The 57,698-nt window shown below is 42.5% G+C and overlaps 2 protein-coding genes across 3 annotated transcripts; one reads left to right on the top strand and one right to left on the bottom strand.

The window, feature by feature from the left end:
• The first annotated feature begins 2,420 nt into the window (after positions 1 to 2,420).
• On the top strand, positions 2,421 to 18,192 carry OPALIN (oligodendrocytic myelin paranodal and inner loop protein). The gene is given in 6 exon segments (NM_001133551.1): positions 2,421 to 2,512; positions 6,112 to 6,147; positions 9,973 to 10,005; positions 11,557 to 11,676; positions 13,094 to 13,150; positions 15,309 to 18,192. Coding segments are annotated over 6 exon segments (426 nt in total). The 5' UTR covers positions 2,421 to 2,509; the 3' UTR covers positions 15,486 to 18,192.
• A 4,643-nt stretch (positions 18,193 to 22,835) lies between these two features.
• Positions 22,836 to 56,938, bottom strand: DNTT (DNA nucleotidylexotransferase). Of its 2 annotated transcripts, none has more exons than XM_002821027.6 (11): positions 56,672 to 56,938; positions 42,873 to 43,047; positions 42,053 to 42,181; positions 40,651 to 40,821; positions 38,728 to 38,799; positions 37,043 to 37,166; positions 33,827 to 33,959; positions 32,592 to 32,697; positions 28,778 to 29,023; positions 25,421 to 25,504; positions 22,836 to 23,256 (listed from the first exon to the last, which is right to left on the bottom strand). In XM_002821027.6, the coding sequence occupies exons 1-11, from the start codon at positions 56,872 to 56,874 to the stop codon at positions 23,170 to 23,172; spliced, it is 1,530 nt and encodes a 509-aa protein (XP_002821073.1). In that variant the 5' UTR covers positions 56,875 to 56,938; the 3' UTR covers positions 22,836 to 23,169. The 2 variants fall into 2 exon arrangements, with proteins under 2 accessions (XP_002821073.1, XP_009243933.1); XM_009245658.4 differs by having other exon boundaries at positions 25,421 to 25,501.
• Positions 56,939 to 57,698: the final 760 nt, after the last annotated feature.

The following is a 57,698-nucleotide window of genomic DNA, read 5'->3' as shown; positions in this document are numbered from 1 at the left end:
GCCTTGCCAGGGAGTGCTGGGGCCATAAACTGGAGTTCTGTGGTCCAGGTTGATTCTACGCCAGTCAAGGAAAATTAAAAGCATCATTTGTACGAGCTGTGCTGATTCAAGTAGTCTAATTGCTGTAAATTGTATCATCCCCGCTTTGTAGATTAAAAGACTCAGACTGGAAGAAGTTATTTCACTTGCCTAAGACCATGCAGCTTCCAGTAGGGCAGCTGCGGCTCTAAACAGAGGTCTCTCTAGACCATGTTGTCACCAGTAGGTTCAGTTTAGGCTGTCATTGTGGAGTCTTGGAAACTGGAAGCCCACAAGGCAGAGGCTGCATTGGTCTTGTTTAGGATAGCATCCGTGTCTGCCATGTTGCAGGTGGCTGATTACCACAGTCTAAGAACTGATTAGAACAGCAGCTGTCACCCCTGACTGCTCGTTAGCGTCCCCTGGGGATGCCCCTGCCTCACTCTGATCAATTAAGTCAGAGTCTCTGGGGGCGGGTTCTAGGCATCAAGAGTTTTTATAATCAGCCCCTTACCACCACCTAGGTAATTCAGGTATGTAACCAGGATGGAAAAACCACCTGATTAAAGGCAATCTGGTCTCCACTGTGCCACTAAACTGCTCTCATCAAGGCCACCAGCAACCCCCATACTGGGAATCAGAAGGCTCTTCTGACCTCTTTGGAGGTTACCTCTCAGCAGCAGTTGATACAATTAACCAACATCCACTCCCCTTCTTGAATCAAATTTCTTTCCTGTGACCCCCAAACTTCTCTGATTTTCCTGCCTCACTCAACTCTCCTTGCTAGTGACACCCCTTCTTCCAGGCTGCTAAATGTCTGTGAACCCCTGGCAGCTGTCCTGGCCCTCTGCCCTGTCTACCTGCTCATGCACACTGGTGGCTTTAAAACCATCCACAGGCCGGCCACTCCCAAATGGACGTCTTCAGCCCCAGATCCCCTTTATCCAATCGCCTACTTGGCACCTACACTTGGACAGCCCCTAGGCTACTCAGGTGTAAGGGTAATCTGTTTCTCCAGTATTACCTGCGTAAGCCAATAGCGTCTCCATTTTTGTTAGTCAAGCCCCAAACCCAGGAGTTGGCTTTATTCTTCTCTTTCCCTCACCTCTGCCTTCCCCTGCCCCATATTTTTTTCATCATCAAATCCCAGTGGCTCCACCTCCACAGTAGAGAACACACTCGTTCACTGCTCTCTTCCTACAGCAGCCACCTTCATCGCTCACCTGGACTCCACTAGCCAGCCACCTGCTTCCACTCTCTTCCCATGTGATCTTCGCTCCACAGAGAAGCCCTAGCAATCCTCGTCACCAGCAATTACATCATGCATCTCTCCCACTGAAAAACCCTTGGGAAAGGCTCTAAGGATGAAAATCTTACCATGCCCTCCCATGCCACATCAAAAGGGCTCAAACTCACTCTGTCCTTAGCCCCTTCCGGGGTCACTCCCTGGTTTATGTTGCTCCAGCCAACCGGCCTCCTGCCGGTTCTGGGAGTGCACCGAGCTTGCAGGGCTTAGCATTTGCTGTGGCTTCTGCCTGGGGCTCTCCTCCCTCAAGCCTTCACAAATCTGCCCTCTTCTCATCTTTCATGCACAGCTTCAGTGCCATCTCCCAGAGTCATCTAAAGCAACGGCCTCCTCTGTCACTTGAGTCGCTCTCTCCTTACACTCCTATCTGCTCCTCTCACAGTGGTTTTCATTTCAGTGGCCAAATTATTGGTTTAATTCTGTTGTTTTATTAGCAACTCATTCACCATTTTAAAGAGGCAAATCCCTAACAGGGAAATTGTAAGTTACAAAGCAGCCCAAGTCCATGGCTTCCTCCAGGTCTAGTGAGCTTCCCACCCAAAATACAAAAACAGAGAGGGGGTGAGGCCAAACTCACACCAGGCAGCTCATTGGCCAGTGAGTGCAGCACCTTGCGGCAGCTGGAGCCCCCAGCAGTGTGACTCCTGCAACAGAATGGGCCCCCACCCCTCCTCCAGACATCCTGAACGTCCATGCTGCTGTCCATGTAACACAATGACTCCATCATTATCAGTAACATGGTTAATGTGGACTCCTGTCAGCTGGGGATGGAGTGGCCAGCCTCAGCCTTGTGTAACCCATTGTTTCCAAAGGGCTGCAGGCTGCAGAAGCCCCCAAGCTCTTAGGCCAGCTGTGGCTTCTTTGCTGAGATGGAGGTATAGCCAAGAAAGCAGCCTGAAAAGTAAGAAGGACAGAAAATCAAGGCAAAGAGGGTGGGTGAACCAGGCCATACACGGTGGCCATGGAGCAGCAGCCCATCTTTCCTGAGGGATGGACTGAGGGCTTGGCTACTCCCCTGACCATAAATGGCTTGGCCAGGGTTCTCTTGGAGCCACCTCTCAGCCTGCCTCCACAGCTTTGTCAGCTAACTGTTCCTACAAATGAAAGACACAAGCCAATAAAGCCAGTGAGAAAGGAGCTTACCAAAGGCAGTGTACGAAGAAGGTTCTTGGGAGACTGTCAAAAATGGTGAGTGAGAGCTGGCATCTCTTCTCAATCGAACTTTCACTTCTTACTATAAAAAAACCTCCAAATTCAATTAAATGTACAATGAAGTAAAGGGACTTTATTTTAAATTATTTTCCTATATGCAAAATATCAATAATTTTTTAAACTTCTCACCTAATATTTGCTGATCTTGTCTTTTATTTTGGTATTAAGGTTTGTTTTTAAACTCCCACATACAAAAGTACAGAGTAGATGTTTCATCTATGTTCCATTTCTAGTTGAAGCAATGGATCTAATCAACGATTTTATCTGTCTTACTTGTTTAATCTGGCCTTTTGTTCTATCATCAGCAACATGAATGGTCATCAATGATCAGAAATTTTCCACCTTTCTTGTTTACTTGTGATAGATATTTGGTTGTGACTCAATCAAATGAAGTTTGCTAAGTTAGAAGAGAAAACAGAAGAGGGTTCTGTGATTTACTAAAGAATTATGGAAACAGCCTAGGTGTCCATCAGTGGATGAATGGATAAAGGGACTGTGGTTTATATGTATATATACAACTGAATATTAGCTTTAGAATAGGAGGAGACCCTGCCATTTGCCACGTTTGTCCTATTTGGACCTGGAGGACATTATGCTAAGTGAAATAAGCCAGACACAAAAAGAAGAATATTGTGTAATCTCACTTCCTTGTGAAATTTTTTTTTTTTTTTTTTTTTTTTTTTACAAAAAGTATTATTAAAAGGAGTAGAGCTCAGTCTTTGGAGTTAGGAAGATCTGTGATCTAACCTGATCTCTACCACTTAAAAGCTGGTGAGCAAATCCTATCTTGGTCTCAGTTTCCACAGGTATAATATAGGAATAATAGTGCTCCCTTCATGGGGAGGTTGTGAGTATGGGGTCTTATACCCAGCACACCTTCAAAAGCAGTAAGTTTTTATCCTGTCTCTTCCTCCTTCCTCTCACGAACTGCAAACTTATAATGAAGGACGTTCAGCCACTGAGATCCCAAAATGCCTTCAGAATCATTGTGTAGATACTGCATAGTGCTCAGACCAGCAGTAAGCAATAATTGCATTGTATCAAATTCTAGTACTTTGATTATCGCTAACTCATGCTTGCAATTCCATTCCACAAGAACTTTCCTATCCTTAGCTCTGTGCTGGCCAGGCCATAAAGAATATGCTACCACGTGATCCCTAAAACACAAAGGGTGTTTTACAGTTTGGGAGAAAGGAGCTGCCACAGATGACATTACGGTATTCCCTTGTGAAGTGGGCAAGGCAAGTTAATAGTATCCCATTTTGAGAATGGGAAAACTGAGCCTTGGAGAATAGATTTGTTGTGAGAAAATGGAGACCAGAGGGTTTGAGTGACTTATCCAAGACTACACAGCTCCTAAGTGGCTAAGTCTGGACTCGAATTTAGATCAGGTATCTCCAAGCTCAGGGTTGCATCACCCCACTCAGCTGTGTCTCTGAAGGGCACTGCATCAGATTCTTCTCTACCCTAATTTGTGTGATGTTTTTCTCTCCATGAGAGCACTGTACTGTGTTTTTACAAAATATGAGTGTCTTTCTAAAATTGGCCAAAATCTCCGTCATCCAAATGTTGATAAACAACACATGCAATGGCCCACTTGTTGCTGCACCCCCTCTTCTACTGTCCTCCCAAAGGAAGCTTTGTCTTAGGGCTGCTGACGTCAGTCCTCAGTGCCCACTGATGAGATAAGGCTCTGGGCAGCTGCATTCAGTGCAGCGACCATCCAGTGTCCTTGCAGCACCTGTTGGTCTGGTGCTAGCGTGAAGAGCAGTGGTTAGGTCCCTTGAGCAAGAGGACCCTGACCTAAGAGGCCCAGATGTCCCTGTGTTCCACCGTCATCCCAGAAGCAGAGGTGCACAGTGCTGTCAGCCTGGGTGCTCTGATTCATCCACAGAGACTACTGGAGTTGCTGGGAAGCCTTGCAGAGTGGCGGAAAAAGGCTGTCACCAGGACACTCAGGTTCTGGTGACAGCTAAGTAGTTGTTTGGACTTGGGAAACCTGTTCAAATTTTTGAGGCTTGGTTTATTCTCTATAAAATGTGGGTGTCCTATTGCCAAGAGGTGGAGAAGTGACAGAGGCACCACTGAAGCGTGCTAGTCGAGCAGGGCCACCTTGATTGAAGGATATAATATTTGGGGCAAAAGCTAGGGGGACTTACACATTCTAGGTGCTTAAAACACTTCTGGTTCACAAAAGATTTTCTTGTTCCTTAACCCATCTGAATTCCAATCCATCAGTAAGTCAGCTGAAATAGGTGTTTTGTCAGTTTTCATATGTTGGGATGAGATCCTCTGTTACCATCTTTCGGGTTGGGGTTGAGTCACATAGACCGGGGCCCATTGGCTGGTTTTGAGATATAGGCTCCAACTGTTCTCATTTGCCCATGAGGTGATTTCTGAGTCCCTGGGTTTCAGTTTCCTCTGCTGGAAAATGAGGGTTTTAAGAGAGATGATCTTTCAGGTAATTCAGGTGTGAAACATGATTCTTTTGGATTCTTTAATGTTTCACAACATTCCTATTGTTGGATAACATTTCATTTTAAAACTTAGTAAATGCATTGTTTCTAGAACGACAGAATCTGGTCTTGGAATGCTGGAAAGACGGGAAGCTGTGGTGTAGACCAAGCCCAGAGAAATATCTGGGGGTCAGGGAGACTGAGGCTGAAGGAGGGCCCAGCCAGGAGGCATTAATCCAGGGTGGCTGGACCCAAGGGGGCTGAGAGTCCAGAAAGTGGGAACAAGACCACTTCTACCCAGGGAAAGAGGGGAAAATAGTTTCACTGGCCGAGTCAGAACAGGTCCACCCATCATTCCAATCTAGGTAGGGAAAGGACTTGGTAAGGAGCAGCCTGGAAGGGCTGGAGTAACAGGGGCTGGGGACAGGGAGGAGAAAAGGAGCCACCTGAGGCCCTGGGCAGGCTACTTGCCCTACTGAGCCCACGATCTTTAAATTTGGACTCCATATTTGCGGGAGAGTTGAGACCAGCTATTAAGTGAGGGGAGGAAAGAGAAGGGTTTGCTGTTCCCCTGTCCTCCTGGCCACTTCAGCTCCAGCAGCCTAGAACCTCTGCCTCAGTTGCAGCAAAAACAGAAGCCTTCCCTTTCCCAGGTAAGGATCAGGTGTTCTTGTTAGACCATGCCCTTTGGGGGTCTTACCTTCTACTCCAAGGAGAAAACACAAAATACTTCTAAATTCAACAGTTTTCTGTCTCAAAGGAGTTCTAGGGGGAATAAACATAATTTTAGCCTTTTGCTAACTTTCTAGTCATGTGTTTGCTGCCCTTGTGAATGGGACCCCTCAGGTAATAGCCTTGCAGGCTGCCTCTTCATCTGATCCTGGTCGAGGACCTGGTTGGGGGCAGTGGCAAGACTGACTTGATGCTGAGGGAGGAACTCATGACAGGCTCCTTGCCTCCTCTTCCTTCTTTTGGGGCCAAGACTGTGCATGATGATGGGGGCTGGCTGAGTCTATAGGATCAATGACCTCTCGGAATCCACCAGGGTCAGTGAGTTTGAGGAAGTCAGGAGCTTGCTGACCATCCCTGGGAGCTTTAATGTTTACTTCTATCTTGCAGAGTTTTTCACTGAACTTCACCCTGCCGGCGAACACAGTAAGTACAGCAGCCCCCATTCACCAGGCAACGCAGAGAAGACCAGTGCAGAATTTACAGTAGGTCTCCAGAACTCACATAAACCTCACACACGGTGATAAGTTACACAGACTTTCTTTTTTTTTTTTTTGAGACAAGGTCTTGCTCTGTTACCCAGGCTGGAGTGCAGTGGCATGATCTTGACTCACTGCAACTTCCACCTCCTGGGTTCAAGCGATTCTCCTGCCTCAGCCTCCTGAGTAGCTGGGATTACAGGTGCGCACCACCACATCCGGCTAATTTTTGCACTTTTTAGTAGAGACGGGGTTTTGCCATGTTGGCCAGGCTGGTCTCGAACTCCTGACCTCAGGTGATCCGCCCACCTCAGCCTCCCAAAGTGCTGGGATTATAGGTGTGAGCCACCGTGCCCGGCCATTTACATAAACTTTCAAAACACACTCAGGAATAGTTGAGAGATGCTGAGAGAATTTATTTCTATTATAAAACTTATAAATACACATTTTGAAAAGGAAAATAGGAAAACAACAACAACAATAAAACACCTAAACTCTCTCAGCAGAAAACTGGTGTAACCCTTCCTGTCCTGTTTGGCATTACATAAATTTTGACTTTTGTTGCCTTTGTACTATTGTTTTCTTACTCTACATATAATTTTATATCTAAATGTTTTCCACTAGTCTTTATAACCAGAACTGTTATATGGTTAATCACATAATCATGTGATCATATTATGATCGCATAATATTTTTTCAAGTTAATTATTTCTTTAGTTGATTAACTATCATTAGGAATAACTTTGTGATACATGGCATTTTAGAGAATCCTTATCTGCATTTAAGATAATTTCCTTGTATGTATTCTAAAACGGGAATGATTGGGTCGACAAGAATGAACATTTTATGGCTCTTGATTATGGCATTTAGTTGCAAGTCAAAATTGAGGTTTTCAATTGTCGATGGTAGAGTTTCAATCCACAGTTGATCCTCCATCTTCTGTTTGCACATTGCATATAGATAACACTAAGAGCCAAGATTGTTATCTGATCAGTAGTGCTGCTATGGTTGAGCAAGGCATTTTTCTGGCCCAGTTTTTTAGTGAGCTTGGCTGTGCCACATTTTTCTGATAAGTTGTCTGGTTATTCAAAGAAAATAAACTGAATCTTACTCGTAAGAGGACTCCTAAGCCAGTGCTCATTTTACTGAAACATGGGGGCATAGTTCTAGAGAGTAGCATAAAGTTAGAACATTGTGACTTATTGCTGGACCTGTGGTGCCCACCACTGTCTGCCCAGACCTCTGTGAACTGAATACATTGGCACCTGCTCCAGCCTCTGGTGGGCACTTCTGAACCTCCCCAACTTGCTCTGCTTCCCTGCTTCAGCTTCTGGCTGTTGGCTTCAGGCAAATTCCCTAATTCTTCCTCTTTTTCCTGTGAAAACCTTTTCCTTCAATCACTGATGGAAATTTCCCCTGGCTGTTGGAACCCAGCAGGTCCACAGACACTCCAGGTTCTGTGTTATCTTGGCCCATCACATCAAGAGCAGCAAGAAGCCATTTCTTGGGGAGTGGGGGTGAATGCGGTGGAAGAGGGCCCTTATGCGGCCAGTCATCACCCTTTGGAGTACTCTCTTGGTTAACAGCTAATTTCTCTGAGAACTGTCTCTTCACCCCTTTGATCCCGTGTAGAGCAACCAACCATCTTGCTTTGCCTGGTGTTGTCAGTTTTTAGCACTGAAAGTCCTGGGCAGCTCTCTGGACAATGGGGATGGTAGGTCATCCTGCCTGGAAGTCATGTTTCTACTGCACAACCCTTCCACTTCAGTGCAGCTGGGTAGCCTGGGAATGCCAGTGCCCTGGGAATGCCAGTGCCCTGGGAAGTGGGACAGAGGTGGGCACCTGGATCCCTCTCTGTGGGGAGTTTGTAACAGGGCTCCCTGCTGGCCAGTCCCTGCTGAGGACTGAAATGTCAAGTTCAGTCAATTTGTCAGTTCAGTCTATACTGAACTGTCAAGTATGAAAAATGGGACTAAGACAATGCATTAGGCCATGGAGGCCATGTAGCACAGTGGTTAAGAGCATGGATCCCAGAGCCAGACTGCCTGGGGGCTGTCACCTAGGGCTGTGTGATCTCACACAAGTTACTTCACTTCTCTGTGCCTTGCTCCTTTCATCTGTAAAATGAGATCATCATAGTCCTGTTACTATTCACTGGCAGTTGTATAGAATAAATAAGTCAATATGGGAAAAATTCTTGAACAGCCTGGCATATCCTAAGTGCTCCATGGCATTAGCTGGTACAATTAGCAGGAGTTTATCAGGGCAGAAAAATCCATCTGGAGAGAAAGAGAGAAGCAAACATCAGAGAACAGTACAGGCAGAAGGCCATGCTACTCTGGAGCGAAGGAGAAAGGAGGGTGCCTTCGGTTCACACAAGTTCCCCGTTCCGAGCTCCAGTCCCTGGAGAGACCAGCTTCCCACCTGTCCTTGGGCTCCATGGGACACTCCCATACTCTTAGAGTTAACACCTTCCCTTTTTTTTTTTTTTTTTTTTTTTTTTTGGTGAAAGCCACCCTGAGTGTCTTTCTGTACTCTGAAGACAGGAAGCCTTACCTGAAACAATGGCTGATTCTTCCTACTACCCTTAGAAACAGAGCACCTTAGGGAAATGCAGGATTAAAGTAATGTGGGTGTGGTGGTGGGGGAGATTGTGATTAGGTCAAAGGACAACCATTTAAGTACCAAGTTTCAGTGCCTGGTCATCAAAACCTTCTTTTGATGGGAGCTTTCTGAGAAAGAGGTCTGGGCTTGGAAGTCAAACATCCAAGTTCAGATTAGAGTTATGATTATCTATGAAACCTTGGACAAGTCCCATAACTTCTCTGAGATCTATTACATTTCTTTTGTAAAATGCAGTTAATAACTGTCAAAAGTCCAAGCCCCAGGACTCCAATATACTTGATGAGATTGCTGAGAGTATTAAATAAATAACAGATCTGGACAGAGCTTTGCAAAGTGTAAAGGGATGACAAGAGTTCATACTTCTGCTCCTCATTCGATCCTCCTAATAACCCTAGAGGCAGCTACTACTATCCCTGTAGATATTGTGTAGATGGAGACATGCAGCCCTTTAGCTTGTGAATTGAGAAATGGCTGTTCTATGGCAGGCAGTGTGAGCCCAGGACCTGTGCTCTTAATCCCACAGCATACCACTTAGTGTAATTTACATAGTTTCCCATGCAGAATTTTGTTCCTTTAGATTTCTTAATCAAGGTAAACTCTTGCCTGAAATATCTTATAAATGAGTGAAATCCAATAACCTTGCTTAAGAGGTGGACCAGAAACATGTAATGCATTCATTTCATGTAGAATTATCCCCAGGAGCATGGATATTTGACAACTTCTGCCGTCTGTGTCATCACATACTTGAAAACAAGCAGGGCTTCCTTAAAGAGCCTTGCTTCCACCATTATTTATATGTGTTTCCCTTCTAGCAATGGGGACAAGTAGGCCCAAAGTGTGCCAGGTGTGCTGACTAGGGACAGGAGGAAGCCCTTTTGTGTTGTAAAATGTGTCACTGCACATCCACAGGGTGAATGATGAAGACATTGCCTGAATTTCCTAATTCTTTTCTCCTTGTAGCTAAATTTTATTCCAATTCTTACCTGGGAAGCAATCAAGTTAGGTTCTGTTTGGTAGTTGTTAACAGAAAGTTTAGCAGAGGGATAAACTTTAGGCTTTATAGCCTAACCTTTGGCAGATTGTCTTGTATAATGTATATTCTATAGACTTTTTGTTCTTTTACAATATATGTTCTTTTTCCATACAGACGTCCTCTCCTGTTACAGGTGGGAAAGAAACGGTAACTATATCACTTAAATTTATAAAATGGGGATAATAATAATGCTCCATCCATCTTGTGCATTTGTTTCGAGCTTTAAAGTTTGATAGGTGAACTGTCACTAAGCACAGAATCTGGCTTAACAATTATTCTTGACCAGCTCCGCTCAAAAGTGAGGGAGAACATGCAAAATCACAGATGGATTTCACAAAGTGTTGAGCAAATGAAGCCAGACACAAAGAGTGCATATCTTATATTTGCATCTATATTATGCTGAAAAACAGACAAAACTACTCTATGGCTATAGATTTCAGAATAGTGGTCACGCACAAGGAGGCTGGAAGGGATTTGAGGGGGATACTGAGATGCTGCTAATGTTCTGTTTCTTGATCTGGGTGTTGGTCTTATGGGTGTATTCCTCATGTGAAAAGTCATCAACTTATATATTTGTGATTCATATACTTTTATTATTCTTCAATAAAATCAATTCCCACCTAAAGTGAAGGTGAATCCATTATTCAATAACAGTTGCACTTTTATAGGGTTTCTGCAGATTATCTTCAATATTTCCAGATAGTCTGCAAATCTGAAAACTTATGTAACTAAAAGCATAACTATTTCCACTCCGATCAAAGCAAAATGGGAATTTGAAAATTAATAGGTTAATGCATTTAGTGCAAATAAATTTTTTTTGAAAGGCTAAATGTCACTTCTATTTATTTATTTATTTTTATTATACTTTAAGTTCTAGGGTACATGTGCACAACGTGCAGGTTTGTTACATATGTATACATGTGCCACGTTGGTGTGCTGCACCCATTAACTCGTCATTTACATTAAGTGCAAATAAATTTTTTAAAATTCGTATTAATATAGTGTGGTAGGGCCAGGCACGGTGGCTCAAGCCTGTAATCCCAGCACTTTGGGAGGCCAAGGCAGGCAGATCATGAGGTCAGGAGTTAGAGACCAGCCTGGCCAACATAGTGAAACCCCATCTCTACTAAAAATACAAAAATTAGCTGGGTGTGGTGGCACGTGCCTGTAGTCCCAGCTACTTGGGAGGCTGAGGCAGAAGAATCGTTTGAATCCAGGAGGCGGAGGTTGCAGTGAGCTGAGACTGTGCCATTGCACTCAAGCCTGGGCAACAGAGCCAGACTCCATCTCAAACAAACAAAAAAAGTGTGGCATATAATAAAAGCTTTTATTTTTAGCCAAACAGATGAAAATGACATCGAATTGTTGCTCTGAATTGTATCTCAGCTTTTCCTACATTGAAGAGACATTTGTATTTCTGTTCTAAAGAATACCTGTTCATATCCTTTGCCCATTTTTCTACTTGATCATTACTCTTTCCAATAGATTTAAACTGCGTAAATTAAGTCCTATGAAAGTAAATCATTTGTCATGTGTGTTACAAACATTTTTGCACAGTATTTCATTACCCTTTTGATTTTGTATATGACGTTTATGATCCATGCAGATTCTTTGTTTTATTTTTATTCTATTGAATTTTTCCTTTATTCTTGAAGACTCTGGGCTTCCCCTGACCCTGTGTTTTTCATTCTGTGCCAGGACTGCGGGCCCTCTCTTGGATTAGCGGCAGGCATACCATCGCTGGTGGCCACAGCCCTGCTGGTGGCTTTACTATTTACTTTGATTCACCGAAGAAGAAGCAGCATTGAGGCCATGGAGGTGATTACCAGCTTCTTTGAGTCCAGATGTATAGGCAGCCATCAGTATTTCAGTGAACTGGCTTTTGGACTAAGGGTATCAGAATTCAGGGCCCATGTCTATTTCCTGAGGACAGGATGCTGGAAGTTTCTGGGCCATAATTTCCACTGCAGACACGACATTAGGCACCAGACAGAGCTGATTTGTCATAAAACCTTCAGGTCAGTTGAGGAATTCCTGGCAAAGATGGTATTTGGGGTAACAAAAAGTAGCAGTGGAGAGGGACGTCTGTTGCCATGGCAAACACATGTCTGTACAGTGGTGTGCTTTCTAAAGTTGAGAAACAAAAGCACACAAGCTTCACAAAGAACGGATGCAGATAACGTTAAGAAAGATAGGAGATGAAGAGGGGCTGAGGTGTCCGTGATAGGGATGTATCCAGAAGTATGTGGCTCTATCTATCTTTGCCTTTTTCACACATCTGAAAATGTATAATTCGCAAGGGAATCTATATCCTCCCCATCCAATCCACCCCTCCAATGCCAGACTGTTCTGGGGACTATGCTTAGAATTCAAAGGCCACCTAGACCCATATCCAACAAGGTTCCATGGTTGTGACACAACTGTGTCATGTGGACTCTGGGTTCTAATTCTATTCTCTATTTATTGACATTCGAGGTTGTTATCATATGGGTAAACATTAATTAAGAGACTGAAAATTGAGGTTCTAAACCTGACTCTGCCACTTTATGATTTGTATGATCCTAGACAAGTGACTTAACATTTAATATGTCTTGGTTAGTTCAACTCCAAAATAGGAGTCATAGAAACTACCCTCCCTATTTTAAGATGTAGGGAAAGTTATAAGGATGAAATGAGATAATGGATGATGAACATCTTTACATGTAAAGATGTGTTGACAAGCTGTAAATTTTAAACACATCAAGAAGTATTGTGGTTAGTGGCAGTATTGTTTAACTAATAGTTTCTCAACCTCTAGTGCAATTTAAAATTATTTAGGAAGCTCAAAATTTCCAATCACCAAAGCCAATTAAATCAGAATTTCTGGATGACAAAGCTGTGGCACTGATCTTGGAAAAACAAAAACAACTTTTTAATTATAATTTCAAACATATACTAAAGTAGAGAGGATAGTATAATGAACCCAATTATTAACTCAGGGCCAATATTTTTTCATCTCTACTCTCACCCTGGATTATTTTTGATAACTCACAATGATATTTCTTGGCTTAGGTATGGGTTTGGTTTGGTTTGGTTTGAGGGGGGATGTTATTAGATGCCTCTGTGCTTGTTTTGTTTGTTCTAATGTACACTCAGATTTAAAAACCACTGATTTTAATCATAGTTACGGTCAAATGCTATAACCCTTCACTTCTTTTTCTTTCTTTCTTTTATTATTATATTTTTTCCAATTTAGGAAAGTGACAGACCATGTGAAATTTCAGAAATTGATGACAGTCCCAAGATATCTGAGGTAAGAACTCTTGGTTATACTCTCTATATACCATTCACACAGTAAACAAGCTAAGTGTTTGAAAGCCTTTCACCAAAAGAAGCACAGTATGAGCACATGTGGAAAAGAGATGACCAAGAGGAAGCTCAAGCACAAAGGAGGTTCTCAGTGCATTTTTATTGGCTGAACAGAAATTCAAGCTCCTTTTAATATTAGACAATCAATTTAATATAATTTAGTTTACTGACAAACTAAAATGGAAAACTCATGTGACCAACTCAATAGGGGAAGAAAGTTCAAAAAAATTTAACAGTGATATGAACTCTCAGCAAACTAAAAACAGAATGGGAACTTCCTTGACTTGAAAGATGTCTTTTTCAAAAAATTACAGCTAACATCATACCTAACAGTAAAATGTTGAAAGCATTCTCTTTATATCAGAAATAAAACAAGGATCTTCACTAACACCACTTCTATTCAATATTATACTTTAGATCCTAGTCAATGAAGTAGGATTTTTAAAAATTAGAAAGTATAGGTCCGGTGCAGTGGCTCACGCCTGTAATCCCAGCATTTTGGGAGGCTGAGGCGGGTGAATCATCTGAGGTCAGGAGTTTGAGACCAGCCTGGCCAACATGGTGAAACCCCGTGTCTACTAAAAATACAAAATATTAGCTGGGTGTGGTGGCGGTCGTCTGTAATCCCAGCTACTTGGGAGGCTGAGGGAAGAGAATCGCTTGAACCCAGGAGGTGGAGGTTGCAGTGAGCTGAGATCGCACCATTGCACTCCAGCCTAGGTGACAAGAGCAAGACTCCATCTCAAAAAAAAAATTAGAAAGTGTAACACTGAAAAGGAAGAAACAAAATTGTCATTATTTGCAGATGGTATGATTGTCGACATAGAAAAGCTAAATCTGGCTGGGTGCAGTGGCTCACGCCTGTAATCTCAGCACTTTGGGAGGCCAAGGCAGGTGGATCACCTGAGGTCAGGAGTTCTAGACCAGCCTGGCCAACATGGTGAAACCCTATCTCTACTAAAAACACAAAAATTAGCCAGGTGTGGTGGCAGGTGCCTGTAATCCCAGCTACTTGTTGGGGGCTGAGGCAGGAGAATTGCTTGAACCTGGGAGGCGGAGGTTGCAGTGAGCCGAGATCACGCCATCACACTCCAGCCTGGGGGACAAGAGCGAGACTTCATCTAAAAAAAAAAAAAAAGAAAGAAAGAAAGAAAGAAAAGAAAAGCTAAATCTACAGAAAAATTACTTGAATTAACAAGAAATTTTAACAAGTTCACTGGATACAAAAATCAATATACAAAAGTAATTTACACTTTCAACATCAACAACAATTAGAAAAAGTGATTTTAAAAATTACCATTTGTGATGGTAATTGGTATTTAAATATGTAGAATGCTGTGGAATAAATCTAACAAAAATATGTAATACCTTTATGGAAAATAATAAAACTTTGGTTAAAAAACCCATTAAATAATACCTAAATAATGGGGGTTACATACCATGCTCCTGGGCAGAAAGTGTTAATAACATAACGATGTCAAACAATGTTGATCTGTATAACAGATGTAATTTCAATATAAATCCCAATCAATTTTTTTCATAGAACTTAATGAGGTTCTTCTAAAATCTATATGAAATAAAGTAGAAAAAGAGTTAAAAAGACACAACTAACAGCTAGGTAGAACAAACAGAAAACAGAGCAAGATGGTAGATTTAAACCCAACCATATCAATGATCACATTAAATGTAAATGGTCTAGATACCCGAATTAACAGGAAGAGATTTCACATTGGCTATAAAAACAAGGTCCAATCATATGATGCCTACAAAACCCACTTTAAATATAAATACACAAATAGATTAACAGTTAAAAGACAAAAAATGAGAAACTTTGTTAACAACAAAAGATAGTTGAGTGGCCTGAAAGCTCTCCCAAAGCAGTAAGATCAGGCAATTGTGGGTCTCTCCTCATTTGTTTTCTGTCTCTCCAGGACCATTGTCCCTCCTTGCCTGTTGTCTAGTGTCTTGAAAACTATTGCTTCAAATGTTGTGTCTGATTTTGGTTGTTTCAGGTGGGAGGGTCAATGTGGTTGCTGTTAGTCCATCTTGTATGGAAGAATTCTCTGCTGTAGTTTTTAAAAAAACCTATTTGTTTCCTTAAGAATCCTAGGAGATCACCCACACATGAGAAGAATACGATGGGAGCACAAGAGGCCCACATATATGTGAAGACTGCAGCAGGAAGCGAGGAACCTGTGCATGACCGTTACCGTCCTACTATAGAAATGGAAAGAAGGAGGGGATTGTGGTGGCTCGTGCCCAGACTGAGCCTGGAATGATGCAGCTCAGTCAAGGAGCAGACCTGGCACTGGAACAGGGTTGAAAAACCAGGGTTTTGTACTTGGAGAGGAGAGATGCCAAGCTGCTTCTTAATCAATCCAAATTTCATTTACAGCTCTGGAACACTTTGGGGCTGATTTGTCTCTTTAGGGGGACATCCCCAACACGGTTAATTCCAACTCTCAGATCTTGTGCTTTAGTTAGTACATTGACTCACCAGATGGGGTCCTTAGATCCTGTTCCTGCTCCCAGTGGGAATTTGCTTTTCTTTGTCATTTTGGGAAAGGGGCTTCGTTTCTGAATGTCTTGCCTTCTCATCTTTTTTTTTCATATCCTTTTTCTCAAAAAAGCCATCAGATCTGACTTTCATGGAAGTGTTGCTGAGGTCAGCCTGGTGCAAGTTGGGATACAAATGAAACTTATGCAGGATGTGTGAGAGGAAGCAGTTAATTGTTTCTGAATATCGCAGGGTAGAAATCATGTGGAGCCACACATTCCCTGACCACAGGGAAGCATATGGCTCAATCATGTCACACAGCAGTGGAAAGAATACAGACTCTTAAGTCACACCTACCACTGAGCAGCTGTACAACTTTGGAGAAGTTGTTTAACATTTCCAAGCCTCAGTTTTTGCTTTTTTAAAGGAGGGGAAATATTTGCCTCATGTCATAATTGAAAAGATTAAATACGAAATAAAGGGAAGTGTCTGCTACTTAGTTGCCAGTCAAAATGTTAGTTCTCTCTCTCTACCCCCTTCCTCCTACCTCTTCCCATATTGCTTGCCTGATAAAATAGCTAATCACCAGCATTTGTTCCCCGTAGTCACAGGGTCACACAAGGGAACATTTAGGGCAAACTTTCTCCATGGTCTGTGATCCAAATTGTTATCTAAAGATGATTCTAGGTGTTGCTGGTAGTATGTGAATCTTCCAATCTAGGTGTGATCGTGTCCTCATATGAATCAGGAAAAGGCAGGTTCTTACAAGTTCCAAATTCCAAATACAGAGACTGGTGGTGTTACATTTAACCTTAAAGATGTTAATGTTGATGGAAATTCATGTTTCATATTAAAACAACACTTTGTCTTTACAATGAAACATTTTGCTTAATTTTTAAAGTAAGACATTACGATACCTCTGATGGCAGTTCCTCAAATAACTTTAACTTTTGTGCTTTAGGGATAGTTGTTAAAGTTACAGCTTCTTTTATTTTATTTTTTAAAGGCTTCAGATTAAACAAGAGCCCTTAAGCCCACGCCTAGCATTGCCGCTTCAGCTTGCTGAGGACTGTCTCCAAGGAGGCCAAACGGAAAAGGAGAGGCCGCTTCAAATGGTGTTGGCCCATTGAACCTATTGGGCAAACTATAACCAGGTTGCCTTATTTTGGGTGGATTACTCCAGGTTAGGCCACCCTCCAGCTTTCTTTTATCCCAGTAATTCCTCTTCCCATTTTCCAATCCATCGCCAGCCTTCTTTTTTGTTTTCTTCTGTACTCTTCTTTTGCCTTCAATATGAATTTCATTTCCTCTGTGACTTTGGGCAGACTTCCTTCTAGCATGTGTCAGCTACCCTACCACCCACCTGGCCTAGGAGACACATCATTCATTGCTCCTACTTGTGTCTGTAATCAGAGAGTATTTAAGGAGGGCAGTTCTGCGATGGACTGTGTGTGTGTTGAAAGTAAAGATGGGGGGGCGCAGGGAAGGCAAGAGTTTCTCCAAGAGATTATTAGAAATGAAGCCTGCATCTACTCTGTGGGAATAGAGAAAAGAACCAAGTCCTTGGATATCATGGGGGAAAGCTGTTTGGCAGAAAGAAAAATCAAGAGGACCCAAGTGGATGGAGACAGGACCACAGCAATGGGCCAAGGAGCAATGTGCCTGCCATTCAGCTAGCTTGGGACAGGCTTTCACTTTCACTCCCATGAGAAAGCTTCCAGGCAGCCTGGTTCCCCCATGTATAGCCATTGCCCTCGAGCAGGCCAGGCCTCCCAGTGGGAAGGCCTGGGTCCAGGGAATCTTAAGTTCATCCACCAGCTCCACGAGCCACACAGATATCCTAGAAAATATTCCTTTCTCACACAGGGCTTCTGATTACTCAGAAACATGCCCCTCTTCCCTGAATAACCAAGAACATGTTCTATAAATCCAATCTCTGCCACATGTCAACACCTGCTCTTCAAAGCCCTTTTTGAAACTCAGTTTTGTGCCAAGTCCTCTGGATCTAATTACCTTAAACAAGCAGATTTAGCCATTTTTAAACAGACGTTCCCAGTCATCCTGGTGCTTGTACTTCTCCTACATGTCATGAAGGACCTTGGATTTACTGAGAACTCAGCCGTGGCCTTGGCGTTGATACTTACAGGTGTCAGCCCTTGGGCCGATAGTTGATCATCCAGAGCCTCAGTTCTGTACTTGTAAAGTGGAGACAGCAGTTCTCATCCTCCTAGCCCATGGGGTGGTTGTGAAGCTGGATTGAAATACGCATGTGACTAAGCCATGTAGCTATAAATTGAGGGATGACTTGTATCTTGGATCACTTATTTTAATTCTACTTATAATCCATGGCTTAGAATCTTTATTTAAACATTGTTTCTATTAAACTAGAAAGGTTCAGCATTTCTGTCATTTACTTCTGCTTTGATACATAAGAACTTATTTTGGAATGAAGTGAAAAGTAAAATGGCCATTCTTATGAACCTACAAAATGTTTGTGGCTTTTCTTTGCCTATATTAGAGAACACTGGCCCTGTCCTTGGAACCAAGATTATCCCAGGGATATTCCCGATATTGGCACTTTCTCTGCCAGGCTAGAAGACGTTCAGTCTTTCATGGAGGGCAGCCCTGTGTGGTAAGCAAAATGATGAGACCCAAAGTCAGAAGCTCTGCTTCCCTAACCCAGAGCTGCTGGTAAGTTAAGAGTGACCTTAGGCAGGTTGCATGATGTGTGTGGGTCTCATTTCCTCCTGTATCTTCTGGTGTTTGAATTGGTTTATCTCTAAAGTTACATCCATCCAGTCCAAACATTCTACTTTGATTTTCCCCAAACCCTGCAAAGCACTCCTTCTGCCTGCCTGTTCCTCACTCCTATCAGCACAGCCTTCTATACCCTCTATGATTCTTCTCAGTTCCTGACTTTGCTGGTGGAGAGAGATACTCACTTCTTCTTTATTTTGCCAAGAAATAACAATTATTAGTTTTGCTTAAGGTGTTTCTCCCTGCAACATTGCGATGTTAATTGAAGACAAAAAAGTGATAACTAATTTTTGAAAGATTGCGAAGTCATATAATCTTCGCACTCCCACCATCTTGATGAGAATTACTGCTTAATGTGTGAATTGATTTAACAAATGTGCACTGGCTTCCTTCCAATGTCAGACAATCTGCCAGGTCCTAAGACAATGTTGGGGGCATAATGAAAATGCTAAACTGGGTGTTTGTGGAAACGTTTCTCTACCCGATTGAATGTGACTCTCCATCCAAGGAAATAATATCAGGAAAGCTTTTATACAGGTGCTTTGCCTCTAAGCTCAAAGACATAAAACTATCTCTCTCGGGCTCAAATGAGATAAGAATCTATACTCTCCTTCTTTTTCCTTTACCTGAAGTTAGAGGAGAAGGAGAAATGGGCACAGCACTTCAATCCTCTGAGAATTCCAAATGGCTGAAAAGTCTGGTTATGTCAGGGCATACATTAAAGTGCTGTACCTTCAAGTAAAACTCAAAAACAAACCTCTCTCCTCCATCCTATAGAGAGGCTACCTGAACTCCAATAAGTTAAGGGGTGAAAAATACTAAAACTGGACAGGTGAGACTGGGGAACATTTTGGAAGTTGGCTGAGTCTGTCCAATGGGCTGTAGAACTATTTCTAAAACTGAAAGGGGCCTCTGGAGGACAGGCTGAGTGTAACCTGGGGCGTAAAATCTGATTTGTAATGACAGAGAATCAATTTATCATAGACTTTCATTTCCAGGCTAAAATGATTTGAAAGATTTGATTGTGAGCGAGAACAAACCATGTTGACAAAATTCTACCATAAGTGTGACTGATTTTGTCATGAAGAGTCAAACAGTGATTACTATTGACTCGCCTGGCCTGGGATTACCCACTTATGAAAGCCAAGGTAAGGATATGGGTCTTTGTTTTGAGAGCTGGGGAAAGCCTAGTCTTGTGTCCTACCTCTTCTAGTTTCTCTTCCCCAACCACTTAGGCCTCCTCTCGGCCCTTCAGATGCCATGGTCTGTCCACAAACATAGGCTTTCTCTCTGCAACTCAGACACATGGGAACCTCCAGCTGCAAGAGCCTTCTCTCTGCTCATTTTATGCCATGGCCCTCCTGCCACACAGGCCTTTTCTCTGACACCATGGTCCTTGCACCACATGGCTTTTGCACATGCTGTTAGTGAGATAGAGCTGGAAGTCCATGGAGGCCAAGGTGAATAGAATTTGCAGGGCAGAGTACTGGAGAGAGAGTTGCACAGAGACAGAGGAGACCTCTTGATTATTCTATTGATCAGCATATGCATGTGAGAAAACTACCCAAGGCTGGAGAAAGAACCACACAAAGGGATTAGAGGGAACAATACCCTAAGCTCTAATGGGCCAGGCCTCTCAGTGGGAGGCCAGAAACCGTGACTGTTCCCAAACAGCCAGAGTAGAAAACACCATAATTCACCAGGCATCAGGCAGAACACTGAGAAAAGTATTGCCTCAGTAGTGGGGAAGAATATTAACCCTGGATTAGACTATGTTAGTGCTGCCTAACAAAGCTCAAAAGCAAGATGAGCCCTGCCTAACAGAGCTCAAAAGCAAGATGAGGACACATCCAACTGTTTCCAAGTAAATTAACCACATCCTGGAACAAAGTTTAAGAATATTAACAGGAATACAAAAATATCCAGGAAAAAATTCACAATGTTCACAATGTCTAGAATCCAATATAAAATTACCAAACTTGCAAAGAGGGAGGAAAACGTGACCCATAATGAGGAGAATACTCAGTTAATATAAACTGACTCAAAATTGACACAGATGATATCATTAGTAGACAAGGACATTGAAACAGTTACGCTATATTCCATGTATTTAATAAGCTAGAGGAAAAATTGAATATGTTAAATAGAAGCATGGAAGATAGTTTTTAAAACCTAACTCATACATCTAAAGATGAAAACTATAATGTGTGAGATAAAATACTGGAGAGGATTAATGAAACTAGACATTGCAGAAGAAAAGATTAGTAAACTTGAAGATACAGCAATAAAAACTACCCCAAATAAAACACAGATTTAAAAGGCTGGGAAAAAAGTGAACAAATAGAGCATCGGTGATCCATGGCTTCTTACATATAGTTCCAATGTTTTTAACAGATAATCCGCTTCCTACTTGATCTGCTATATCATACTGTGCTTGCCTCCAAGGGTTCTTCTGTCAGCCATCAGAGGGCGCTCTGCTGCCAAAGTAGGAGGCACTGGTGAAGGTTGAGTTCTGGTAACTAGTCACCACAATAATTGAAAAAAATTCTGGCCTACAGCAAAAAAAAAACATGTCCAGAACTGATAAAAATTCTGGCTTACAGCAAAAAAGAAAAAAAAAAAAAGACATGGCATTTGTGGAATCTCCAACATGCCTTTTCAAATAAGGAAAGTAGCATTTAGAATCTGTGAGGTTCTCTGATGGGGAAACTCCTCCGGCATGGACCTCCTGGGGCTATTGTGTGGTGGGGACCTCCAGGGAACAGGGCTGGGGAGTTGCTCAGTGAAGGCGACAAGGCCACCTGCACATTTCCCAAATGTCAGCCACCTGCGTCCCTCTCTCCTCATTCTTGCCACACCCCCATTCCACTGGTAATATTTCCTAAATGATTTCCCTGACCTTGAGTCGCTTTTCTTATATAAATAAGCCTACTCCAAAAAGGAAGCTTTATATTCTACCATCAATAAGGAACCATTTTCTTAACACCTTTCGAACACAAATAAACACCTTCCTAGAACATAAGCTTTATGCTTATAATCATACAGGCAGAGATTTTTGACAGTTTTGTTATCTTTTCTATGCCCTGTGCCTAGAAAAATGACTGACATGGTAAGCACTCAATAAATATTTATTGATTATATCAGTATGAAAATGTTCATCTACTTACTACCTAGAATAATCTTGAATGTCATAACTGGGAAACACTGGGCAGCAGAAAAGACTAGAATACTTTGTGGATTTTGGGATTTGAGGCCAGTGGGGGTGGCTGCTGTCCACCCTTTTGTTGTCCCCAGCTTTTTTTAGCCATCAACTCAAGATGTGACATGCACACACACAATCTGAGGCCCTTTCAGTGTGTTAGTTTCAGCCTGGACTGTCTTTGGGTTCTAGGATGGGCAAAAGTTTTCACCCGCCACTTCACACCCATTAAGACATCCATTATAAAACAGATAATGCAGAAGATAACAAGTGTTGAGGATGTGGAGAAATTGGAACACTTGAGCACTGTTGGTTAAGAATGTAATATGGTGCAGTTGTTATAGAAAACAGTACAGTGGTTCCACAAAGAGTTAAACATAGTATAGAATAACCATTGACTCTAGCAATTTTATTACTAGGTCCCTACCAAAAGGATTGAAAGCAGGGACTCAAACTGATACTCGTAGGTCAATGTTCATAGCAGCATTAGTCACAATAGCCAAAAGGTATTGTATCTCCCAATATCCTCTTCCCAGAGGGTCTGGAAGGAAGGGAAAAGGGTTGTCATGGGCCTCCCAGCTCGTTAGCAGGCTGAAGACACGGAAGCAGCTGGAACAGATGACCTGTTAATTCCCTTCAAGGCAAAGGGTCTATGCCACCTGGAGGAGGCAGGAGGAAAGAACGGGTCTGGAGCCTGGGAGTTCCATAATTTCCCTCAGCCAGGGCTCCCTCCCTTTCCTTGGGTGCCCTCAGATGAAGAAGCCAAGAGAGACTGACTTCCTGAGACAGACTGAGCCATAAAGTGTAGACAGAAGCTCCAAGATGGAAAAAAGAGGGAGATATTTCTTTGGTGGTTTAGGACATTGTCTTTCCTTCAGCATGATGGCAGGGAGAATACATCCTTTATGTGGTCCTGTGCTGAGATGCTTAGGGAACCAGCTGTACGATGGCTGGGAAGAAGCAGGCACTGAGCCGAGCTGAGCCAGCCCAGAGGCAGCACTCCTCCTCCACAAGCTCCAGAAGGGACCCAAATCCCCTCTGGAATCTCTGCATCTTCTAATTAAACCTGTTTGTCCCCTTAAGACAAACTGTAAGCTCTTTATTCTTCCACTTGGTTACACTTGTGTTTTAAAATAGTTTATAATATTTGAGTGAAGAAAAACAGATTCCATCATCTTGTTTCCTCCCGTTTTTATTAAACAGTATTTCAGCTACACTGTGAACAAAGTGGGCTTTGATGAGCTTCCCTGAATGAGCCACCAATGACAACATCGTTTCTCTTGAAAAATGCATTGTGAATTCTATGCAACAGTCATAAACACGGCCTATTAGAACCTTACCCATTACCAGTGGTGACTTCCCATGTTTCCAAAGCTACATATTTCTAGTAGCAATCTGCATTTCAATAAGACCTAAATAACCCCAAACTCTCCTATGGCATCTTTTACTAATATGAAGCATAATTTATTTAACTTGAAAAGAATAGGAAAAAAGTGTTGACAACACTTTCCTAGGCATTTCTTTCCCACGGTTCAATATAATCCAATCCCAGATGCGCAAAAATTTCTTCTTCACTTTCTGCTTTGAGGAATATCCTCTGAAAACATAACAAGAAATATGTGCATTCAGATATTTTTCATAAGCACCATGGTGTGGACACAGTGAAAGTGTTACTTATAAAATTACCTTGTCAGAATGAATTATAGCCCAAACATAATTCCCTGCTTCTGAGTACAAAAAGTCATTTTAACTGACTTTCCAAAATATGGTACTAAATGAATTAAAGTAAAATCATAACAGCTTTAACATATTCAGCAAAGGCCATTTGGATATTTTTCCTACGGGCTGTAGTTCTGAACCACAGATGTTTATTAGAACAACCTGATGGAGTTTAAAAAATAAACATTGAAGCTTGAGCCATACCCCAGTCCAGTGAAATCAGAAGCTCAGGAGAGGTCTTGTAATCAATCTATTTGAACGCACTGGGTAATTCTAAAATACAGTTATAATTATGTACTGCTGGTAATTATAGGCTACTTGTATGTGTTGGGTTTTCCTTAGCTTTCCATGCTTGCCTCTAACCCCAGCAGGATCCCACCCTGTGATCTCTTTAAGACCAAGCAGCTCTTCTCCTCCATCCCTTCTTGTACATAGCACAGTGCTAGGCACATAGAAGGTACTTGCCTACATTGAACTATTTAGAATGTATTAATTTGTAAGTGTTCCTTCATTGTACTATGTGAATCTGCCTTCAGCCACATGCCTAGCATCCGGAGCTTTCCTGCCAGCATCCACAGCCCCCTCTTCTGTGAGCAGCACCTGGATTTTTCTATGGGAAACCATTCCTCTTGACTCTCAGTCCAGGAGGGTTAGGTGGAGCTGCTCCCAATTCCAAGAAGAAGCACATGACCCAAGTCTGGCCAATCAGAGCCACAGTAATGGGTTCAGGGATAGGCACATGACCCAGACCTAGCCAATGAGCATCAGGTAGGATTCTTGGGGGAACTATTAGGAAACAGGCTCTTCTCTGTTGAAGTAGCTGGAAGAGTGAGACTTATGGGAAAACCTGCCTGAGAATAAAGGCAATACAGAGGGAAGCCTGCCGGAACACCCATATTTGGCTGCCCCTGAACCCTTAGATATTGCAGTATATAACCCAAGTTCCCTTTTTTGTTTATGTCACTTTAGATTTGATTTCTGACATTTGCAACTGAGACAACTCTAACTGAATACACCTCATTTAGACTACAAGCTCCCAGAGGGAAAGGATCATTACTTTTTTTTTTTTTTTTTCTGACATAGAGTCTCACTCTGTTGCCCAGGCTGGAGTGCAGTGGTGTGATCTCAGCTCACTGCAACCTCTGCCTCCCGGGTTCAAGTGAGTCTCCTGACTCAGCCTCCCAAGTAGCTGGGATTACTGGTGAGAGCTGCCACACCTGGTTATTTTTTGTATTTTTAGTAGAGACGGGATTTCACCATGTTGGCTGATCTTGAACTCCTGACCTCAAGTGATCCACCTGCCTCGGCCTCCCAAAGTGCTAGGATTACAGACGTGAGCCACTGCACCTGGCCAGTACCATTACTTCTAGTTATTTTGAGTTTTCTTCCCCCCGGAGCCTATTTTGGTGTCCTTGATCACTGTAAGAAGAGTAGCCCTTAGTACTGTGGATTTAACAGTTGGATATTTAACTCTTCTAACTTCTACAGGCATCTATCATTTTGCTGAGGGATGAATTGGATCATGACCACAAGAAGACTAGCATGCCACATGAGTGACATGGCTGGTCAATGAGACTAGCTAGATGCTCATTTATGTCTCAGGGCAGCTCTGTTGCTCTCTTTCTTGCAGGAGACTGTTGTTAATGGCCCACATGGCCACTCAAAATGCCACTGCCCCCTGCATTTGAGGGATACACAAGTAGTATTTGTGATTTCTGGGGATCCCTGGTTTACTTTGTAGTTACTCATTGCCAACACCAAGGATATACCAAACCCAGTTAATGTTCACTGCTGGACTTGTTCTGGAAGCCCAATAGCTCATCATCTTTCAGCTAAAAGCTCTCGAAGTGCATTCTAGGCTGAGTGGAAACTGTGAGTCTGTGGAAATCGTTCCTGCTGCCCTCAACTATGATCAACTGGAAATAGAACACGCATAGCAAAGGAAACTATACCTGGATACTAAAATCAGTTCATGAAAAGAGCTCGGGGGCCAGCCTTGGGGATGAGGATCAAAGTAGCCCATTTTAGGAAGAGAACTGTACCTTGGTCTTGTCATATAAAGCATGGTTATCCAGAATCATCTTCCGCTCATGTGTGGCATAGCGCCGGAGGTCTCTCTCAAACTGCTGGACAGGAAATAGTTAAAATAAATTATTAGCACGTCTAGAATGTCTTCAGTATTAGGTGGCTACATCCCTCTAGTGAAATATCTAACTCCACTAAACATTCTCAAAGTGATTTTCCTCCCCTAGGGCCAACTTCTCTGGTGACAGAAGTCCATGCTCCCATGAGCACACTAGAATGCAAGCTCTGTGAGAGCAGGAACCTGGTTTGTTCTGTCCACAACTGTATTCCCTCAAATAGTGCCTCACATGTAGAAGATGTATAGCAAATGTTTTATTGAGTGAATAAATGAATAGTGTGAGCATTGTACCAGAATAATGCCTGGTCCACAGTGAATGCTGGATAAATACTAGTTTGGTGGGTTTTAAATGATTTGGAATATTGTTATTGTAAAAGAGGATGGAGGAGTCAGGGAACCCATTCCAGCCTGGATTTTGTCCCTGCCTGGCTGTGCATCTCCTGTCAAGTCATCCAGACTCCCTGAGTCTTGGCTGAGTGAATGAAAGGATGGAGGAAGGACATGATTAAGGCTCCCTCTGGTTTTAACATCCTTTCACACTGAGATGCCGTGAAACTGACCGTCTAAATCAACTGCTCCTGGATGACATCTCCCACAGTCAGGAATGGGCTCTGAGACTGAAGGGAACAATACATGAAGCCTAAGACAGAGGACAGGAACAAGGGCAATGAATTGTCATTGAGACTAGTTTTCCTGAGAGAAACACAATCTAGAAATTTTGTCCTCTTCATGTGGGATTAGGGAGCAAGCCTGGGATACTGGTGCCCTCTAGTGGTAAGGAACAAGTTGCTATTTTAGGAAAGCTAACCCGGGATGGGTGAGGAGATGGACTTTGCCATCAGAAGTCCTTTGTTTAAAGTCACCCAGCTAAAAAGCAAAAGAGCTTAGTTCTCTGCCAGTGCCTTGCAGAACCAACAGCAACAATTTTCTGAGAACTCTGAGAAAAGAGACTAGAATGTGCTGAAAATATGTCCGTCTTAAAAATAAAATGGGCAAAGGTCAACCACTTCAGCCAGTGATGCTTAACTGGCATGACGTTGCATAACCAAGGACTTCTTTCTGGAACTTTCCCATTTCTCAATCAACTATGTGTTCCCAAAGATTTATGTCTATCAGACAAGTTGCATTTATGATATATTTTTTCTTTTCTTCCCCCTTTTTTAAGAATGAAAGAAGCATTTAGTTGTCAGTCAACATTTGTGATTGGAGTAAGAAATCCCAGTGCTAAGATGCTGTGCTGAATTAATTCCACCCCAAAGCAAAGACACCTGACATTTAACCCAAGGCTGAGAACAATTAATTTGTGTTGTGTCATTCATCTGTATAAAAAACCCTCTACGAACTCATTTCACTCAAAGCAAAACCAGCTACCTGGGAAAACAGGAGAAACAGGGTGAGGTGTTTAGTTGGGAGGGTGGAACACATGCGAATGGGACTCAAATCACAGGTGTCCTCTCCTGTGAGTGACAGGAGATGGAAGCTACTGCTTATCCAGTACTGGCCACGTGCTGGCTTGGTGCCAAGGCTTTGAGAACATCATGTCACCTAATGTCTCTGCAACCCAGGGAAGTAGCTAAGGTCATCGTCCTCATTTTCCTGATGGGAAAATTGAGTTTTACAGGATATAGGGAACTTGTCCAAGATCACCCAACAGTAAGAAGCAGAGCAGCAGCTTGCAACCAGGTCTGGGATGAACTCAACTTGTGCTCTTTCAGAAAAATTTTATAACTTGATTTTATTTTTAATTAACATATAATAATTGTATGCATTTGTGGGTTATAATATGATATTTTGATACACCTATATACATTGCAGAATGATAAAATCAGACTAATTAGCATGTCCATCACCTCAAACATCTACCATTTCTTTGTGGTAAGAACATTAAAAATCCTCCCTTTTAGCTACTTTGAAATATACACTTTTATTAACTATAGTCACTATACTGTGCAATAGAACAGAGTTTATTCCACCTGTCTGACTGGAACTTTGTACTTGTTGACCCTTTTCCCTGTCCATTTTCTGCCCCATCCCCCAGCCTCTGCTAACCACCATTCTACATTCTATTCTCTACTTTTACGAGTTTGACTGTTTTAGATTCTACATATACAGAAACGAGATCATACAGTATTTGTCTCTCTGTGCCTGACTTATTCCACTTAACATAATGTCCTCTAGGTTCAACCATGTTGTCCCAAATGACAGAATGTCCTGTTTTCGAAAGGCTGTGTCATACTCCACTGTGCATAAACCACATTTTAAAAATCCACTCATCTGTTGCAGATGCTTAGGTTGTTTTAATAATATCTTGGCTATTGTGTATCATGCCGCAATGAACACGGGAGTACAGACCTCTCTTTGACACACTGAATTCATTTCCTTTGGATATATACCCAGAAGTAAGATTGCTGGATCATATGGTAGCCCTATTTTTAGTTTTTTGAGGAACTTCCATACTATTTTCCAAAATGTGTAATTTACAACACCACCAACAATATAAGAGGGTTCCCTTTTCTCCACAGCCTCACTAACACCTGCTTTCTTTCATGTTTTTGATAATAGCCAATCTGACAGATGTGAGATAACATCTTATTGTGGTTTTAATTTGCATTTCTCTGATGATTGGAGATGTTAAGCAAGATGGCAATATCTGCTTGCCATTTATATGTCTTCTTTCGAGAAATATCTATTCAAGTCCCTTGCCCATTTTTAAATAGGGTTATTTGTTTTCTTGTTATTGAGTCTTTTGGTTTCCTTGTATATGCTGGATAATGGCCCTTAGCTGATGTATGATGTGCAGTTATTTTTTCCCAATCTGTGAGTTGCCTCTCCACTTTATTGTTTCCTATTTCAACCCCCTTGCTGGTTTCTGTACTTCAGTGATTCTCCTATTTGAGCTACATCAGAAACACCTAGAGGCCTTTTCCAAACACAAATTCCTGGGCTGAAATCCCCAGAGATGCTGATTTGATTCTATAGGTTTGGAGTGGGGTGAAGAATTTTCATGTCTAACCTGTTCCTGGGTAAGGCTGCTGCTGCTGGTGTTGGGGACCACACACTGGGAATAACTGTTCTAAACTAATCTGTCATACTTGACCATGTGTGGACAGGATGCCTCGAGTTAGAGGTTTCTGGGTACTGGCCCCTCCCCTGTCACCCGGCCCCTGTTGCCATCATCTCTCCCCTGGGCCCAGGTAGACTCGACCTACGTCTTTCAGAAAGCTAACATCATCCCATGGGTCCATGTAGCACTTACCCGGGAGCCAGTCCATCCCAACAGGGCGAAGGCACGACACTCATAGGGGCACAGGACTAAATCCACACGGATGGCCTTCCAGGTCTTTCCCTCCTGCCAGCTGGACTGGTCACTGTCCACTCTTTGACGAGGCAATTTGAAAATCAGAAAGCACTTTTGAAAATGATCCAAAGCATCAACCTTCCTGCTAGGCAACCTGAGCTTTTCAAATGTTGACTCCACAAGGTCATAATATAAAAGTAATCCCTGAAAAGAAACAGAATGGCATCAGGAAAAGGCCCTGATGAAGAAGATCTATGATTTAACACTGGATTCTTAATGAAATCTTTACAGATTCGAGCAGAACATGGACATGTGTTTGGCCTTGCATTAAAGACCCACCTGCAAACACTAGGAGAAAACACTAAGAAAGTGGTTGCATTATCTTCCCTTTAGGGAAAAGGAATTTAGTGATGAAAGAGCCTGAGGCAAAGCTGCTTAATGGCAAAACTGCAAGAAAATCTCCCTCTTCACTTCTGAACTTCAGCTAGTGCTCTGGGCTCTCCTCAGTCCTTTAAAAACAAACAAACCATAAACAAAAAGCCATGCTGCAGGAATTTGAGACCAGCCTGGGTGACATAATGAGACCTCATCTCTACATAAAATTTTAAAATTAGCCAGGTATGATGGCACGTGTCTATAGTCCCAGCTACTCAGGAGGCTGAGGTGGAAGGATCCCTGGAGCCTGGGAGGCTGAGGCTTCAGTGAGCTATAATCACACCAGTGCACACTAGCCTGGGAAACAGAGCAAGACCCTGTCTCAAAAATAAATAAATAATAAAATAAAAAAATTCATATTGTTTCTGGGGAGGCAGCTTTGAGTTACTGTCTACTATAGTTTGGATGTTTGTCCCCCTAAACTTCATGTAGAAATTTGATCCCCAATGTTGGAGGTGGGGCCTAATGGGAGGTCTTTGGGTCATAGGGGAAGATCTCTCATGAATGACTTGGTGCCGTCCTCATCCTCATGGTAATGAGTGAGTTCTCACTTTGTTAGGTCCCATGAAAGCTGGAGGTTACAAAGAGCGTGGCCCCTCCCCACTCTGTCTTGCTTTCTCTCTCACCCTGTGACCTCTGCACCTGCCAGCTCCTCCTTGCCTTCTGCCATGAGTGTAAGCCCCCTGAGGCCGCACCAGAAGCAGATGCTTGGTGTCATGCTTCTTACACAGCCTGCAGAACCATGGGCCAAGTAAATGTCTTTTCTTTATAAATTACCCAGCCTCAGGTGTTCCTTTATAGCAATGTAAATGGACAAAGGCAGTGTCCCTTTATATTATACTGATGACCAGGTTTAACCAGCTGAAAGCATTGTGGCTGGAGGCGGAGTCTAACTTTGGGGCAGGATGACTTGCTATTTCTAGGTAGCACTTGGGAGTCTCTTTCTCATGAGAGTGTTACTCCACCTGCCTTGGAGAAAGTGGGATAAAGTTAACGACACGTTTCACCTAAAGTTGCCTATCCAGAAAGTGGACAAGTGATTCTAAGATGTGCCCAATCGAGTAGCCATTCTTGGTGGGAGTTCCTGATGGCACAGGGCAGATGTGGGGACGGGAGAGAGAAACATGGTAGCAACCACTAAATCTGGCAACAAAAACAGGAAGTAAATCTCAAATAATGTCATCAAGCTACTGGGATGTGTGATTTGTTACCATGTACTCTTTAGGTTAGATGTTTAAAAGCTCTATCATCAGAAGCATTTGGAAGGTTTGCTAAAGCTCAGTTTGCAGGGCTCTGTCCCCAGAGTGATGCAGGAGGGGCAGGGAGGGCATTTCTGACAGGTTCCCGGGCAATGCTGGTGTTCCCGGGCCAGGGACCACACTTTGAGCATCATTGGTAAATTAATTATTGTTAGGAATCATGCTTTGTCTTTCTTCTACAAACCTGCACAAGACATTATTTCAATTCAAAAAGATACTTTTTATTTTGTTAACCTCAATAGAGGGAACTCTTCACCCTTCAACGCCTTGAAGAAAAAAACACCATTTGAAGGAGGAAGCACTAATGTTAGGAAGAACCTCTGGAGGAGGTGGTAGATGTTGCCGTGGTTAACCTCTAATCACCAGCTCAGGAAAACACAATTCCACTTTTTAAGGAAACTTGCTAAAACTAGTACAGAATAGCAGCCTTTTGTGTAAATTTCAATTATGTAAATTTGAAAAAGGAGATATAAAAAATATGAACAAGTCTCACATGAAAGCCAAATTTGTAATAACACACATTCCCTCAAAAAAAAAAAAAAAAAAAAAGCCCACAAAGCTGGATTCCTAACAGTAAACTCTGCTTGTGCTATTGCCACATGGTGGAGTCACTTGGTGGGTAAGAGAGAAATGGGCCATTCTTTATCGGGTTTTGTCTTGAATTTTGCAAGGTGTTTGAGAATGCATCCTCGAACGTAATGCTCCTGTCTGCATATTCAGAAGGTTGTCTGCAGCAGGCCACAGTTGTCAAACATGCACACAACCCCTGATGCCACCTCTAGATCTCCAGCCCCGGCTATCTACAGGGCAGCCCTCTGGGCTCTGGCTTCCCCATCAATACCCACTGGTTGACTGAATATTTACATCAGCATGTTCTTTTATTTTTCCTACTGGACACTGAGAAACTCCTGACTAGGAGGAGGCATTTCCCTGCCTCTCCGTCCCTCCCATCCTCCCCAGGGTACAGAGCGGCCAGTTCTCAGGAAGACAGCTCTGGGGCAGGAGGGAGATGCACTCAGCTTGACCTCCCACAGGAAGTCTCCATCCGAATTTAGTCTCAGGTGCCTTCTGAGGAGGGTTGCAAGGCTGAGTGTGAGGCTGTCTAGCCAGGAGCCCTTCCCTGCCCTTCGCTTCTAATTCCCTCCAACTCCTTCTGGGAAGACTCGACGCCCGGTATTCAAACTCATGTCAGTTTGGATCTGGTTCTAAAGTTGAGTCTTCACTTCCAGTGCCCCTGGCCCTAGGGTTGTGTTTCTAGCTTTTATTTTCACTTTATCTGAGGTTTTCCTTTTCTGGGATATCAGTAAGCTTGGTCCACACCCAACAGACACAAACTACTCAGGAAGGATGAAGCCGTGAGGAGAAACACCAGCCCACCCAGACCTATCTACAGGTCCCAAGGGTGGGACTCTCTGGTCTCTCTAGGAAGTGAGGCTCTCACTAGAGTTGGACAGGAGTCAGGGCCTGCATGTGGCTCTGGCTGCACGGTTAGCTTAGCTTACTTTGGTTTCCTCCACCAGGAAATAGGCCTATCACAAGTCTGATCTCTGCAATGTATGGGGGCTTCTGAGCCATGACCTCTGCAGGGCTCAGCTTGCCCTCATTAGTTTCCTTCATTCCATCTCAGCACAAAGTCAAGATGGTAATTGACCAGCATAGAATTCAAGGCACTATCAACACCTTTTAGACTGATATTATCCCAGTCTTTGCAGTCCTGCCCCCTCACCCAAGCTTGCAGCTTTCTTGCTGACATTTCCCAGGTCTTCATAGTGCATACTTTTTACTTTGTTTAGGTGCTTTAATGCCTCTGCATGTCAAACACAAATACATAGCCACCCTTGGCCCTGTTGGCAATAGGGTAAGTATAAATAAACAAGATACAGGACATATTCATAACATGTTCTCTAGGACCCCAAACAGGAAAGTCTTATTGTAGGTCATATGGCTTTGTATAAGCTGCCACAAATAATTGAGAATTGATTAGATGGTCATTACACAATTATAAGGCAAGTAATGTGCAAAATTCAAGTGTTAACATAATGTTTGAGTGTGCATGTATTTTTCGTCTTTCTTCTCACCTTCTTTTCCCATAAGTTCATCACTTTCTGTAAAAGTTGCTCTTCATCCTCTGTTGATCCTGGGCTGGTAATTAAAAAATCTACATCATGCCCCATCTTCTTACCCCTAATTTTCAAAAGCAGTATAAAATGGAAATCAATTAGATTTTAGTCTTCATTTTTAAAAAATCACCTTTGTTTCTATGCCCTATGCTTAAGATTTGCAACATAGAAGGTTCTTGACTTTTTTTTAAGAAACAAAATATCCTTGGTTAGACACTCTGTTCCTTACAAAATAAATTTATGACACAGAAAAAGTCATGTATAGCATGTATCTGATTATGTATATCAAGGCAAAAAATAACAAAAAAATTATTTATTCTACACACTCACACAAACCTACATGCACCCACACATACACACATGGAGACAAGCATGACAACAAGCAAACCAAGAATTGTATTCACATAATACAAGGTAGCGCTCTTGGAATTATGACATGGAGTAAAGGCATTATCTTAGATTTGATCTTCTCTTACTTTCTTCCTTGCCCCAAACCTATTTTGTTAGAATGGCCAAAAGCCACCAGGTAAGAGGGCTGGAGAAAGAGGTAGAGGAGGCTGTGGGAGGAAAGAAATCCCTTTCTGAAATGTAGGCCTCAATATCCAACAACAGCATACATCCTTGTGAAGCGTTCACTCATTCATGAATTCATTCAGTCAGTCATTTATTGACTCAACCAAGATTTCTTGAGCACCTACTTTGTGCTAGGCATCATGCACTAGTCTTGCTGAGAACTAAGCTCTACAAACTTAGTGGAGAAACCACACACAGGAACAAATCACTGTAACTCTGTGGATCAAGGGCTTTGCAGGTATTCAGGGAGCATGGAAGAGGGGGCACTAATCCAGCATGGAGAAGGAGGGAGTCAAGGAAGGCTTTCTGGAGGAGGTGCCATCTAAATTGAGTCTTAAAGAATGAGGGGAAGTCAGCCAAGCGACAATTTGAGGAATGGCAGTCAAAGCAGAAAAGTCTGAGTAAGCAAAGCAACAAGGCAAGAAACAGCTCTGAATGTGCAGGGGATGACAAGCCATTTGGGGTTGCTGAAATGAAATGTGAGGGGCAGGAGATAAAGCTGCAGAAAGAAGCTGGCACCAGATCACAAAAAGCCTTCTGTGCCATTTCAGATGCCTGTCCAAGTCAGGGAGCCACTGAAGTATTAGGGCAGAGGAGGCAAAGCCACCCAAGTTATTTACCTCCGGAACCCTCCTGTCATGGTGACGAAAGCATCCGGAAGAAATGCCCAGACAGCCTCTTTAACCAGCACACTGACAGCCTCTGCTTCTGCCCTGGTCACACAGCTGACAAGGTCTTCATAATACAGAAATCCTGAGAGGCCATTTGACAGGTCAATGGAGAGAGTGACACGTGTGTGAAACAACCAGCCCTCAGTAGAAGGGGATTCTGTCCCCACAATAGAGCTAACATGACTACAGTCATCAACACCGAACTCCATTCCCACAGAGACAGAATAATCCATGTGGTTCTCCTGGTTGTGAATTTTTCAGGGTAACAGTGGTTCTTTGCTTTCTAACCTAGAGGCTTACAATTTCCTAAGAAGGAGACAATATTTCACATCCCTCTGGAATCCAAACTGTTCAGATCTGACTTCCTACTGAAGAACCAGCCTTCTTGATCAATAAGCTGTGTCCTACTGTTTTTTTAAAAGGTTACGCATAAAGACTTGGGATGAGGAGATTCAGAGTTGGAAGGTGATGGATCCATTAAAAAATTAAAGTCAAGAATAGGAGCAGAGTAGACGTGTGTCTGAAGCAAGGCAGGAAATATCTTAGGTGGTTTAGCTTGTTGCTTCTTTGCCTGACCAGCATGAATTAATGAAAGTTCAGAGTTGTTATGATGAAAAGCTAACTTGGTGGTTCCCACAGAGCGGTGTGGAGGGAGATTTGGAGGGAAAGAGCAAAGGAGAAGGGAGGCTTATCTCCAAGGATTGGGGTGAAGTATTGGTGAGGAGATGAGCCTCGTGATTAGATCCATAGAGCCTGAGGGACATCAAATCATGCTTCAGCATCGCTGTTCTCCTATCTAGGGTCTCCAAGAGGGGGCCATTCAAACTCTGCTTGACTCTAATAATGGGGAACTCTGATACCTCCAGAGGAGCCTGTTTCCTAATTGTAAACTCTGTTGCACCAGTTCTTTCTTTTGAAAAGCCTAAGTCTACTTCTTTGCGATTTCACCTACCACTGGCCCTCTGAAATGACAAGAGTAAATCTACTGGTCCTTGTTTCTCACCCTGGGATTGTGGAAGGGAAGCAGCAGGGTGGCCATTTGGCTTGCACACCCTGCCAAATTTCCCATGTTCTCTCTAATGGGGACAGTCACAGAAACATGCTGGCAAGACCAAGAGGAAATGGTATTCATATGAACACACCTATAAACTGTGTCCAATACCAAACCACACCACTTGTGGAACACTACTTTCATTATTTCAATATGACACTTACTTTTTATTTTTATTAAAAAGCCACATTTCTAAAAATTATTGCAACATGGCCATTTTTGTGAGCATGAGGAGTTTGATCTAAGAAGCAATGCTCTATTAGGCTCTAATACAGAAACTGTCATGACGACTAATACTCGAAGTACAACTCACTGTGTAACCACAAACACCTGTGTTTATGCAGTGATATACATGATCCAAAAGTCAGGATTCACAACTATTTCTTTAAGAAGATGTGCAGCTATCAGGAATGAACATGTAAGACTATGATGATTTGTTGACATCTATGAAAGTAATTTAATTGGCTTTCCTTTTTGGTATGGCAAGGCGACTAACTTATTACAGGAAATATCACACAGTATAAGGTTAAATATGTGCTGCTATAGTTCATAAATTGACTTTTCAAGGCAAACGTGGCATGTGCATGCTCAAGCCTCAGGGAACTGCAATCAAGTGCAAATATAAGTAAAACCGAATCAGGTTATCCATCTGACCCATGAATTGTCCTTTCAATATGTTCAATTAGCTTACCCTTCACAGTATTCTAAGCTATTCTCATTGGCAATTCCATTCATTGTAGTGCTGCTCCAAGGGGTGCCTATAACTACTTGTGGGGGTATAAGTATAATGGGAGGGCATTCCTTGCTTTCTGCTTAGAACTGGTAGCATTAAACAGTTCGATGGAAATCACTGATTGACTAAATGAATAAAGCCCCTTCATTCAAAGGGTTGGAAAAGCTCAACAGGAAGAGCAAAAATCCAGTTTACAAAGCTAGGGAATTAGAAGCCCTTAGATCCTGAGAGCACTGGACGTCATTTGATAAGAGTTTCATCCAAATGAAACACTATATTGCCTCCCAATTTCTCTCTAAGCACTGAGAGTCTTTACTCATCATTCCAAACCATTTACTTGCTACTTATGTTTAATACTTATTTAAATTTCTTTTGAATGGCATCTCGAGAACTGGTGTATATCATGCCTGATAAACATGTGCTTTCAGAGTCCTGGAATATAAATACTGGCTCTTTTTTTCTTAGACTCTTTTATTTCCTATGTGGCATTGTATGATTAGCAATCTTTCAAAGATTAGCAACTTTACAAAAAATGAGTAGGGACTGTGGCTGTGACTCCCTTTTGAATCACAACTGTATTGTATTTTTATTGCTTGTTAAAAGTAAACATTTTTTTAAACACACAATTTTTTTCACACTGTATTGCCATTCCTTCATTTTTAAAAAACTTACTGGGAGCCTCATAAATGGAAGTGACCAGGCTACCTTCAACCTCTGAGAGGCCCTGCCAGGCTTTCAGGTGGGTGATGACAGCACTCATGTCCCACCACGGTCTTCTCTTAGGCTAAAGAGTCCTGGTTGGGTATATCAACCCTGTGCCTAGATTTCCACCATTTCCCTTCTATTTTCCTGGTGTTTTACAGTTTCTAGAGCATCTTCACATTTGTGCCAGGCAACAACTCTGTTTGTTCAAGTATTCTTTAGCAGCCAACCCTTCTGTCTTTGACTCTTCACCCACAACTCTTACCCAGGGAGACAGCCAGGACCCAATGTCCAGAAGAGTCAGTAAGGACCAGATCAGCAGCACAACCTGGCTTGACATTTGGATGAAGGACCACCAACAGCCACCGTGGAGGGCACCTTTGCTCTGTGCCAGACACAGTGCTGAGGCATTGCCTGCATTATCTGATTGACTTCTCAGCTAAGTATCAATGTTATCTCCCTTTCATAGATTAGGTAACTAAGGTTCAAAGATTTTAACTAACTTGCTCAAGATCACACAGTTGGAAACTGCTGGAGCTAAGATTTAGATCCAAGCATCAATGGACATCAAAGAAGTGTCCCAGCTCTCCCAGACTGGAGTTGCAGTGTAACTGACTTAGAGCTCTACCACGACCTGACCAGCCCATAGCAACAATGACTTTTAGGAGAGACAATTTACCTGCTTTCTGCATTCGTGTAAATTTCAGGCTTTTGTCCAACCTTACTTTACTCAGAGTTCTGAAACCCATCCTGAACCACTTCTCAGAAGTCTTCAACCCCACTCCAAATACAGAAGTAAAGAGCTAAAATGGAGGGAAAGGCATGCCATCAGTCTCTAAAATAATCGTTATAACATCTGAGTCATGACCCTTTCTAGGTCTCAGGCAATGAAGAAAAAGTGTAAGCAAATCTTTGACCTAGTTTCTCCTGAATATGACGAGCAGGTGGGTGATGGTTATTTTTAAGGGCATTTTTTATTTCAGGTGAGTCCTTTCTCGACCTATGGAATTACAGAATGAAACAGAAGTAACAAGCAGGTTCTGGCACCTGTGCAGGGCTTAGGTATAGTCTAATTGATGGCCTGCCTGTGCTGTCCATGAGTGATACGCTATCTCTATAGGGCTTTCCCCTTTGCTGGGTCTCTTACCGACACTTATGCTCTGCATAGGTACCCTCACATTTTGAAAAGAGATGCTCATGTAGGTTATATAGTTTCTCAACCATCACACAGGTGGGAAGTGGCACAGCCCAAACTTAAACCCCAGTCTATTTACACTCCAAGCCTGTGCTCCTGCTCATGGCCATATTTTAGGCCTGTACCTCACTTTTGCTTTGAAGGAACTGGTGGAAGTCCCTTCCACCTGCAACTCTAAGGTAGGGAAAATTGGGAGGTAATAAACCCTGCTTCCAAGTAAATGGAGATGCAGTAAGGAGATTTTCAGACACAAATCTGCTCTTTAAGAGCAGTTCCGTCCTGTCCCCACCAACCCCCCATGGTCCTCATGTCCCATGATGTTTGTACCCATGAGTGACAGACTCTTGGAGGGTAAGGCAATTTGTACATCACGACAGCATGGCAATAATCTGGGCAACTGAATTTATTTAGGCATTTTCTTCCTAGACCAAAGCTATGGACGGAATTTCCCCTCCCAACCCAATTTGTATGTTGAAGTCCTAATCCCCAGTATGACCGTATTTAAGACAGGGCCTTTGAGGTCATGAGAGTGGGGCTCTCATGATGGGATTAGTGTCTTTTTGTTTGTTTTGTTTTTGAGACAGTCTCACTCTATCACCCAGGCTGGAGTACAGTGGCGTGATCTCAGCTCACTGCAACCTCTGCCTCCCAGACTCAAGCGATTCTCATGTCTCAATCTCCCAAGTAGCTGGAATTACAGGCATGCCCCACCACACCTAATTTTTGTATTTTTGTAAAAAGATGGGGTTTCACCATGTTGGCCAAGCTGGTCGAATTCCTGGCTTCAAGTCCACCCGCCTTAGCCTCCCAAAGTGCTTGGATTACAGGCATGAGCTATGGTGCCTGGCCCAGGATTAGTGTCTTTATGACAACAGAAAGATTGCTTGTTCTCTCTCTCTCTCTCTCTCTCTCTCACCATGTGAGCAGGGGAGGATGTGAGGACCCAGCAAGAAGCCAGAAAGAGAACCCCCACCAGAAACTGACCCTGCTGACATCTTGATCCAGAACTTTTAGCCTCCAGAATGGTGAGAAAATAAATTTCTGTTGTTTAAGCCACCCCATCTCTGTATTTTGTTATCTCAGCCCAAGTTGACTAATACAACCAGCCAGAATAAGTAATAAGATTAACTGAAAAACCATTTTCGATAAATATATGTAAAATCACTTACTTTGAAGGATTGATATCGTTCATCATTTAACACAGCTTTAACTTCAGAACTTTCTCCATCTTCAATAATCTCCTAATGGACAGTTGAAAAATATTTTAAATTAGTGATGTTGGACAATTACTGTCTAAGACTCTCAAATTCATGGACCTAGTAGTTTGCTTTCCCATGAAATGTGCATGCATCACATGCAGGGGTATTTCCCTAATTGATCTGGAGAAAACAAGACATTTCCCTACAATCTTGAAAACGCTAGCTCATCATATATCCAAGGACCCCCTTACGATCCTTAGGAACAAAGATACAAATGGTTAGAATCGAGATCTACAGAATCCCAAACCAAAATATTCACTGAAAAATGTATGTCCAAATATTGGTGATAATTTTCTCTTCAATGAATATGACCTTACTGAAATAAGAAGACTTTTCCATTGAGAAAGTTAATTTTGGACCCACCAAAAAGCCAATCTACATTCAAGCCCTTGTGATGTCTAGCTCAGAGCCCCCCTCCTCTGAGTAGAGTTGGGATAACTGTCCTTGAATAATATACCTTGCACTTGACTATACGGAAACTTTCTACCAGATGACCAACTTGCTTTGCTGGGGAAACCCTTAACACCGTTCATTAAATAAGCACAACCTCTGACACTCTCCCTGGAGAGATGTAGAACCACCTCCACTTCATGTCAAATGCACCACTGCTCTAAGGTGGCGCCCCCAGGTGGAACTGAGGGAAATCAGACCATTTCCCTGCTGTCAAGATTTCGGCCACTTGAGTCTTTCACTGTGATTAATAACAATATGGGAGAGTTCTGTTTCTACTAGCTGGTTCCATGTAGCTCCAGCTGTGATAATATTAGGGTATGAATTATAAATAACACACCTTTATCTATTTATATGTTAGAGTATGTAGCTAGTCAGGCATGAGTGGGGCAGGAGAGGGCTCCCCCCTCCAAACCAGGAATGTCAGGCAACCATCAGGTGATGGTCCAGCAGTTATCACCCTGTCTCTCTAAAATGATAATTGGTTGCAGCCAGTGCTAGAGAGAGGCAATTCCCTGATGGTCTGGCAGGTGTCACCCTATAAAATGATTAGTCACAGCCGGCGCCAGGGAGAGGCAATTTCCCAATAGATAAAGCACTTGAAACTGGTAATCAGCAGCTTCCATTAAAATCTCAGGAATTGGGCGAGTGGGCATGAGCATGCACATTAAGAGACAAAATGGCAGAGTATGACTTTCCAGAGCATTCCACCGGAAAAGGGAAGAATGCCTTAGGTGGGCATGCATACAACTCCAGTAGACACACTGCGCATGCTCCCCTCCCAAGCACAAGGAGGGCACTGTGCATGCGGGTGGCTCACCCTAAGGGAAGAATCATGGGAAAAGTGACGCAGGACCCCGGAAGTATGCCAACGTATAAAACCCCAAGTCAAAAGGTCAAACGCTGCACTGGTCCTTCAAGTTGCCCACTTGGGTCTCTTCCAAGTGTACTTGCCTTTCTTTCCTGCTCTAAAGCTTTTTAATAAACTTACACTCCTGCTCTGAAACTTGCCTCAGTCTCTTTTTCTGCCTTATGCCCTTCAGTCGAATTCTTTCTTCTGCGGAAGCAATAATTGGGGTTGCTGCAGACCCGAACGAATTCACTATCAGTAACTCTTGACACCTGCCACCACTAACGTATTTTGGTGCCATGTGACTAGGATATTCACAACCCCTAACATATATATATGTGTGTGTGTGTATATATATATAAATAAACACAGAGAGAGAGAGACAGAGGAGAGAGAGAGGAATATGTATAAACGAAAATTTGTGATGTACACCACATCTACATAGTTGACAGGAAAATCTGTTAGCTACATCTCTCTCTCCCCCATCCCCACCTACCTATTGGGAAGTGGGACAAATCCCATTTCACCCTTACCTCTATAATACCCTTCACCTTGGACCCCAGGCAGGGAATTCCTTCTGTGTCCTTCATACTGATGATTGTGAATGGCAGAGATTTCAATACAGAAGCTGCTCTCATAAATGTCACACAGGAGTCTTCATTTTCTCTAAACTCACAATTTTCAGCAAGTATATCAAAGGCATCCTGAAGGATAAAACCAGATAAGCAAGAGATTTGCTTCCAAGCCCCTGAGCCAGTGGTCACTCACAAACGCCTCTTGCTCTCCTTTAAATATTGGAATACCACTTGCGTGTTTCCTTCTAGGTCAGGATGGGGTCTCCCATACCCTTGTATTCCTCTCTGGTGTCATGGAGTAGAGTTGAATTGAAAAGACAGGTACCAGAGTGCATTATACGGAAACTTGGAGTACACTGCTATTAAACATTCACAGATGATTTAACTAAAAAATGCTTTGGTGCTCACAGCATCTTGCTAGTCATGACTCAGCATAATCCCTCCTTCTGTACTATCTTCCCACTAGCCTGTGGCTAGAATTCTGCCTTGATCACTGAGCATCCCCATAAAACACAGCACTTAACACAGGCTTATTGAATGAATGAGTGTAGTCGTAGGTCACACAGACCCAGAGCCAGGATTATTTAAGGTAAGGCATGTTTGTATTTCTAGCAGGGGAGGAAGCAGTTGTAGATGTGTGATCTCGTGCTCAGCATATCCAGTAGCTACAATTTCCTGGTCTTTCCAACACAGACATGGAGCTGGAAGTCTAGAAATGAGAAGCTTTGTATTGATCTACTACTACATGTTTCATCCAGCTAACCACTGACTCTAGGCTAGCAGACAAGCAGTTGTGGGTTTTAGGGCCATTCAAAACACAATTACCAATCTGAGGGCTGAGTGGAGTTTTAGATATGATCCATCCAATTTCTTTTTGAATAGATGAGGAAACAGGCTCAGAGAGAGAAATCGACTTGCCCAAACTAGTGAACATCAGAAAGGCTGGAATCTAGGTTTGCTCAATTCTTTGGTTTCCCAGCAAAGGCTGTTGATGTATTGTTACCATTTCTATGTAATTTGCTCTTACTATGTTTTGGACTAATTCCAGTATTTGGTTTTTCAGAATATTTGCTTTTGACAAGTGTTGTGCCCATTAATGACAACCCTCTGTAAATAGTAATCCGCTGTCTCCAAAGAATATAACCTAAATGTATTTGCCCATTTCCAGGAAGGAAGGAGACCCATTCTTGATAGAAAGAAGAAGGATAGAAGGATCAGAGAGAGATCAGGCTAGGGCTGTGGGTAGGTGGGAGGAAAACTTTCCCAGGTTTTCAGAAAAATTTATAATTTAATTTGCGATCCACAGAAAGAAGCTGCAAGCTGTTCGTTTGCCCTGGGTGTTGATGTAAAGTCCCATTACCGTGAATATCTGGTTACAGTTGTTTAAAGTGGTTCTTCTCTGACATGCATACTGGGAGATCTTTTGTACAGCAATTGGTGGAGTCTTCGGGGGGCCTGGGTTGGTGCTATCTGAATAGTCTCTTCTCACCTAAACAAATGCATAAGCATCCATTTTCAATAAAAATTAATAGTAATAATAGATATGTATGGAAAAAATTTGGAAGTAGTTGTCTGTGGTTGGAGGATAAAATTATAGGAGACTCAAAATTTATGTTATATACATCTCTAATATTTGAACTTGCTATTATCAACATGTATTATTTTTGAAATCAGAAAAAAAAACATGAAAAGACCTATCAATTAAGTATCATCTTCCTTTTCTATGAATTTATGTAGTTATGGTCCAAGCCCTCTTCCCAAAGATTCTAGCGCAATTGCTCAAATATTTGGAATTGAGAGCTTAACTTTTTGTTTTGTTGTTTTGTGTTTTGTTTTCTGAATGATCACAGTGAGAGAAAAAAAGGAATCTCCTGCTTTTCTGTATAAATGTGTTCAGGAAAATAGCTACCACTCGTTAGATGCCTACTATACTTAACACATTGTGTTAAGCGCTTTACATGTGTGTTATTCTAATCTTCATGACCATTTTGTGAGGCTGGCATAATTGTTATGTCATATTATAAAGGAAGAGACTGAAGCTCAGTAAAGCTAAGTGACTTGCCCAAGGTCACACAGGAAGTAAGCAGAGAATTTAGGGTTTACCCCAGTTCCGTTGATCCTAAGCCTATGTTCTTAACCATCAAGCAAAGAACAGTGAAAATCACACCCATGACACTTACAACAAGCTGGTGTTTTCCTGTCATCTCCACCGGTTTCCCTGCTCCTATGCATTCTATCAGCCAGGAGATATCGAGGAGCTCTGGTTGTGAGCTGACTTGTATTTTCTGTACTTGAAGCCACTCCAGAACATCCGAACCCGAGTTGTTCTCTGCTACAATGTGGGTGACAGAATCACTGCAAAATGCAAGACAGAGTTACCAGCTGAAACTCCTTCAAAATCAGAAGCTCTCCTCTTTCCTCAAGTTTTCCGAGCATTCCATCTGATGGAGAAAGACACATGCTAGACCTAACCATAGGTGTGGAGAATTTAGGACTCCGTGGAAGGGAATTCTCTCTACATTAATTAGTATGGCAACAGTGGTCTGGGTTACATGTCAGATGCATGAAAAATAAAGACAACATTAGCAGGACTGAGGTGTTGATGGAAAACCAAGGTCCAGAGAAGATGGAAGATAAAATTGCTCTTAAAGTAGCACCTAGCATTCCACATGAGGTTTTGGCATGCTGCTCCATTTTTACTAGTGGAGGACTTTAATAATCCAATGGCCTTCAAACTTGTTTGACAGTGACCCACAGTTAGAAATACGTTTTATATTATGATCCAAAGTAGACATAGAAATAGGTACAGATGTAGCTATGCTTACATGGATTAAGCAACTGTCTTAATCCATGCAGGCTGCTGTAACAAAATACCTTAGACTGAGTAATTTATAAACAACAGAAACTTATTGCTCACAGTTCTGGAGGCTGGAAAGTCCATGATCAAGGGGTCGGCAGATCTGGTGTCCAGTGAAGGCCCATTCTTCATAGATGGCACCCGCTATGTGTCCCACATAGCAGAAGGGGAAGGCAGCTGTCTCGGGCCTCTTTTTTAAGGACATTAATCTCTCATTCACTAGGTGGAGCCCTCATAACCTACTCACCTCCCAAAGGCCCCACCTTCTAATATCATCGCTTTGGGGATTAGGTTTCAATTTATGAATTTTGGGGTGACACAAATATTCAGACCATAGAAACACCCCATTAAATGATCTCACAGTTTATTATTAATAATAAATTAATTATTTATAACCAGCCTTCAAGAAATTTTGATTTACATGTTTTCAAAGCATGGACAGGGATCTTTTTCTTAACAGGTACTAAGCACTTACCATGTTTAAGACATTGGCCAAGTGCTTTACCTACATCATCTCATTTAGCTCCTCAATAAGTGTTACATCATTCACACTTCAAAAATGAGGAAACTGAGGAACAGAGAGGTCAAGTGACATTCTAAAAGTCACACAGTTGGTAAATGATACTCACCTTTTTTTTTACTGTTTTTTTTTGGGGGGGCCAGATATGTTATTTCTAGTTTTTAATAAGTCTTCACAGTCAGCATTATACTATTGGACCCAGTGATTTTTAAGATCCTTTCAGTTCAAATAGTCTATAAATCTGAGCAATAGCATGAGCACACAGCATACCCAAGCATCGAAGAGAAAATATAGCAATATTTTCTCTTTCTCCTCCTATTTTGTTTCCTTGATTTCCTCTTTCTCCATCTTCTTTTTTTGATAGAATCTGATTCATGAGGTATTTTTAAATTTACTATTATATGCACAACCCTAGATTCTTTGTGACAGTGGTGGCGGTGATGGTAGTAGGAGGAGGTTGGGTACCAAAGAAGAAAAAGGAAGTTCCTAGACACTAGTATGTTACATGAAACAGATGGCTTATGATGTGAATTATGACAAGACATGAGGTATGAAGATCTGCCATGTTCAGAGAAGGAAAAAAACATGGTGTAAGCTGGGAGAGGCAGCTGGTGGGTGGCAGAGCTGGGACTGTGCCTAGTCCTGAATGACACACCTAAAAGGCAGAACTTAGGGTTCTCCTGGAAGAAAAGGATCAGGGGCCAGAAGGACAGGGAGGATAATGGCCTGGGTTGGAGTGGAGAGTTTATATTGGGAAGTAATTGTAGATGTGGCTGAATTCGAAGGGACAACTACATTCTAGAAGGTCTTAAAAGCCTGTTGAGGAGGTTTGATCTTATTTTCTGGGGTTGTGGAGCCAGTGAAGGCTTTTGTGAGCAGAACATTGATAGCACTACAGTGTTATTTTAAAAGACGAGTCTGGTACATACAGTGATTTGGAGGGGAGCTTAATGGGGTAGGGAAGGTTGGGGAACTACTTAGGAAGATGAAATGATAGTGTAAGTGTGAGATGATTTTAACCCAGTGTGGCACAGAAAAGCAGAGGAGAAATATGGTGGACATCTGCATCAGCTCACCTATGAAAGATGAAGTCAGGGAGGGAGTCAAATATTACTCCAGCATATTAATCACAGTAAAGTAATGGCACTTTTGGTAGAAATCAGATTTAGGAAGTTGCGTCTCTTTGGGGGAAGGGGTGGAGCGGTGGAACTGAAGTTTATTTCAGGCATGCTGCAATTGAAGGACAGCAGGAGATCCAAATTAAAATATCTGGTTGACAGTTGGGATCTGAGGTTGGTGCTCAGAGAGAGGTGTGGGCTGGGGTCAGAGCTGAGACCATCTGGATGGCAGGGTGTGCCCAAGCAGAAATAAGTCATGGCAAAGCAACATTCTACAAGAATTAAAGGAAGATGGATAACCACTTCCCTATTGTAGATCCATATTATTTCAAAATTTATTTACAATAAAATTCCTGAAGGATTCTTTGGATCAAGGATTAATAGGAAGTGTTATTCCATCTATATTTTCCATCTGTATTTCTGCCCTTTGGAGGGAAAAATTATTATTATATTATTATACTTATGATACATTATTATTTATGATAATATTATTACAATAAATAGAGTTTTACCTAACCCTGAGAGGGAGAAGGGTATGTTAAAGAGGAACCCTGGGACCCCTAATCACCTACACTCTTACCACTCCCCCTACTGACTCTTCTCCTGGGATTCTCTGAGACAGTATGGGAATGTCTGCGCTCACGTTGTTAGGCGAGAACCATATGCATTTCTTAATTAATACAAGCAAATTTGTGGATGACAGGCTGTACGTCATATGAAGGAAGACTCTGATTTAAACTCCCACTTCCTGCTCATTAAGCAACTAGCAAACAAAACAAAATAGCAACAACAATCTTAAGCACACACAAAAACCAAAAAGTCAAACAAAACTTCTTAAGCCAATGCTACTCAGAGCTCCGTATTGGTTGCCACTAGTTCCCAACAAGGTAAGTTCAGAAATTGTAAGTCAGCATTTAGAAACTTTAATTGTAATTCGACATCACCAAAATAGTTTTACTGTGGCTTAAAAAAAAAAAAAAAAAGAAGCATTGGTCTTCAACACATTTTTTGAAAACTGGTCCTTTGCCACAAATAATTTAAGAAATTTTGTTGAGAGAATAATCTCTGTTGTGGCCCAGACTGTATTTCCCATCGTCTTGTGTTGCCTGAGTTTGGCTGATCCTCTGCATGTGGCCAGCTAGATCTGGGCTGTGATGTGCTTCCTCGTGTCGGGGTTGCCATCAGCCCCTCACAGGCAATTCACAGTCTCTGTGTGTTGTTCACTTTCAGCTCCGAGCCCTTACTGAGCAGTATTACTAAGGAGACCCACGGCCTCTAGTGTGCTCTGCTGATACTTTCTTATCACTATCTTGTGGCAACTGTTTGTCTATTTGCTGGTACAGTGGTTTTCTCTCTGCTCTGAACACTCCAATACTGGAAATGTTAACAATATTAGAATATTACTGTGTGCTAGATACTCTGATAGGCACACTTGATACATCACTTCATTTAATTATCAATAATGCCATGAGATAGATATGATCATCCCCATCTAAAAATGGGAAGAGAGGCCGGGTGCGATGGCTCATGCCTGTAATACCAGCACTTTGGGAGGCTGAGGCGGGCAGATCATGAGGTCAGGAGATCAAGACCATCCTGGCTAACACGGTGAAACCCTGTTTCTACTAAAAATACAAAAAATTAGCTGGGAGTGGTGGAACGCGCCTGTAGTCCCAGCTACTAGGGAGGCTGAGGCAGAAGAATCGCTTGAACCTGGGAGGCGGAGGTTGCAGTGAGTTGAGATTGTGCCACTGCACTCCAGCCTGGGAGACAGAGTGAAACTCCATCTCAAAAAAAAGAAAAAAAAAAAAGGGAAGAGATAGCCTTGGAGACGTTAAAAGTTTCACCCAGCGAATAATTAGTAGGTGGAGCAGGGATTTGATCCTATTGCTGTTCTCATCAAAGTCTACGTGCTTGGCCATCTATGACTTTGTGTTCTTTGGAAAAGGAGGGAGCTGCTCACTTCCTCTTGTTGCAGAGGGAGTAACATCTGGATAGGTATGATAATAATAAGAAAACCGATTTCCTCCCAAGGGCAGAAATACAGATGGAATAGCACCTCCTATATAACACCAGTAAATGTATTGCCTTGCTGCTGCCACATAGAATTTGTGTTTTGCTATTTTATGTACAATATTATATGGACTAAACTAGACTACAGGACATGTAGAACTGCCCCAGAAAACTTGAAAGAACAGTTGCCATAGCCACACATCAAGACAGAGCAGCCACAGGGAGGCTGTCAGGCTCTCTGGGCTCTGGGTTTTCCCTAAACCTCTGAGGGAGATGGACGTGTCAAGGGGGAGCCCTGGACTCATCGTCCAAATTCTGGCCTGTCACCATCCACTCCTACCCCCCTGCTCCATCACCACCATCTCTCCACCTAGGATTCCTCTGGACACAGCCCTACCTCTGATGGGGACATTAGAATGCTGGGGAGTACAGATGGGAGGCTGCTCAAGGCACTATTAAGTAACAAACAATAAATACTGGCATATAAAGGGAATCAGACTAGAAAGAAATACTTGTGACTATTAGCAAAGATAATGATAATGACATACACACATGTGCAGATATTCTTACTTAATCCTCACAACAGTCTTGCACAGTAGGCAATATAATCACAGAGGAGAAAACCAAGCCTGGGGGAGCTTACATGAAGCCGAGGTTCAAACCCAGGTGTGCCTGACTCAAGCAATCTCTTAACGTTCTGCTAGACTGTGGTTAGATGCCTGAGGGGGGCTTTGTTTGTGTGTTTGAAATGCTTTTCTTTATTTTCTCATTTTCTGTAATGAACTATCTATGGTCACTTTTCTACTTGGGGGAAAATATACATGAATGTCATTTTCAAGGGCAAATGAATCTGTGATTGCGGCTGAAGTTGTTTCTGCCTTGCCCACAGAGACCTTGGCTTCCTTCTTATAATAAAAGGTGACAGAAACCCTCCAGCAGCCAACCTCAACCTCAGAGATCCCAAGGTTCTGCTGAGATGGCTATTCCCAAAATATCGGTGAATTCAATCTCCTAATTTATTGGCCACGACCAATTGTTAATGCTTTGGACTAAGTTTGGGAGGTCTTGAACCAATTATAGCAATTCTGAGGGAACTGGCATTGGTCCTCAGTCTCCTACAGGGAAGAAGATTCAGGGTCTCCTCCTTCAACTAGTGCTTGACTGTCAGGTGCCCAGCTTGGTCCTTGGTGTCCCTGAGAGCAGGGACAGTGGCATGGTCTCTGGGTTATGCCTGGAACCCAGCACATGGCCAGATTTATAGTAATGGTAAAAAGATGATGGTAGACTGGATAGATGAATGAATGAATGAATGAATAGCTCTAAAGGAATGTCTCTCAAACTCTGGTGTCTACCAGAGTCATCCAGGAAGCTAGGTTAAAATTCAGGTTACTGGGTCCCATTACCAGACTTCAGAATCCCTGGGGAATTGCACCTGGGGCCCAGGAATATGCATTTTGACAAGCTCCATTGGTGATTCTGATATAGTCAGTCTGTTTTCGTTATCTACTATTGCATAACCAGTGATCCCAAAATGTAATGCCTTAAAAAGCATCTATTTTATTATATCTCACAATTTTGTGGGTCAGGTCTTCAAGTAGGCTTGGCTGGGTGATCTCTCTGCCCTGTATTGTTCTGCTGAGGTGCTGATGTTCCCTGTGGTTCTACATTTTGCCACCTTGGTGAGGATGGCTGGAAAGCTGGGCTCAGTGCAACTAGGGACCAGGGACCCAAGCAACTTAATGTGGTCTAAGAGGAGGCACCAATGTCTTACATGAGGCTCTGGGGTCCCAGAGATTGTGTTCCAGGGAAAGTCACACAGTGTCACTTCCACTGTATCTTACTGGTTGAATCAGTCACCAGCCCTCTCAGATGCAAAGGTCAGGGAAATTGCCCCTCCCTCTCCACAGGAGGACCTATGTTTTAAAACCACCCCACAGCCCAAGAACTCCACTTTGAGAAACACCACTGTAGAGAAAGATCTTTTCTATTGAACTGCCTCAGCCTAGATTTGACTCCCACTCGAGCCTTTGGCTTCAATGACAGCTGTGTTTTCCAACATGGTACTGGTTTCTCTGCAGGTACGTGACATAATTTTAGGAGGTACACAACTGAACATTTAAAAGGCTTATGTGTTTATTTATATCTATATTTTAAATTATGCATCTCAGATCATAGGTTTTATGGATATGATTCCTTAGAACAAGGCTAATTTTATTTTAAATGAGTCAGTTTAGGGACAATTAAAAGAAACACACTGGCCAGGTGTGGTGGCTTATGCCTATAATCCCAGCACTCTGGGAGGCCCAGGTGGGCGAATCACTTGAGGTCAAGAGTTTAAGACCAGCCTGGCTAACATGGTGAAACCCTGTCTCTACTAAAAATACAAAAATTAGCTGGGTGTGGTGGCACGCGCCTGTAATCCCAGCTACTCGGGAGGCTGAGGCACGAGAATCACTTGAACCCAGGAGGTGGAGATTGTAGTGAGCTGAGATCGCGCCGCTGCACTCCAGCCTGGGTGATAGAGCAAGGCCCTGTCTCCCCCCAAACAAACAAACGAAAGAAACAGATCACGTATATATTATAATAACAGATGTGGTAAAAGATATTACAAGAATCATGACTGTGGCACTCAGATGTCTGAAAAGCCCTGGGTTATGGAATTAACTCACAGACTTCAGTTCTGCATTTTTTTCCTCAGGCAACAATTTCCCTGTTCTTCCTGTCTTTCTTTTCCTAGTTGATCCTGCCTCTCACCAAGTATAATTAGAAAAACCCTCCATGAGGAAAGTGGCAGCTATTTTTGTTTGCCTGGGTGTAGACTCCTTCCCACCCTCTGTCTGACTTTCTGGATCCTCATGGATGGTCACCTGCTGTCTTCTTCCCAGGGAGAGGTCATTCCTGATTCTTCCCATCTGATATAGGACTTATTTTGTAAACAACGACTTAAATAGTCATTTACAGTTAAACTGACCTGTTTACAGTTTAAAAACCCTTCTACCAATTTCACTTAGCAACTCATCTGTTTCAGGATCCTTAGAACAGAAAGATCATGCAGTTTTGTTTGGTTTTATCGCAAACTCTTACTAGCACCTACCACCACTAAGGACAGGTTTCTGTCTCCAGCCCTGCTGTACTTATGACTGAGACGATCTTGCCTCGATTTTTTTTGGCCCACCTTAAATGGGATTAAGAAAATTTTTATTAATTTAAAGCCACAAATTTTGAAATACAAAGTAATTTGGATCGGAGCAAGACTAAAGTTTACATCCCATGCTCATGCTCTTGAATTTATAAAAATAAAATATTTATTATGTTGCTGATTACAAAAGTAATACTCATGCATTGCAGAAAAAAATTCATTACAAAAATTACTCTTGGTAAACACAAGTTCCTTGGGCTGGTTTTATATTCACCAGATAAATCATTCCCTGAGCAAATATTTCTTGAGGCCTTGTATGTGAAAGAAAATTGTCTAAGTCTGTAGATGAGGTCTACACGTGGCCTTGTGGAGTCAGAAAGGGATAATTGGATGAGATGAAGAGCCTTTTCTCATCAAAAGGAAAAGCTAGGAGCCCACCCTAGGCAGTGATTCCCACCAGGAATCACTAGGGAGGAAGGCTTCTCTGGGGGCTTTCAGGAGTCTAAGGTCTGGGAAGCAGAGAGGTAAAGGGAGAAGGCACTCAAGGTGGTGGGGAAAGAGTGAGAAAAACTGTAAAGAAAACCAGGGAATCTGTGTTTGGATTCTGGGCCTGGCCTGGAGAGTGGCCAGTTCAACTTTTATTTTCTAGAGCAGGTAACTGACCTCCTTCAACTGATGTTCTGTTTATTTTGCAAACAATGACCTTGAATATTTTGATTTCAGACACCATAAATTTGAAGTGTAGAATAGAACATTGCCGAAGATTAACAAAGCTGGACACTAGTTAAAGTGGGAAGGATGGTTATATTCAGTCATAATGATGGCAATAGGAAAGAGGATCCAGTGTGAAGTGAACTCAACTTTATGGGAACAAAAGGCATGAGACTTTTAAAAAAATTGGGGTGTGCTGCTAGGGGAAGGGTGTGCCCCTGAGGGGTAGTAGGGGGGTTGGTCCCTGTGACTAGGCCATCTGGGTTTGTTAATTGGAGCTTATCTGGAGGAGAAGCAAACTTCTGTGGTGTAAATTAGAGCAAGGTCCTCTGAGGTTAGGCCCTCCCTCCCACAGAATCTGAAAGTCGGAGTTATCTCCTTGAAGGGTTTCTTTTCTCGGGTCCTTGGAAGACAGTTCTGGATGGTTAGAAGATTTACATCTCAAAGGGACAGAGAAAGGATTTATCACTGCAACTTTCTAAAGTAACTGCTTTAAGAGAGGGTTCATGGGCCAGCTGCCTATTGCCTGCGTTTGGCTAGAATAAATAGGACATTCTCCTGGCAGTGATGAACTTTCTCAGGCAGGCATTTTAAAGGGGGCCATCCTAGGGACATGGCCTTAACTGCTAGAAGCCATGCTACAGTTTGGTCAAGCGGAGAGTCTTTACCAACATTCAGGTGGAAAAAGATAATGCATTTTACTACCACGAGATTGCCAGGGACTTTGGGAGGCAATGATTTTGGGATAATGAGTGAGACAGAATCCACATGTCAAACATTATGTAATGACTGTATGGAAAGGGCAAGCAGCCAGTTTAGATAAAACTAGACCAAAATAATACTAGAAGACTAAAAGTAAAAAATGAGCAGGCAAATGCTAACTTTTTTTTTTTTTTTTTAAAGAAAACTTGTTCAAACTTGGAATATATGCTATGCTACTTTTTTAATTCCAGGTGACAACAAAGGTACAATTCCTGACTTTCCTGTCTGACTGTAAACTCCTTGTTTGCAGGACTCATGTCTTCCATTATTTTGTGTCTCCACAACCTGACAAATACTGCCCAGAGTGGGCACTAACAAAGCCCTTTATTGGTGATGACATGATGCTGCATCTTGCTTTCACTGAAGACAATGCCTTCCAGTGGCATCCTTGTAGATAAACTATGGAAGTCTAGGAAGGATGACAGTATGCTCTGGTGGGTGTCAAGCTGCTTGAACAATGGAACTTGGCAAGTGTTAAATGGCTAGGTAGATGCAAAGGTGGAGAGCCAGCCTTCCTGGCCGTGCATTTTCTTCCTCAGCATCAATGATTTGGGTCAAGACACAGAGAGTAAGCTTAAATAATTGTCAGGCCTCTGAGCCCAAGCTAAGCCATCATATCCCCTGTGACCTGCACGTATACATCCAGATGGCCTGAAGCAACTGAAGATACACAAAAGAAGTGAAAATAGCCTTAACTGATGACATTCCACCACTGTGATTTGTTTCTGCCCCACCCTAACGAATGTACTTTGTAATCTCCCCCACCCTTAAGAAGGTTCTTTGTAATTCTCCCCACCTTTAAGAATGTACTTTGTGAGATCCGCCCCCTGCCCACAAAACATTGCTCCTAACTCCACCGCCTATCCCAAAACCTATAAGAACTAATGATAATTCCACCACCCTTTGCTGACTCTCTTTTCAGACTCAGCTTGCCTGCACCCAGGTGAAATAAACAGCCTTGTTGCTCACACAATGCCTGTTTGGTGGTCTCTTCACATGGACTCGAGTGACACTAATGTGTTTATGGAAGAGGGTTGATGACAGAATGAAATTTTAAAATAGCTCCATGTATTGGAACCCAGGATGAAATAAGAAAGTGACAAGCAGTAGGTTCTGATCCTTCTCCAGCTTGACCTGGGTGACAAATTGCTCTAAAATTTAGGAAGTTAGCCATGGAATAAAATTCAGTATTCTTTTCATAAATATGCAAAAATGCCTCAAGGGTTTTAATACTTTCCCTGATCTACGTTTTAAGACCAGCTTCCTATGGTACATTGAATGGCACGTATTTTGCAATATAGCATAAATGTTAGCGAAGCTCCACCCAGTTATGTTGCATGCATGTTGCAGAATGAAATAGCTACAGACAGTGCAACACTTTGAGGTACACCATTTCTAATTTGTGTGTTCAGGCCCAGGTAAAGCAGGAATCAGGTTTCTTCTCTAATTTAATCCTCCTGACAGCCAAAGAATGTGTTAGGAACAATGAAAACTGTTGCCTATCAGCTGAAAACACAGCTTTCTTTGTTATTTTTATTTTTAAAATACATGCTTATTATAGCCTGGGCATGGTGGCTCACACCTGTAATCCTCTGGGAGGCGAAGGCAGGAGCTAGGAGTCCGAGACCAGCCTGGGCAACATGGCGGAACCCCATCTCTACAAAAATTAGCCGGGCATGGTGGCCTGCATCTGTAGTCCCAGCTACTTGGGAGGCTGAGGTGGGAGGATCCCTTGAGTCTGGGAGACGGAGGTTGCAGTGAGCCGAGATGGCACCACTGCACTCCAGCCTGGGTGACAGAACAAGACCCTGTCTAAAAATATATATATATATATATATATATATATGTGCACACACACGCACATGCATATATATATATACACACACACACACACATATATATATGCTTATTGTAAAAAATATATTGGAGGCCAGGCACGGTGTTCATGCTTGTAATCCCAGCATTTTGGGAGGCCAAGGTGGGCGGATCACGAGGTCCAGAGTTCGAGACCATCCTGGCCAACATCGTGAAACCCCATCTCTATTAAAAATAAAAAAGATTATCTGGGCGTGCTGACACATGCCTGTAGTCCCAGCTGTTCAGGAGGCTTAGGCAGGAGTATCGATTGAACCTGGGAGGCGGAGGTTGCAGTGAGCTGAGATCGCGCCACTGCACTCCAGCCTGGGACAGAGCGAGACTCCGTCTCAAAAAAAAATATATATATATATATATATTGGAAAACACAGAAAATAAAAACACCCATAATCTCTCCCTAATAACCCCCACCCCCAAAAAACCACTTATAACATGTTGACGGGTTTCCTTCCTGTCTTTGTTCTATTTGTTGATATCATTTGACCTAGTTCATATTGTGGAAGGAGAGCCCTTTCCTTAGGGTTTTGCTGTAAACGTCAATGGATCCAGCAATTCACAAGAAAATACACTTTACATTTGTCTAACTGTTTTAATTTATCAAAGCACATTGACATGCATTATCTCATCTGGTGATCACATCAGATAGGCCATTTATCAGGATATTAAAATCAATGGGGAGAGAGGGGACCTTGTCCCATACCCATGGCTGGGGAGGCTCAGAGCCAGGATTTGAGGTTTCTAAATTTCGTATCTAGAGATTTTTCCCCTACAATAATTTTTATTTTTCTATCCAATTAAAGTCTATATATCTATGCACAGAAATTCCGTTTGAGACCTAGGACTTCTACTTCCTGTGGTTTATTTTTGCGCCATAGAGCACATTTGTATTTAATGTGTCTTCTGAGCTACCAGCCTGGGAACTTTGCCATCATCACATGCACAGCAGCAGTTTGCTCACCATGCACCAGTTAGCTTCCTCCGCCGCCTGAGCAGCTGGGCTTGGTCCCTGGCAGCAGGCATCTGGGGCATGTAGCTGCCTCTTCAGCTGTCCTGCCAACAGAAGAAACTTACTTCCCATCATCTCCCTGAGTGCCTGCCTCAGCCGCCTTGTATGTATTCATTGCTGTATCTATAATAAATCAGCGGGTCCTTGCTGGAAGCTTGGACGTTTCGATGGAGAGCTTTCCAGTAAGTGGCCCTTCTGGTTCTTTCCTTCCTGCCTAACCCTTGTCAAATTTCTTTACCATGAAAAGCAGTTCCATATTTGCTAAGGCTTTTAATTTCTTTTTGAAAAAAATCTATTTTTGGCCAGACGTGGTGGCTCACGCCTGTAATCCCAGCACTTTGGGAGGCCAAGGCGGGCGGATCACAAAGTCAGGAGATAGAGACCATCCTGGTCAACATAGTGAAACCCCGTCTCTACTAAAAACACAAAAATTAGCTGATTGTGGTGGCGCATGCCTGTAGTCCCAGCTACTTGGGAGGCTGAGGCAGGAGAATCACTTGCACCTGGGAGGCAGAGGTTGCAGTGAGCTGAGATTGTGTCACTGCACTCCAGCCCAGGCAACAGAGCGAGACTTTGTCTCAAAAAAAAAAAAAATCTATTTTTTTGGCTTCTTTACCTATATAATCTTCCTGCCTTCTCCAATTCTAGCCTTCTATGTAAGTCTGTAAGATCAGGCAGGCTTAACAGTTAGATGAAATCTAGGATTTTCTTGGAAAGGATGTTAGAAAATGAGATTCAGAGTGGCTGTAGGAGGTTACAAAGAGGCAGCAAGAGAGAAAAGGAGACCTTGCAAAGAGAAATCAGGTGGAAGAAAGGCCATAGGAAACTCAGGAATTTCTGAATGGGGCATTTTAGCAAAAAATGAATGAAAAGTCAATGTCATATGAATCACGGTGTTGGGAACATTAACATATCTGAAAATTGACTTTTGAAATATGTCTCTTCAACACATGGAAACTGACATTTCTTCTGCATGACATGCTTGTCAGTTTTATTTTCAAATATCAAAGACTATTTTTACAATCAAAATGTCCTTTCACATAAAATTTTTATAGTTTTGCCTGAAAATTTGTGGTCAATTTATTTCTTGCACAGTCAAAGCAGTCAATTGCATAAATCATTACTCCTTCACTGCAAGCCCCTTAACAGTTTAATCCAGAACCATCACTTATGTTAAGGTTCTAATACCATTTGTTTCTGGATTTTGTTTGTTTTCTCTTCATCTATTTGAGACCAGTGAAGAGCTTACACAGCAGTTAGAAAAACAACAAGAATAATTGCTGTCCAAGGTGAGTGGATTAGTGAGTGAACCAATCTAGGTGGTCCAAATGCTTCTATTGCCTCCTTGCCTGGGCTCTGATTACTCAGTGTGATGTGTGTCACCCCTGGACAGAGCTGTCTTAACAGTGAATACATCTTTACCTAGCATCTCTCTTTCTAAGAACCCCACTAGGACCGCTCTTTGGAAAAATGTGATCAAGGCCACATCTGGGTGCCTGTGGCAAGCTGGCTAGTCATCCTCACCCACCACAGATGCTAGCTGCCTTAGCACGCCCAGATGTATAGGTAAGAACCAAGCAACCAAATCATCTTTCTGCATCAAAGTAGCCAAAACTTTTTTGTTGAACTCAGTGATACTTTGTTCAATTTGGTCAGGAATAGAATTGAGTGGTTCAGCATTAAATTTTCCAATTAGTGTTCTGCTTATCATCCCTAAATAACAGATCTCGTAGGCGTGAAAAGAAAAAACAAAAAATTTATCTCACCTTTTGGTGTCAACTAGTTTCAATATAATTGTATTCAGTCCCCACTTATTTCATTTTCCTTAACTAGTTGTTCTTTGATTTCAAATCTGCTGTTCTCCCAGTGGGAAGATCACCTCTTCCACATGTGGAAGAAAACACAGTTTCCTTGGGTTCCCAAGAAGCTGTTCACAAAGCCTCTGCTTATTTACAAAGCAAGATCGATGCTGTCCTACCTGAGCTCATTTTCAACCCTGAACCCTTTCCTGCGGGCCAGCTCCATGAGGAACGCTCTGCGGGTGGTTCCCATTTTCTTCTCCAAAATGAAGATGACCAAATCTTGAAATTTGATGTCTTGAGGAGAGGAGGCCATCAAGGCACCCGTCTGCCGGGGTCTCTTCTTCCGAGGGCTCAAGTGGGACGCTCGTGGTGGATCCATGGGAAGAGGCTGCTGCTGCCTCTGGCTGGCCCATCTGGTGGTGTCTCCAGAAGGGAGGGAGACTGCCACCCTCCTACACGAAGGGTTTTGATGTCATCTCACCAGCAGACTCTGAAGCCAGGGCAGGGCTTCACGGGTGCTGCCCTGGCAACAGCTTCCTGCCAAAGTGTGATGGGGAATTTTTATCTCTGTTCAGTTCATTTGTCCAATATGGAGATCATAATGAAGACAGTCAATTAACTTTTGTTTTCATATGCACAATCTAATTAGCTCCTCAAAGTAACCTCGTGAGGAAGGTAGGGAAGCATCATTGTTTGCATGTTATTTATTTCTAAATGTACTGAGGCCCTTCTGTGGTCTTTATTTATTGATCCCTTTTAAACCTCCCAACTCACTTGAATTCTCCTCCTTTTGTAGACAATCATTACACTGTACTAGATGTCTGTGATTTGCCTGGGTGTTATATTCTGCTTGTGGTTGTTTTGATTTTACATAATGGCATTGTTACATTTCTCATTTTGCCAATCACCTTTTTATTTCACTTGGAACTATGTTTTCCAGGTCTGTATTCTAATTGCTCTGTCGCTTCTAACTGCTCCATAGTATTTCATGGTGGGTATTACCACCTGCTCACTTACATAGGTACATTTTATAAACAAGAGAACCAAGGCTCAGTTATTCAAGATCACAGAATAAGGGGCCAAGCCAGATCTTGAATTCAGTTCTTTGGATTCCAAATGCTGTATGCATATATTAGTTTTTTAAGTGGATTAAGGTTGTCTAGAGAGTAGTCTGTTATAAACCCTAAAATAGGTCTTCTTCAG

The sequence above is a fragment of the Pongo abelii genome, chromosome 8 (assembly GCF_028885655.2).
Source record: "Pongo abelii isolate AG06213 chromosome 8, NHGRI_mPonAbe1-v2.0_pri, whole genome shotgun sequence".
NCBI lineage: Eukaryota > Metazoa > Chordata > Mammalia > Primates > Hominidae > Pongo > Pongo abelii.
Note: the sequence above shows the minus strand (reverse complement) of the source record. Positions and strands in the feature narration are given on the sequence as shown.

Coding starts and splice junctions, on each gene's coding strand:
- DNTT (XM_002821027.6), bottom strand. CDS start 56,874: ATGGATCCACCACGAGCGTCCCACTTGAGCCCTCGGAAGAAGAGACCC. Junction 43,048..56,671: donor AGGGTTGAAAATGAGCTCAG/GTAGGACAGCAT, acceptor TGCATTTTGCAG/TGATTCTGTCACCCACATTG. Junction 37,167..38,727: donor AACGATATCAATCCTTCAAA/GTAAGTGATTTT, acceptor CCTCCATTTTAG/CTCTTTACTTCTGTATTTGG.